Consider the following 72089-nt stretch of genomic DNA (forward strand, 5'->3'; position numbering starts at 1 on the left):
TGTTGAGATTTGTTTTGTGCCCTAATATGTGGTCAATCCTAGAGAATATTCCATATGCATTTGAAAAGAATGTGTATTCTGCTTTTTTTTTTGGATATAATGTCCTGAAAATATCAATTAAGTCTAACTATTCTATTGTATCATTTAGGATCTCTGTTGCCATATTTTCTGTCTAGAAGATCTGTCCGTTGATGTGAGTAGGGTGTTAAAGTCTCCTACTATTATTGTGTTCCTGTCAATTTCTTCCTTTATGTCTGTTAGTATTGTTTTATCTATTTGGGTGTTCCTATATTGGGTGCATATATGTTGATAAGTGTAATATCCTCTTCTTGTATTGATCCTTTTATCATTATATAGTGTCCTTCTTTATTTTTCTTTATAGCCTTTGTTTGAAAGTCTATTTGGCTGACATGAGCATTGCAAGCCCCACTTTGTCATTTCCATTTGCATGAAATATCTTTTTCCATCCCCTGACTTTCAGTCTACGTATGTGCTTTGCCCTAAAGTAGGTCTCTTGTAGGCAGCATATTGTAGGCTCTTGTTTTTTTTATCCAATATACCACTCTGTGTCTTTTGATTGGGGCATTTAGTACATTGACATTTAAGGTAATTACTGATAGATACGTGCTTATTGCCATTTTAAACCATTGATTTTATATTTTTCTTTGTCCCCTTTTCTTTTTGCTTTTCCTTTTGTGGTTTGATTATTTTCTTTTGTATCATGCTTCTGTTCTTTTCGGTTTTTGTTCATCTATTCTATTTTTTTGATTTGTGGTTTCCCTGTTTCTCAAGTATGTTAACTCCTTCCTGTATCTACTTGCTTTAGACTGGTAGTCATATAGGCTCAAACACATTCTGGAAAAAAAAAAAATCTACATTTTCTTACTCCCCCCCACACACACATTTTATGATTTTGATGTCCTCTTTTAAATCTTCATGTTCAGCCTTTTGCTGTTCATTGTGGTTATTACCACTTTCAGATTTTTTTTTTTTAATCTGTGTACTGGCTTATTTAAGTGATTTACTTTCCAACTGTGATTTTCTCCTTCTTATAGATTCTTACTTCTTTTCTATTTAGAGAAGACCTTTCAGTATTTCCTTTAGGATTAGTATTGCTGTATTCTTTTAGTTTTTGCTTGTCTGACAAATTCCTTATCTCTCCTTTTATTCTAAATGATAATCTTGCTGGATAGAGTATCCTAGGTTGCAGATTTTTCCCTTTCAGGACTTTGAATGTATTTTGTCACTCTCTTCTGGCCTGCAACATTTCTGTAGAGAAGTCAGCTGATAGACTTATGGGGGTTCCCTTGTGATTAACTCTTTGTTTTTCTCTTGCTGCCTTTAGAATCCTCCTTTATCTTTAACTTTTGCCATTTTAATATAATATGTCTTGGTGTAGGTCTGTTTGGGTTCATCTTGTTTGGGACCTTCTGTGCTTCCTGTACCTGGATTTTTGTTTCTTTCTTTAGGTTTGGGAAATTTCCAGCCTTAATTTATTCAAATACATTTTCAATCCCCTTTTCTCTTTCTTCTCCTTTTGGGATCCCTATTATGCATAGATTGGCATGCTTTATACTATCCTATAGGTCTCTTACATTGTTTGTTTGTTTGTTTGTTTGTTTCAATTTGGCTTTCTGTCTGCTCTTCACATTGGGTGATTTCCATTATTTTATCTTCCAGATCGCTTATTCGTTCTTCTGCATTATTCATTCTGCTATCCTTTGCCTTTAGCTCAGCTTTTGTCTCAGTGAATGAGTTTTCTAAATTTTCTTGGTTCCTTTTTACAGTAATCTGTATTTCTATCACTATCTTTCTTAATTCCTTCAGTATTTTTATTATCTCCTTTTTGAACTCTGTGTCTCTTAGACTGAAGAGGTCTGTTTCATTGTTTGTTCCTTCAGGGGAATTCTCTTAATTTTTAATTGGGAGTGGCTCCTCTGCTTCTTCATTTTACTTATATTTCTCTTGCTTTATGAGTTTAGGACAAACTGTTATCTACTCTGGTCTTGGAGGAATATTTTTATGTGGGAGTATCCCTGTGTAGCCTGCGTAGGTTTAATATTTTTGGTGCAAGGGCTTTTTTTAGTATGGATGTCTGCTGCCTCTTTTCTCAGCATATGCTAGCTATTATCCCCTTGATAGGAGGTGTGACTGGTTTTTTGGTGATCAGAGCCTGCACTGGATACTGAGTGGGGCCTCCCCTTTGCTCTGTGGTTGTCACTGCCCCGTCCAAGGCAGGGTCTGCTCCATAGTTGTTCGAGTAGAAGCCCCCAGATCCATTTCTGAGCTGTGTTTCTGAGCTGCAGTGCAAGGTAGGTGGAATTAGAATGCTCCCACTGGGAGAGCAGCCACTGAATATTCATCCGCCAGAGCTGTTCACTGGTGAGTGTGCTCCGTTGTGTCACCTTTCAGCCGTTGTGCAGGCTTACAAAGTACACTGTTGTTGGCCACTCCCCTCAGGCCTGCTTCAACTGTGGGAGTGCTGGCAATTGGCCCTGGAATCTCTCAGGCATTGTTTTCACAAGGCCACTAGTGCAGATCCAATGAAGTCATGTCCAAAGACTGCAGTAGTCACATACCTGGACCCACTGTGGGAGTTATGGAGGAAGTTCAGGCCCTGGCCCATCCCAGCCCACATGTGCACACACCCACAAAACCCACAGCTGCCAAGGCCAAGCCTGTCCCAGCCACAAGAACACCCATTGTCTGCTTGGATGTCCTGCAGGTGCTGAATTTACAAAGCTGGTGGTAGAAGTATAAGTCTGTGGCTCGTGCAACCATGGGGAGAGATTTCAGCCCTGCTTCCTAAGTCATGTGGCCCCTGAGGCTCAGCTATGAGTTCAGCCCCACCTCTGTGAGTGGGAAACTCACTGGCACCTGCTCTCAGAGCCCACTAAGGCCGTGCCTACTGAGGTGACGGCTGGTACACAGGAGCCTGCTGAGGTGATGCCTGGGGCATGGGAGCCCACTGAGGCGGGAGCCTGCTGAGGTGGCAGCTAGGGCATGCAAGCCCACCAAAGCAGAAGCCCACCAAGGTGGTGGCTGGAGAGCAGGAGCCCACTGAGGCAGTGGCTGGGGTGTACATTCCCAGAGCCCACAGGGCAGTGGCACAGACCATCTGTGCAGGTCTCTCTCTGTTCTGCCTGCCACAAACCAGTTGTTCGACTCTCCTCTGAGCCTCTGAAGCTCCTTTCTGTCCCGGCTGATCTCCCCACCAGTGAAGGGGCTTCTGAGGGTGCAGGAACTTTTGCTTTTTCACAGCTGCCTCCCAGGGGTGCAGGTCCAGTTCCACTTCCTCTTTTTTTTTTTTTTTTTCCTATTCAGTTACATGGAGATCTTTCTTGTCCTTTCAGGTGTTTGAGGTCTTATGCTAGTGTTTAGTAGGTATTCTATAAGAATTGTTCCATTTGTAGATGGATTTTTGATGTATTTTTGTGGGAGGAGGTAAGTTTTATGTCCTTCTACTCTGCCATCTTGATTCCTTCTCAGGTAAGTTTTCTGTAATCTGAGATGGCAAGAGAAAATATAATACAAGGTAGGAAATATAATATAAGGTAGGAATAATAAAATATACATATTTTAAAAAACTAATATAAAAAGAATATATTCTAACATTTTAATCATGTTCAATCCCAAAATAGGATGTATGAGTGATTAAGATTTCATTTTTTTTTCTTTTTGATGAAACATATATAGAATTAAAAAGAAATTCATGTCCTCACCAACTGTAACTTTAAAATATTGACATTTTGCCATATTTGCTTTATAATTTTCCTTTTGGAAACCAAATATTAGTAATGCAGAGGAACTTTCTCATTGTTCCCCTCCTTAATCACATCAGTTTGCCTTCTAAAGAAGAAATCACTCTGCTGAATTTTACCTGTATCTCCAGTTTATGTAGTCATAGTTTTACTACTTTTATGTCTGTCCATCAGCAGCATATAGCAGGAGCTCTATTAACTGGTCACTGATTAACTGTTCACCAGTTTAGCAGATGATTTTCCTCACCTCTGTAAAATATTTGATTTCCATAGGATATTGAATTTTCATAGTTTATAATGTACTCTCTGATAATGGGTTGTAGGATTATTAAGACTCTGAAGATTTTATCCTGAATCTATTTATGCCATATGTACTTCATTTAATGTATGTAATTTAATTAGGTATTATGCAATGCAGGAAATACAAATAAATAATAAATAATTTTTCTACAACTAAGTTTGGAATTGAAAAATTAAAAAAATAAAACCAACCCTCAAAAATTAGCATTAGAAAGACAACTGCATAAATTTGGGGGAGCATATGTAATTCTGGAAGAATTTTATATCTGAATTGATATGGCAATATTTTCAAATACTTGCTCTAAAGAAAGAAAACAAACATTGTCTATAATGCTAAGTCTGAAAGCAGACTATTTATAAATGAATAAACATTTATATTTTTTGAAAGAAAAAAGTAAAAATACATATAATTTTTTAATGATGCTCTACCATTTTTTTTCAATTAAGCAATAAACTATGGCTAAAAGTTAATTCAAAAAAGGATGAACATAATCTACATAATTTTATTGATTTGTTATAGTGATTCATAATATATATTTTAAATATTTTTGTGATTATTATACTTTTAGCATCTATTCTTATTATCATGTACCAATTAATTGAATTTTATCAAATACATACATTATTCTTCCTATGCTGTACATTAGTCATTTGTTTCCTTATGGAAGAATATTTAGTCTATTTATCTTTGCACTAACATGCAAAAGTTTCTCAGGAGCTGCTATTCTTGTCCTGACTTGGACATTAATTAATTTGCTTTCAGAATTTCTAAATTAGGTATCATATTTGCTGAAGTTTTTGACAGTTGTTTTTGATAGGAAGATTAAGATATTCCCTTCCATTTCTAGTTTCCTAAACATTTCTCTCATGAATGAATGATGAACTTTTTCTAGGTTTCTTTTCTGATTGAATAAAATTTTTTTGTAAACATTTTTTTTTTTCAAAGATTGAAGCATTCTTGCATTTCTGAACTAACCTCCACTTGGAGTGGATTATTTGTGTTCCAAGTGGCTAGGATTTGGGGGGGCTATTATTTTAGTTTTTATTTTAAAATCAATAGTATTAAGTGAGCCCTATATTTTTTCTTGTACTGGAAGCTACTAGTTTATGACAGTCATATCAGCCTCAGAAAATGACTTGGGTGCCTTTATATCTATTTCTATTTTGTCATACTGAAACTGAGTCCCCCTAAAATCGAGTTGCCTTACTCAGTTTACGATTAATCTCTCTGTCTAAAACTTTATTCCCTTTCTTGTCCCATCTCAGTTCTCCTTAGGAGTAAGAAGTATCAAAGAAAAGGGGGAGCTTGAAGTCAAGCAGGACCCTGTGGGGCCTTCCCAGGTACAAAATCCCCTCTATGTCCCCCATTTCTTGTTTGTAGAAAAAAAGGCTTAATCTCCTAGGCCTTTCCCAAGTTCCAACGAGCAGACTCAAGCAGTTAATGATTAGGACAATAGAGTCATAACACTCCTATTTCCTCCTGAAGGGATATAGATAACAATATGAAGTATATCTTTGAATTGCTCTGTAGAAATTAAGACCCCACCCCACCAGGTTTTGAATGGTAACTACAGGCTGACCACAAGCACTAGACCCCAGACTGGTTGGAACCAAAACATTGAGATTCCTGAAACATCACCCTGTTACCTCACCACCATCCAGTCAGAAGAAGGTCCATGAGCTGATCATGCATCCTACAACCCTCTCTTCTAACACAGTCTTTATTTTATTTTTAAAAATTGTTATTGGAGTGTAGTTGATTTACAATGTTGTGTTAGTTTCAGGTGTACAGCAAAGTGAATCAGTTATACATGTCCATATATCCACTCTCTTTTAGATTCTTTTCCCATATAGGCCATTACAGTTTATTGAGTAGAGTTCCCTGAGCTATACAGTACTAACGGAGTCTTTAAAAACCCTTACCTGAGAGCCATCAGGGAGCTGGAGTCTTACGAACATGAGCTGCCTGTTCTCCTTGCTTTGCCCCTGCAAATAAACACTTACTTTGCTGCAAACACCTACTTGTCCGAATTTGGCTTACTGCACTGTGGGCATACAAGTCCTCTCTTAGTAACATTATCAAGGGTACTTATTTTTATAAGTATTTAGTAAATTCAGCTTTTCAATGTCTGAGCCAACTTTTTGTTGGTGTTTGTCAAAGCTTTTGGACTATTTGTTCATCCTCTTTTCTGTCAGTCAGGTGCAGTCAGGTTTTCTTATCTTTAATAAATTAATAACTTTTGTTATGTCTGTCTCATCTCAGTTTTCAAAAAGCTATTGGCAAAAAATTGTGCACAGTATTCCTCTTTTTTGGTAATTTATATTGTATCTCTAATTTCCATTTCATTCCTAACATATCTGGACACCCTCCTCAATTTTATTCATTTTACTTGTAAGTTTACCTATTTTATTAACATTTTCAGTGAAATAGTTTAGATCCTGTTAACTTTTGCTTTTTTACTTACTTAATTGTCCTATTTTCTAGTTTTTTTTTGTTTTTGTTTTTGTTTTTGCGGTACGCGGACCTCTCACTGTTGTGGCCTCTCCTGTTGCAGAGCACAGGCTCCAGATGCGCAGGCTCAGCGGCCATGGCTCACGGGCCCAACCGCTCTGTGGCACGTGGGATCCTCCCAGACTGGGGCACGAACCTGTGTCCCCTGCATTAGCAGGCAGACTCTCAACCACTGCGCCACCAGGGAAGCCCTCTAGATTGTTTTTAATGATTAACATATATTCTCAGCCTTTCAACTATTTGTTATATGTATTTACATAGCAAGGTTACATTCTACAGTGTTAGCAACATTCTTCAATTTGACTTGCAATACTTTATTAATTTATTTCAAAATATTTATATATTATCTACTTTTGGGCAGCAACCATTCTTGATACTTGGGATATTTCAATATTAAAAAACAAAAAAAGTCCCTGTCCCTTTGGAGCTTACCTATTGGCAGGTGGTGGGGGTGGGAGGGAGATAAGGAGGACATAAATAAGAAAATTGCATGATTATGCTGGAAAATGATAAGTACCACAGAAAATATAAAACCCAGATCAGGTTAAGAGAGATTGGTAGGGAAGTGGTGGCACAATGCAATGTCAAATAGGAAAGTTAGCATATGCCTCGATGAAAAGGAGAAATATGAGCAAAGACTTAAGAAGGCAAAAGAGTTAGCCAAGGGATATGTGACTTACATGTATTGATAATAACTGGCTGATGTGAAGTACAGATTAAAGGGATACAGAGAAGAATCAGAGATGCTCTGAGAGATAATGGTGGCTATGAACAGCTGGTAGAAATAACAGTATTGGGCATACCTTGTATAAATATTTAAAGTAGAGAAGATATGATATGCTAATATATTGGATATGACACACAATTATGACTTCAAAATATTTGGCCAGATAAATGGAGCAGTGATTTTCTATCAATGGCAAGGAAGTGAGCTGTAAGCTGACCAAGGAAATATTTTGAATTCATTTTTTTATGAATAAGAAAAGTTTTACACCTCTAACTTGAAACATGGAGTAGGTAGACCGTATTTGTTTAGAGTTCAGGATACATATGAGCTGGAGAAACAAATTTGGAATTTATCAACACAGAAATGGTGTTAAAACCACTATAATGGGTAGAATCATCAGAGAAAAATTACAGATGAAAAAGAATACCAATGAAAGAGCCCTAAAGAATTTCAACAGTGGAGGTTTAGGCAAAAGAGAAGAAACCACCAAAAAAAAAAGACTTGGAAAGATAAAAGGAAAACCAAGAGAGTCTGGTGTTCTGGAAATAAAATGAAGAAAGTGAATAAGGGAAGGAGTGATCAATTTCATCAATAGTCATAACAAGTTTGAAAGGTGAGACGTGGAAATGTGAAAAATGACCATTGGATTAAGCAATGAAAGATCATTGTTGACTTTACAAGGACTTTTTTTTTGGAGTAGTACCCTGGTACAAGCTAGAACCTAGGCCCATCAGATTGAAGGGCAGGGGAAATCATAGATTAAAGAGCTAAAAAAGATTAAACTATTGTGGGCACTAGGGCGCTAGAGTGAGTGAGCTAGCAGAGGGAAGCTGGTGATAATGAAGTAGGATACATAAAATTGAAATTATTGAAAAATTACAATAATTGATAATTGTAAATGGCTGAAGTAGGAACATAGACAAAGTAATTGGAGGAGCAGAATTCAAGGAACTGAATGGCTAGAGTGTTGGAAGGGTAATTTTTTCATATATTGAAACTTCCAAGAATTATGAGTGGAATAATACTGGAAAGAGTGGTGTTAGGCCAATGCTGTCAATAATGAAATGTGGTTGATACAGTCTGTTGACCTCAGATTCAAAGCTAGGGATTTTAGAAAAAAATGGTTGTATTACTTACACTTTCTGCAAAACTAATTCAAAATTTAGGGGTTTAAAATTACAACAAATACTATTTCAGAGTTTTTGTTGTTCAGGAATTTAGAAGCAGCTTTGCTGCATGCTTCAGCCTTGGGATCTCTCTTATGATGTGGCTATTTTGATATGTCAGCTGTGTGTCAGAGTTTCTTTACTGAGCCTGGAAGATTTACTTCAAAAATTGCTCATTCATATTGTTGGCAATTCACTGATGGTGGCTGGAAGGAGGTTGCAGTTACTGAAAATATGGATTTCTCCACAGGACTGACAAAAGGTCCTCAAGACATGGCAGTCAGATTCAGAGCAAGTGATTCACAAAGAAGAAAGACAGAAGCTTCTATGTCTTTTATGACCTAGCCTTGAAGTCACACTCTCATTTCCCACAACAACGTATTGGTTATTCAGAGCAGCCCTACTCTGCATGGGAGAGGACTACAGGGAAGTGTCAATAGGAGGAGGTAAGGATTATGGGGGATGTCCTTGAAGATGGCTACCAAAACAGTGGAGCTATGTTCTAAACGTGCCTTTAGAAATAAAAGAATTCCTAGTTAATGTACAACAATAGTCATATAAGGACTCTGGGAAAAAGAAAAATAAAACCACCAGTGAGAAAAATAAAGCCACTATTGAGAGACCCTACAAGGGAATTCATGAACTAATTCATGTATCCAGGTGACAGCTGGATTGCAATTTGAGCAAAACAAATGAAAGTACTATGCAGATAATATGTCAACAGTAAAGAGAATAATATGTATAACTTCTATGCATAATAGTGAATTTTAGAGGATAGAGTAAAAGAATTTAAGGAGTTAAGACTGCAAAAGGAGAAATAATAGGGATATAAAGAGCTTTACTGGATTAAGGTATGGAAATAATAGGAAGGTAACCTGGCAGTTCAGGGAGTTTTTTGGTGACTGACATAAACAGACATAAGGAGATTAGTCTCAATGGATTCATTGTACATAAGTGGTAGCAAGGTTTGAGTAGTACAGGCTATAACAAGGTGAGTTTCTGGAATTTTCTCTATTGCCTGCGTAGGTAGAAGTCCAAGGGAAAGGGAAGTCTTAGTCACAGTGCTCAGGCCTCTCCAAGAAAACAGGGTTAGAAGTTTGTGGAACAGGTGGGCTTAATCCTAGTGGTTTTAATAGGAGGGTTGTTGTTGCTCCCCTTGGAGAGAGGTTGCTCCAGCTCTGAGTGTGTATGCTCTCCTTTGATACCTGTCAGTGACCAAGTGACCTGTGGGGGAGCTGGTGGGTGTTCCACCAATGTGTGGGCCTCTTCCTCAACCTTGAAGATAGGGTTGGAGGGCTCTGAGGAAGAAACATGGTCTTATTTCCATTTTTGTGTATTTCCAATTATTTTGTAAACTCTATTGTGATTTCATTTTGAGTGGAAGAGCTTTTTAGAAGAGTTTATTTTAAAGTTCCAGAAATGTAAAGGGATGGTGTAGGGCTTTCTTTTATTATTGTTTATAAATAAGATGATTTTTATGGTGGTGATTACTACTTTTAATAAATTTGTTATTTTGTGTCCTGAAACATGATCAAATTTTAGAAAGGGTTCATGTATTTGGTGGTGGTCATGGGGTTATTACTAACACATAGAGGTTGATTTATCTATCAATATAAATATTGATATACATATATACATTTATTTCATATATTATACATATTTCATATATTCATATTATATGCCATAATATGCAATATTGTAATTATGAAATATTAATATATATATTCTGTATATAAGCTACTCAATCAGCGTTCATAATTTTCTACTGGCTGATTCATTCTGAAAAAATTAAAATATATTAAATATACTTTTATTAGTTGAATTCTAACAATTCATGCTTTATATATTTTTAGCATACTGTAAAAGGTTTATAGAAGTGTATGCTTTTTATACCTTGGTGAATTATTCTTTATATTTTAGATACTGTCCTTTTTCCCTGTTTATACAATTCTGTTTAAAATCTCATAATATTACTTTATCACCTTTATTTTACAGAATTGTCTCGTAATTTGTTTTGGCCATTCCTTAATTTTCTACCTTTCTGAATCATTATTATTTAGGTGAGAATTTTTGAAAGAGTATGTAGCTGTGATTTTTAAAATTAAGTTTAAGAGTCTGTTTAAATAAGTGATTTTTAAAACTTTACACTGATTTTTATCAGTACTTTTATTGATATGTTTATTCAATATTTTTATTGAAGTATTTTTCATGTATGTTGTATCTTCTATCAACTATGTTTTTCTTTTACTTTTCTCCTTTTCTGCCTCACATTAGATCAATGATACCCAAGCAAGGCTATTTTTGGTTGTCACAGTGGTCACAGCTGGCATCAAGTGGGTAAGTCTAGGAATGCTACTAAACATCCTACAATTGCATTAGGACAACTCCACACAACACAGCAATAGTTGGACCAAAATGTCCATATTAAGAATGTCTGTTCCAAACTTTATTCTCTTCATTTTTTTTGTAAAGTTAGAGTCAACTTTTTATTTATATTATATTAGTTGTTACCTTAAAACAATTTTCAGGAAAGGTAAATTAATAGGTATCTTTCTTCTTCTGTGGTGCCAGTAAAGGCATTTAGAAAGATTTAAATTGATCCAGCTACTTCTATCATTTTTTACATTGTTTTTAAATTTTAGTTCTATCAGATTTTTAATCAGCCCATACTGAGTTTTTGTCAGCATTTACACAAAGTAGTTATATATATTTAGCCATATGTTTTACCATTTTCTTTACTTCTTATATCCCCTTACCTTTTTCTGGGTCTTCATTCCTTCTTGCTGAGGTACATCCATTAGTAGCTCTTTCAGTGAAGGTAGATGAATGGCAAATCCTCTGCCTTTTATTGTCTAAAATGTTTTTATTTCATGTACATTCTTTAATAATGTGGTTGGTATAAAATTATATTCATAGTAATTTCCTTCAGCACTTGGAAGAGCTTATTTCAGTATCTTCTAAGACCTATTGTTGCTCTCTGTGATCAGTTATTTGTTATTCCTTGATAGGTAATCTGTTGTTTATCTCCAACAACATCATCTTTTTTACTCGCTAAGTCAGTAATTTTGATACTATGTATATTAGTATGGATTAGCTTTTATTTATCATGTTCGAGACACATAATAGTTTGATTGTTTGGTTGAATGACATGTATCTTAGGTCAGTTCAGGAAAATTACTGATATTGTCTTATTAATGAATGTTTCCTTAAATTATCTCTAACTTTCTGAAGTCTTTATTAGAAGTTTAATAGACCTTTTTTTATCTTCTATATTTCAAATTCCATTCCACATTTTCTATCCTTTCTTTGCAGAATTATAACATATATACTTGGGTAAATGTTTGAGTTCAGTTTTCATTTCATTTGTCTAGTTTGAACTTTTAATACTTCCTTAATTATATTTCTTATTTCAAAGACTATGATTTTTAGAATTATCGAGACTGGAGTTTCTGTGTTTAGCTTCATCAAATATACCTATTTTAATTTTTATAATGTTCTCTTTGTCCCTTATGTATTCTCTTCATTCTTTTATCACTTTTCACCTCATGGTCATAAGACAGATGCTTAATATCCAGCCTCACATACATGTTGTACCTTTTCTAAAATTTTTCTTGAAATTCCTAGTTCATTGTGGCCCCAAGACCAATGTGAGAAAAAAGGAGCTGTGGTTCATGTCAGCAAGCTTCATGAAAAAAAGAGGTCCAAGAGAACAATGCAATGGTTTAGAAAAGTGGATGTATGAGTTGTAATGGGTGGACGGTGGCAGCCATAGAGGTGCTGTGCTCAGATCTCTTTTGGACCCTGTTATGGGGAGCATAGCTGACTATCAGCTTCCATCTGCTGCCCCATTTGTTCTATCACAGCATTCAGACAAAGGTCTGCTTCCTCAGAGCTGTTCCCAAAGACTGAGTCTGGTATGGAGAAGCAGATCCATCTGATTTCTGTCTATTTCAGGACTCCATCAAAGGGCAGTCCATTGGCCAGGTTGAATCTTTCTCAGAACTGGGCAGTGAAACAATACTCTTCCTACTCAGTCCTTCCTTTGAGAGTGGTTAGAGTTGTATCATGGTCTGAAGGCTCTTCATGCCTACTTCCAGTTCCATGGTTGCCACCTGCTTTTATCTTGGAGCTAGGGAAGGCATGTTCACTGGTTTCTCAAACTAGCTGCTCTAATTCAGATCTGGGAAGACCAACATCTATGCTGCCATCATATTCCTGCCATTAAACTTTTACAGATGAAGGTCTACTTTTTTATTAGATATATTACCTAGATAATAGACATATTATAAGCATATACTGAGGTATATAACTTTATCAGTTCTTTAGTAAGTTTAGGGAACATAGTGGATATGTGTGTTCTAGAAAATTACTTCTAAGCACAGCTGTAAGCAAAGAAACTAGGTTCAGGAAAGTTGACAGTATAATTGCAACAATACCACCATAATGGGCTGAATTCATATACAAAACATTTTTTAGGCAACTTTCACAGAGTTGGTGGTAAAATTAAGAGTAGAGGAGTCATAATATATTTCTGTTTTATTTTAGGAATAAAAGCTCGCTTAGTGTTAATACTTGAGTTATTAGTAGGTAACCTTAACAACAACAGAGTAAACTTTTATTGCATTTAACAAACTTAGATTTCTCAAAGGAAGGTATGTGTTAATATTTTAGTACAAGAAATATTGGTATCCATGAGCAAATGAAATGTAACATCCTCTATTTTAGCCATTTATGTACTAGATATTCATTTAATATCTATATATTTTATAGAGAGAAAGAGAACAGGTATATTCACTTGGAAAATTTACAACATGGCACACAATTCTGAAAGAAAAGGAAATGACATTGTAATAAATGGAGTTATTTTGACTGAGAGACATAATAAAGTGGGACTTTCTAACTAACAGAAGGCAGTTAAAGCTGCTCTTGGAGAACTGTAACTTAAATAATTTACTGGCACTTAAAAGACAATATTTTGTGTAGACCCTGAGTTTGGAAAAGCTATGGAGATAATACATCTTTTCAATCTCAAATATTATTTCATTGTTGATGTTGTCTTTCCTGCAATATTAAGTTTTCATACTATTTTTTTCCTCAGTGACCTTGCCCAAAATGTGGAAAATAATGAACCCTATTTTCCTGTCTTGGCGAGATGTCAGTGCAAGAAATGTCCTCATTGTTACTTAAGAGCTGTATCCTCCTTAAAAACAACAAGTGTTGCATTAGCTAGATGTGAAAAAATGAAAAAAATGAGTTTTTTAGTCTGCATAATATTTTAGACTGCAGCAAGATAGGCTAGATTCTTTTTCCATCCAGTGGGATTTTGAGAGATGGAATTCTTGTGAGATCAAATGCCTAATGTTCTATGAAGCTAAGGCAGGATAGCCAAAGACTTAATGTTTATTTATCCACATTTATTTTTACAATTACATGTAGATGTTATCCCCGAACTTTCATGCTGTTAAATACATTTATCATATGATATGCACTAATTACATTAGTCTTTGATTACCAAATTGTTCATAACACAATCATAAGCTAATGTATTTTTTTGCAACAGTTTTGGGGAGTCCTTGCTTTTTCCAGTGTACTAGATGCATTGTTGAGTACCAAATTTTGAAATGAAAGTAAGTAGGTGCTTGATACTTCATATTTTTGTCTTCATAACCAAAGCAACTTGGCCTTACCTCTCCGGTGTGGTTCTGGAAGAGGCTTTTTGAACTTTCCTGGGAATAAGAAATTCCTTTCTTCTTACAGTCTCCACTAAAAATAGACCACCGCTCTACTCACCCCACCCCCCAGTACTTTGGACAGAAAAGAAGAGGATCAGGAGAATTCCTGGGTAACACCATTAAACGTCCCATCATTTCTTTTTTCTTTACCACCCACCAATAAAATAGGCCACAAAAGCCATTTTGATGGGTGTCACTAAAGGCAAATTTATAGTGAAGCTAAAACTTTAGGGCCTCTCCTTTGCAAGCACCCCTTCTAAGGCTCTGTATGGGGCCCTACAAATGTGTTCACACTGACAAATATTTTTGACAATTTGCAATAATCATATTTTTCTGTTATCATTCTTTAAGATAGTCTCTCAGATTAAATAGGCATTAAGCCCCACAAAAGTTTTATATGCCTCTAGCAAATGTCTTGTGCTCACGAGCACAGGAAGAATGGATCCAAAATAATCATAAAACTTGAGCTTAGTGGAGCTTTATGGTTCAGCTACTTCAATTCCTTTCTACTAAAGATGACGGAATTAAGGCCCAGAGAAGTTCAGTTACATGCCTGAAGTCACAGTCCGTGACTACATTTTTTTTTTTTTAATATACTACTCTACGCCTTAAGAAGGAGCAATAGAAAGAGGAATAATGGGGTATCATGTTTTACTGATGCAGTAAAGGAGTAAACACTTTGGAGTTGAGTAGATGAACATATAATATTGACATTTGCTGGATGAGAGATCCTCACTTTTTTTTTTTTTTTTTCCAATCTATTAAGTGCAATGACATTTGCTTGAAAGGACTGTTATGAGGCAGTACATGGGAACTTTCTGAGAAAATGATGGTTGGGCTGTGGGGATATTGAATAATATCCTCCAAACTGAGAAGGAAGTCTGAGACTAAAAAACAAAGGAGGCAACTCCCTAAAGTGCAATTATGAAGTTTATTTTGGGTAAGTTACATACAGGCAGGATCGGTGGATGATGATCCAGAGGCTTTGGCAGCTGCACTCCGCACTGCCTAAAGGGGTACAGGGGAATTTAAAGGGGCCAAAGCTAAAGATAGAATCTGACTACTAGGGGAGAAGCGCCAATGGGAACTGGGGTCTCTTCCTCCCCCTGGGGTCTCATGACCATTATTTCTCACAGACCATTAACCATCTGCTTTAGAAAAAGGCATTCTTCCAGTTTTCATACCAGATGAAAGCAAGGGTGAACATTGATAGGGGACTTAGCTGGCTTGGGCACATTCCTTGTGAGTAGGCTAAAGCTCAGTCAAAGCAGAAAGGAGAAGGGGTAGGAATGTGAACCTAAGATGGAGCTGACAAGATGGAGTCAGTGTGGTTCAGCCACACAGTGATAAACTGTGCAACTGGCAGCTTGGCTCTAACGTTCTGTAAAATCTTTGCAAACCAACCATCAATCTTAAAATTACCTCATAAAAACAAAGACAAACAAATGTAGGGATAATAGCTAATTATTAGCAGCATTAGGGGGCTCCCACAAAGAATATTTCCTTGTTTGATCTAAGTCATTACACCTGATGAAAGAAATATTCTTCTACTAAATCAGGACTCTTTTGAACACATAGGAAATGCCTTTCTCTGTATATATAAATATAAATTTTTTTTCTCCCATTGGTATACCTAATGGGATTATGTTACTTTTTGATCCATAAGTTACCACAATGAATGTTAATATTCTCTCTCTTTCTCTTTATAAAATGTATAATATATAATATACATGTTATATATATATAATTTAAAATATCATAACATAGAAGAGCCTTTAAGCAAACCCAGACTTCAAAGTTTCAAGCTAAAGCAACATACTTATATTTCAAGTGCTAAGTAAACTAAAAGTTTCTTACCACACCTGATGCTTCCTTGATGCCTGAGGAGAAAGGAAAATATGAGGAGAAAAAATGCTAACAGAGATTTATAAGGTAGAAAAGGAAAAATAAAATGAGAAACAAGTTTTTGGATCTCTACACTAACTGAAGTTAATGTTTGTCCTTTAAATTAGATGAGACCATAAAATCTATTAGGGATTTTGGGAGAAAATAATGATGAAAGGTACTGTGAGTAATATTTAGGGATTTAACTGGGCATCTGTATCCTACATGAAGAATAATCTCTGAAAGTTATGTCAAAAGCCATATCTTCAAAGGTTCGTTGAAAGATAAGATGAAATGTAATAAAAGGAAAATCTAATGGACCAAATTAAGAAATTGCTGTTCATATCAGATGTCACTCCTAGCATAGTGCTTTTAAAAATCCATCTTCTCTCTTCAAGCAAGAGGCTGAGTGAATAATGTCTGAGAAATATTTTTTTCCTGTGATTAGACTAACAGTATTGCATAGTGGGCTTAGAAATTACTCAAAACTCTGACCATGACTTTTCACTTCACACAAAATTCTTTTCTCAACCAAGTTACTTTTGAGATTGATAATTCATCCTCAGATTCACCCCATGGTCATGAATCAAGTTAAGCTGAAATCTTGTTACAAAATGCTGTAAACTTATTGTTGAATGAAAAACCTCTCACTGTAAACAAAATATAGCATGATTTTTAAAAAAAAATTGAAATACTGGGGAAAAAATTTCTGAGTAAAAGGGTAGAGAGATGACTGAACCTCCTTTAATAAAATCCTACCAAAACAAATAAGAATAAGGGGGAAAGACACTAGCAGGAATCCAAAACATACCACTGTATCTTAACAGGAATCTAGAAAGAAGAGTAGGTCTAATGGCAACAAATTAATTCAGTTTTTGTTTCACTGAGAAAGTATTTATTTCTCCTTTCACTCTGAAGGATGTTTTCACTGAATATAGAATCCTACATTGACATGGTTTTTTCTTTCAGCACATTAAAGATGTCACTCTCGTGTCTTTTTTTTTTTCCTTTTTTTTGTGGTATGTGGGCCTCCCACTGTTATGGCCTCTCCTGTTGCAGAGCACAGGCTCCAGACACACAGGCCCTGTGGCCATGGCTCATGGGCCCAGCCACTCCATGGCATGTGGGATCTTCCCAGACCGGGGCACAAACCCACGTCCCCTGCATCGGCAGGCGGACTCTCAACCACTGCACCACCAGGGAAGCCTTCTCTTCTTGTTTGCACAGTTGCACAAACCCCCCTGCATCGGCAGGCGGACTCTCAACCACTGCACCACCAGGGAAGCCTTCTCTTCTTGTTTGCACAGTTTCTGATGGAAAGGACTGCTCTATTCTTATCCTTCTCCTGTAAGTAATATTTTTTTGCTCTTGCTGCTTTCAAGACTTTGTCATTGGTTTTCAACAGTTGGAATACATTGGTTTTCAACAGTTGGAATACAATATGCATAGCTTTGTTTTTTCTTGGTATTTATCCTTCTCAGTGTTCTCTGAGTTTCTTGGATTTGTAGTTTAGTGTCTTTGACTAACTTTACAACATTCTCAGCCTTCCTTTTTTCTGTACTGTTTTCTTTTTATTCTGCTTCTGAGGTTCTAATACACATATATTGACTCTAATATTCTCACTAGCTCTAGGATGGTCTCTAGTTGTGTTTGTTTCATTGTTTTCTTTTTTTATCTTTGCATTTCAGTTTTAATAATTCCTACTGATATATTTCCATTTTGACTTATTCTTTCCTCTGCTTATTGGTTCTATTGAGGCAGTCAGAGATATTTTCCATTTCTGTCATCACTTTTTAAAAAATATCTAGCATTTACATTTTATTCTTTCTCATAGTTCCTATCACCCATGTGATCTTTCTATGATACCTCCTAGCTTATGGGAAGTGAAAATGACTGCTAGAGAGAGGGAGATGAAACCCTGGTAGTTAATACCCTTCAGTAGCTTTGAAAAGATAGTAGGCCATATTCTTGGTATCAAAGGAAGAAAAAAAAGCTGTATTTCCAAAGAACAGTGATTACTTGACCTGCCTAGTGGTTCCCTGGATGGCTCTACTCAGATGGCTTATTTTTATTTGACCTCACTTGAACTTGCTCAGTGCTAAGAGCAATACCCTAGAGGTATTTGTCTGACATCATGACTGGCTAAGGAGATTTATAAGAGTTGGGGCAGACACTAGGTTATCCAAAAATCCTAAAAGGGAAAGCTGAAGAAAAGGATGTCCATAGGTGCTTTGAAAACTCTGACATATTCCTGGGAAGCAACATGCATTCATAGTCATGCATGTTTTGAGAAAAACATGAGAAGGTCTTAAGCTCTCACCTCTGATGAATCTTGAGGCTCTGCACAAGCAGAATATAGAGGCTAAGTCACAGCTTACAGTTCCTGGTTGAGTGTTGAACGTGTGTCCCAACACTCACATAGAGCCTCTCAGCACAGTTGGGAGACTAATTCCAGAAATTTAAGGAAATCTTTATTTAGTCATTTTCTGACCACTAAGCAAAACCAGTATAGAGTTTCGTGGCCATACATCACAAAGAAACAGACTTTAAAAATTAGTTCAGAAATGTCAGTAACCCAATAAGAACAACACAAGCAAGTAGCAACAGCAAAAAACTCTGGGAAAAGGAGTATCTGATTACATTGTTCATTTTTCATCAAAACATTATGATAAACTCACACACAAAAAATGGAAGTATGATCCCCACAAAGGAAAAAAAAACTGAAAGAATCTGTTGGTTTTTTGACAAATTTGAGAAAGCCCAGATGTAGGAGATTCTAGACTTAGACTTTAAATTAGCTATTTTAAATATGTGCAAAGAGCTAAAGTAGACTATGTCTAAATAACTAAAGGAACATATAAGAATGCTGTCTCAACAAATATAGAATATCAACAGATAGAAATAATAAAAAGGGATTGAATAAAAATCCTGTGGTTGAAAATTAAAATGGCAAATTCAGTAAAAGGATCAACAGCATATTTGTGCAGGCAGAAGAAGGAATTGGCAAACTTGAGAAAAGATCAATTTAGATTATCCCATCTGACGAACAGGAAAAAAAATGAAAAAAAGTGAATGGAGCCACATAGACCTGTGGTACACCAACAAATTTATCCATATCAAGTGTACCAAGTAGCAGAGCTGAAGGCAGAGACATTTTAACAATAATATTTGGAGACTTCAGTACCGTAGTTTCAATAATAAATAGAACAACTAGACAGAAGATATCAAGAAAATATCAATAGAAGACTTGAACAACTTTATAAGCCAACTAGAACTAACAGACACTCCACCCAAAAAGAGAGTATATGTTCCTCTCAAGTGCTTATGGAACATATTCTAGGACAGACTACAGTTGCCCCTTGAATGTACGGGTTTGAACTGTGCAGGTTCACATTTATGCAGATTTTCTTCAATAGTAAATATTACACAGTACTACACAATATGTGATTGGTTGAATCCACAGATGTGGAACTGCAACTATGGAGGAACCATAGATACAGAGAACAGTAGACACAAAGGACTATAAGTTATACTTGGATTTTTGACACAGGGGTTGGTTAGGATTGATGCCCCTAGCCCCCCCATGTTGTTCACAGGTCAACTATATATGTTTGTTCAAAAAACAAGCCTCAATAAACTTTAAAGGATTGAAATCATATAAAGTATGTTCTCCAGCCATGTAAAATGAAATTACAAATCAATAACAAGAAAATTTAAGACATTCACAAATATGTGGTAATTAAATAACACACTCCTGATTAACCAGAGTCCAGGATTAAATCACAAAGCAATTACAAAGTACTTTGTAATGTCAATAATAATTGCATACAATGAGAGAAGTGCTCACATGAAAATTTATAGCTGTTAATTGCCTACAATAAAACAGAAGAAAGATCTCAAATCAATAACCTAATCTTCAACCGTAAGAAATTAGAAAAAGAACTTTAAATCCAAAGCAAGCAGAAGATGTAAGGAGTAAAAATTAGAGAACAAAAAAATAAAATAGAAAAAATATAGAGAAAATCAATAAAAACAAAAGCTGATTCTTTGAAAAGATCCACAAAATTAATAACTTTTTAACTACACTGACCAAGAAAAAAGTTTCAAATTGCTAAAATTACGAATTAAAGATGGACAGTTACTACAGACTTTACAGAAATAAAAGTGGATTATAAGGAAATACTTTGAACAGATATAGGGCCAGTAACTAGATAACAGTGAGTGCATTTCTAGAAAGACACACACTACCAAACTCAAGTTGAAAAAAAGAATCTGAATAAATAACAAGTAAACAGACTGAATTAGTAATCAAAAAATTTTGCACTGAGAATTGATTAGGACCAGATGACTTCACTAGTGAACTGAACCAAAGATTTAAAGAGTTAATAGTTACAAAAAATGAGGAGATGAAGGAACATTTCTTTCTTTTGTTTTTTTTAACATCTTTATTGGAGTATAATTGCTTTACAATGTTGTGTTACTTTCTGCTGTATAACAAAGTGAATCAGGTATATGTATACATATATCACCATATCTCTTCCTCTTGAGTCTTCCTCCCACCCTCCCTATCCCACCCCTCTAGGTGGTCACATAGCACCGAGCTGATGTCCCTGTGCTATGTGGCTGCTTCCAACTAGCTATCTATTTTACATTTGGTAGTGTATATATGTACATGCCACTCACTCACTTCATCCCAATGTACCCTTCCCCCTCCCCGTGCCTTCAAGTCCATTCTCTACATTTGCATCTTTATTCCTGTCCTGCCCTAGGTTCTTCAGAACTTTTTTTTTTTTAGATTCCATATATATGTGTTAGCATACAGTATTTGTTTTCCTCTTTTTGACTTACTTCACTTTGTATGACAGACTCTAGGTCCATCCACCTCACTACAAATAACTCAATTTCATTTCCTTTTATGGCTGAGTAATATTCCATTGTATATATGTGCCACATCTTCTTTATCCATTCATCTGTCGATGGACACTTAAGTTGTTTCCATGTCCTGGCTACTGTAAATAGAGCTGCAGTAAACATTGTGGTACATGACACTTTTTGAATTATGGTTTTCTCAGGGTATATGCCCAGTAGTGGGATTGCTGGGTCATATGGTAGTTCTATGTTTAGTTTGTTACAGAATCTCCATACTGTTCTCCATAGCAGCTGTACCAATCTACATTCCCACAAACAGTGAGACAGGGTTCCCTTTTCTCCACACCCTCTCCAGCATTCATTGTTTGTAGATTTGGGGATGGTGGCCATTCTGACTGGTGTGACATGATATCTCATTGTAGTTTTGATTTGCTATTCTCTAATGATTAATGATGTTGAGCATTCTTACATGTGTCTGTTGGCAATCTGTATTCTTCTTTGGATAAATGTCTATTTGGGTCTTCTGCTCATTTTTGGATTGGGTTGTTTGTATTTTTCATATTGAGCTGCATGAGCTGCTTGTAAATTTTGGAGATTAATCCTTTGTCAGTTGCTTCATTTGCAAATATTTTCTCCCATTCCGAGGGCTGTCTTTTCGTTTAGCTTTTGCTCTTCTTGTTTCATTTGCTGTGCATAAGCTTTTAAGTTTCATTAGGTCATTTTTGTTTATTTTTGTTTTTATTTCCATTTCTCTAGGAGGTGGGTCAAAAAGGATCTTTCTGTGACTTATGTCATAGAGTGTTCTGCCTATGTTTTCCTCTAAGAGTTTGATGGTGTCTGGCTTTACATGTAGGTCTTTAATCCATTTTGAGTTTGTTCTTGTGTATGGTGTTAGGGAGTGTTCTAATATCATTCTTTTACATGTAGATGTCCAGTTTTCCCAGCACCACTTATTGAAAAGGCTGTCTTTTCTCCATTGTATATTCTTGCCTCATTTATCAAAGATAAAGGTGACCATATGTGTGTGGGTTTATCTCTGGGATTTCTATCCTGTTCCATTGATCTATATATCTGTTTCTGTGCCAGTACTATACTGTCTTGATTACTGTACCTTTGTAGTATCCTCTGAAGTCAGGGAGCCTGATTCTTTCAGCTCCATTTTTCTTTGTCAAGATTGCTTTGGCTATTCGGGGTCTTTTGTGTTTCCATACAAATTGTGAATTTTTTTGTTCTAGTTCTGTGAAAAATGCCATTGGAAGTTTGACAGGGATTGCATTGAATCTGTAGATTGATTGCTTTGGGTAGTAGAGTCATTTTCACAATGTTGATTCTTCAATCCAAGAACATGGTATATCTCTCCATCTGTTTGTATCATATTTAATTTCTTTCATCACTGTCTTACAATTTTCTGCATACAGGTCTTTTGTCTCCTTAGGTAGGTTAATTCCTAGATACTTTATTCTTTTTTGTTTGCAATGGTAAATGGGAGTGTTTTGTTAATTTCACTTTCAGATTTTTTTCATCATTAGTGTGTAGGAATGCAAGAGATTTCTGTGCATTAATTTTGTGTCCTGCTACTTCACCAGATTCATTGGTTAGCTCTAGTAGTCTTCTGGTAGCATCTTTAGGATTCTCTATGTATAGTATCATGTCATCTGCAAACAGTGACAGCTTTACTTCTTCTTTTCCAATTTGGATTCCTTTTATTTCTTTTTCTTCTCTGATTTCTGTGGCTAAAACTTCCAAAACTATGTTGAATAATAATGGTGAGAGTGGGCAACCTTGTCTTGTTCCTGCTCTTAGTGGAAATGGTTTCAGTTTTTCACCATTGTGGAAGATGTTAGCTGTGGGTTTGTCATATATGGCCTCTATTATGTTGAGGAAAGTTCCCTCTATGCCTACTTTCTGGAGGGTTTTTATCATAAATGCAGAGAAAGCTTTCTCTGCATCTATTGAGATAATCATATGCTTTTTCTCTTTCAATTTGTTAATATGGTGTATCACATTGATTGATTTGAGTATACTGAAGAATCCTTGGATTCCTGGGATAAATCCCACTTGATCATGGTTTGTGATCATTTTCATGTGCTGTTGGATTCTGTTTGCTAGTATTTTGTTGAGGATTTTTGCATCTATGTTCGTCAGTGATATTGGCCTGTAGTTTTCTTTCTTTGTAACACCTTTCTCTGGTTTTGGTTTCAGAGTTATGGTGGCCTCATAGAATGAGTTTGGGAGTTTTGTCCCTGTGCTATATTTTGGAAGAGTTTGAGAAGGATAGGTGTTAGCTGTTCTCTTAATGTTTGATAGAATTCATCTTTGAAGCCATCTGGTCCTGGGCTTTTGTTTGTTGGAAAAATTTTAATCACAGTTTCAATTTCAGTGCTTGTGATTGGTCTGTGCATATTTTCTATTTCTTTATGATTCAGTCTCGGAAGGTTGTGCATTTCTAAGGATTTGTCCATTTCTTCCAGGTTGTCCATTTTATTGGCATAGAGTTGCTTGTAGTAATCTCTCATGATCCTTTGTATTTCTGCAGTGTCAGTTGTTACTTCTCCTTTTTCATTTCTAATTCTATTGATTTGAGTCTTCTCCTTTTTTTCTTGATAAGTCTGGCTAATGGTTTATCAATTTTGTTTATTTTCTCAAAGAACAAGGTTTTAGTTTTATTGATCTTTGCTATGATTTCCTTCATTTCTTTTTCATTAATTTCTGATATGATCATTATGATTTCTTTCCTTCTGCTAACTCTGGGGTTTTTTTGTTCTTCTTTCTCTAATTGCTTTAAATGTAAGGTTAGGTTGTTTATTTGAGGTGTTTCTTGTTTCTTAAGGTAGGATTATATTGCTATAAACTTCCCTCTTAGAACTGCTTTTGCTGCATCCCATAGGTTTTGGGTCGTCGTGTTTTCATTGTCATTTGTTTCTAAGTATTTTTTGATATCCTCTTTGGTTTCTTCAGTGACTCTTTGTTATTAAGTAGTGTGTTGTTTACGCTCTATGTGTTTTTATTTCTTACAGATTTTTTCCTGTAATTGATATCTAGTCTCATAGCATTGTGGTCAGAAAAGTTACTTGATACGATTTCAATTTTCTTTAATTTACCAAGGCTTGATTTGTGTCCCAAGATATGATATATCCTGGAGAATGTCCCATGAGCCCTTGGGAAGAATGGGTATTCTGTTGTTTTTGGATGGAATGTCCTGTAAATATCAATTAAGTCCCTCTTGTTTAATGTATCATTTAAAGCTTGTGTTACCTTATTTATTTTCATTTTGGATGATCTGTCCATTGTGAAATTGGGGTGTTAAAGTCCCCTACATGATTCTGTTACTGTCAATTTCCCCTTTTATGGCTGTTGGTAATTGCCTTATGAATTGATGTGCTCCTATGTTGGGTGCATAAATATTTACAATTGTTATATCTTCTTCTTGGATTGATCCCTTGATCATTATGTAGTGTCATTCTTTGTCTCTTGTAATATTCTTTGTTTTAAAGTCTATTTTGTCTGATATGAGAATTGCTACTCTAGCTTTCTTTTGATTTCCATTTGCATGAAATATCATTTTCCATCCTCTCACTTTCAGTCTGTATGCATCCCTATGTCTGAAGTGGGTCTCTTGTAGACAGCATATATATGAGTCTTGTTTTTGTATCCATTCAGCCAATCTATGTCTTTTGGTTGGACCATTTAATCCATTTACATTTAAGGTAATTATCGATATGTATGTTCCTATTACCATTTTCTTCATTGTTTTGAGTTTATTATTGTAGGTCTTTTCCTTCTCTTGTGTTTCCTGCCTAAATAAATTCCTTTAGCATTTGTTGTGGAGATGTGTTGGTGGTGCTGAATTCTCTTAGCTTTTGCTCTTCTGTAAATTTTTAATTTCTCCGTCAAATCTGAATGTGATTATTGATGGGTAATCTTGGTTGTAGGTTTTTCTCCTTCATCACTTTAAATATGTCCTGCCACTCTCTTCTGGCTTGCAGAATTTCTGCTGAAATATCAGCTGATAACCTTATGGTGATTCCCCTATGGGTTATTTCTTGTTTTTCCGTTGCTGCTTTTCATTTTTTTTCTTTGTATTTAATTTTTGATTGTTTGATTAATATGTGTCTTGCCGTGTTTCTCCTTGGATTTATCCTGTATGGGACTCTCTGTGCTTCCTGGGCTTGATTAACTATTTCCTTTCCCATATTAGGGAAGGTTTCAACTATAATCTCTTCAAATATTTTCACAGTCCCTTTCTTTTTCTCTTCTTCTTCTGGGACCCCTATAATTCGAATGTTGGTGTGTTTAATTTTGTCCCAGAGTTTTCTGAGATTGTCTTCAATTCTTTTCATTCTTTTTTCTTTATTCTGCTCTGCAGTAGTTTTTTCCACTATTTTATCTTCCAGTCACTTATCCGTTCTTCTGCCTCAGTTTTTCTGCTACTGATCCCTTCTAGAGAATTTTTAATTTCATTTATTTTGTTGTTCATCACTGTTTGTTTGCTCTTTAGTTCTTCTAGGTCTTTTTAAATCATTTCTTGTATTTTCTCCATTCTCTTTCCAAGATTTTGGATCATCTTTACTATCATTATTCTGAATTCTTTTTCAGGTAGACTGCCTATTTCCTCTTCATTTGTTAGGTCTGGTGGGTTTTTGCCTTGCTCCTTCATCTGCTCTGTGTTTCTCTGTCTTCTCATTTTGCTTAACTTACTGTGTTTGGGGTCTCCTTTTCGCAGGCTGCAGGTTCATAATTCCTGTTGTTTTTGGTGTCTGTCCCCAGTGGCTAAGGTTGGTTCAGTGGGTTGTGTAGGCTTCCTGGTGGAGGGGACTGGTGCCTGTGTTCTGGTGGATGAGGTCCAGGTCTAGTGGTGTGTTTTGTGGTGTCTGTGGCCTTATTATGATTTTAGGCAGCCTCTGTGCTAATGGATGTGTTGTGTTCCTGCCTTGCTATTTGATTGGCATAGGGGGTCCAGCACTATAGCTTGCTGGTCCTTGAGTGAAGCTGGGTCTTGGCGCTGAGATGGAGATCTCTGGGAGATTTTCACCCTTTGATATTACGAGGAGCTGGGAGGTCTCTTGTGGACCAATGTCCTGAACTTGGCTCTCCTACCTCAATGGCACAGCCCTGACTCCTGGCTGGAGCACCAAGAGCCTGTCCTCCATATGGCTCAGAATAAAAGGGAGGAAAAAAATAAGGAAAGAATGAAGAAGATAAAATAAAATAAAGTCCTTAAAATAAAAAATAATTATTAAGAAAAAAATTTTTAAGTAATAAAAAAGAAAAAACGGACAGACAGGACCCTAGGACAAATGATAAAAGCAAAGCTATACAGACAAAATCACACAGAAGCATACACATAAACACTCACTAAAGGAGAAAAAGGGAAAAAAAAAATATATATATATATATATATCATTGATCCCAAAGTCCACCTCCTCAATTTGGGATGATCCGTTATCTATTCAGGCATTCCACAGATGCAGGGTACATGAGGTTGATTGTGGAGATTTAATCCACTGCTCCTGAGGCTGCTGGGAGAGATTTCCCTTTCTCTTCTTTGTTCACACAGCTCCCGTGGTTCAGCTTTCGATTTGGACCCGCAGCTGAGTTTAGGTCGCCTGAGGGCATCTGTTCTTTGCTTAGACAGGACTGAGTTAAAGGAGCAGCTGATTGGGGGGTCTGGCTCGCTCAGGCCTGGGGGAAGAAGGTGTACTGAACGTCATGTGAGCCTGTGGCAGCAGAGGCCAGCATGACGTTGCACCAGGCTTAGGCGCACCCTGCGTTCTCCCGCAGAAGTTGTCCCTCGATCACCGCAGGCTGCACAGGCTCCTGGGAGGGGAGGTGTGGATAGTGACCTGTGCTTGCACACAGGCTTCTTGGTGGCTGTAGCAGCAGCCTTAGCGTTTCATGCCCGTCTCTGGGGTCCACACTGATAGCTGTGGCTCGTGCCCGTCTCCGGAGCTCCTTTAAGTGGTGCTCTTAATCCCCTATCCTCGCGCACCAGGAAACGAAGAGGCAAGAAAAAATCTCTTGCCTCTTTGGCAGCTCCAGCCTTTTTTCTGGACTCCCTCCTGGCTAGCTGTGGCACACTAGCCCCCTTCAGGCTGTGTTCATGCCGCCAACCCCAGTCCTCTCCCTGGGATCCAACCTCTGAAGCCTGAGCCTCAGCTCCCAGCCCCTTCTCGGCTCAGCGGGGGAGCAGACAAGCCTCTCAGGCTGGTGAGTGCTGGTTGGCACCGATTCTCTGTGCAGGAATCTCTCTGCTTTGCTCTCTGCACCCCTGTTGCTGTGCTCTCCCCCGTGTACCCGAAGCTTCCCTCCTCTGCCACCCACAGTCTCTACCAGGGAAGGGACTTCCTAGTGTGTGGAAACCTTTCCTCCTTCACAGCTAAAATACTAAAAGCCATTGAATTGTATGTCTTAAATGGGTGAATTATATGGTATGTAAATTATATCACAATAAAGTTGTTTTTAAAAAAGCATTGTGAAAGTGGCATTAACAGGATGTCAGCTGAGTTTCACATAGGGCACTGTGAACCACATCCATCACAGAAATGGCCTGATGCAGAAAGTTCATTGCTGTGCTGTTGCCAATGCCCACATATCTGATGTAGAAAGAGCAAAGAGATTTATCTTTACATTTATGTTTCTTCCTTCACTTATTCATTCAGTATACACTTACAGAGAACCACCTGTTCTAGGCCCTATACTGGTCACCTGGAAATACATCATAAATAAACAACATCTACTCTTAATAAATCATTTAGTAATGGAATTGATAAACCAAAATATATAAGTAGGGCTTCCCTGGTGGCGCAGTGGTTGAGAGTCCGCCTGCCGATGCAGGGGACACGGGTTCGAGCCCTGGTCCGGAAAGATCCCACATGCCGCAGAGCAACTGGGCCCGTGAGCCACAATTACTGAGCCTGCCCGTCTGGAGCCTGTGCTCTGCAACAAGAGAGGCCGCGATAGTGAGAGGCCCACGCACCGTGATGAAGAGTGGCCCCCACTTGCCACAAGCTAGAGAAAGCCCTCGCACGGAAACGAAGACCCAACACAGCCATAAATAAATAAATAAAGCAAACTGTCAACAAGTAAAAATAAATAAACATTGTTTTTAAAGTATATTGACTAAAGTACCTACGAAGTGAGTTTAGAGATATTATAGCAAATGTGAATACTGAGTTTAACAGGTAGAAAAAGAAAGGAAAGGCAGCTCAAGGATAGTAAGAAAAAGAAGAAAAGAACAGATTAATTAATATAGAGTTAGTAGGTTTATGTAAAGTAAGTAGAGATGGAGGACAGAGGCATATAAATGAAACCAAAAAACAGGTCAATGCCAGATTATAAAAAAAAAAATTCTTGGGGCAAGGAATTGATCTCTTCTTTTGTGGACTGTGGGATGCTACTGACAGCTTAGAGAAATGATATAACATGATTTTGTCTGAATCTAAAAATGTTATATTCACTGAGAATAGAGAATGTTTAATTCCTAGAAAGTCAAATATCTATAGGCAAAAGGACCAAAAAAAAAAAAGTACATACTGTATGATTCCATTAATATAAATTCTATAAAATGCCAGTCATGGTGACTGAAAGAAGATTGGTTTTTGTCTGCAGACCTGGTAAAGAGTAGGGAGAACGGCAGGATAAAAAATTCCAAAGGGGTAAAACTTTAAAAATTATGAATTTGTTTACATCTTGATTGAAGTAATTGTTTGTTTCACAGGTATTTTCATATATAAAAACCTACAAATCATATACGCAGTTTGTTGTATGTCAACTATACCTCCATAGACCTGTTAAAAAATAAAGCACATGGCAAAATGCCCCCCAAAAAAGATAAAAAGGGAAAGAAGAAAAATGGAATGTATAGCATACAAATGATGAAGAAATAGAATGTTAAAAATCATAAGCTAAAACAAGAAACAGTCCCTTTCCTTTTGCTAGTGAAGAGAGCTATAGTAAGAATATATTATTAAAAAATAGGCAGAGGAACTGCATAGACATTTTTCTAAAGAAGACATGCACATGTCCAACAGGGCAATGAAAAGGTGCTCAACATTACTAATCATCAGGGAAATGCAAATCAAAACCACAAGGAGGTATCACCTCACACCAGTTTGAATGGTTGTCATCCAAAAGACAAGACATAACAATGTTGGGGAGGTTGCAAAGAAAGGGAACCCTTGTGCACTCTTAGTGGGAATGTGAATTGGTACAACCACTGTGGAAAACAGTATGGAGGCTCCTCAGGAAATTAACAGTAGAACTACCATATGATCCAGCATCCCATTTCTGGGTATCTAAAGGAAATGAAAACATGATATCAAAGAGGTATCTGTGTGCTCCTGTGTTCATTGTAGCATTATTCATAATAGCCAAGAGGTGGAAACAACCTAATTATCTGTGTTCATTAACAGATGAATGGATAAAGAAGATGTGAGATTATATACATATATATATTAAATGGAATATATATGTATATTCAATTATATATATAAATATATATATTCCATTATATATATAAATATATAAATATATAAATATAATTGAATGTTATTCAGCCATGAGGTAGAAAAGTGGTTACCGGGGGCTGGAGGGAGTGGATAGGGAGAGGTTGGTGAAAGGGTACAAACTGTGTGACATGGTGACTATAGTTGATAACACTGTATTGTATAATTGAAATTTGCTACGAGAGTAGAACTTAAGTGTTATCACCAAAAAAGTCTGTAGAGAATAGATATGTATATGTATGTATGTAGAGAACGTGTATATATGTAGAGAATATATATGTATATATGTCTGTATATGTATATATATGCATATATGCAGAAGAAAGAGAGAGTGAGCTTAACCAACAGGTGATTATTTGGAGTTTAATCCCTAAAGTCACTTTTTATTTGAAGCCTTCAGTCATCAATGACATTATTTTGTTCATTTGCTTAATACCCAAACCAAACTGTACATGATATTCATGATTTTATCATTTTTACCATTGTATCCATAAGGATACCTGGCACATAGTAAGTACTTAAAACATATGTGTTAAATGAATAAAGAAGTATATAAAGTAAAAAGGATGACTCAGGTAATATCGACAAATTGATAAAGAAAAATCATCAGTACACATTCAAAAAATACGTTATGACCTTCAAGTGACTGAATTAACTCAGATAGCGATCAAAATACTGCCATGAACAAACTTTTCACCTTTTAATCCTGAAGGCAGGGAGTGGTTGAGATTTAAGAAATTAGATACAAGATGATAGTTACAGAAATGATAGTTCTGTGAAAAAAATCTGTAGATTTAAAAGTGCACACTGTATAACAAGAAAAATTGATGTTGAAAATCAACATTGAGATACATATGGTAGATAAGATTATTATTCAGCAAATCATTCCCTTCCCTGCTACCTATATTAGAGAACCATTTCCTGCTCCACTGATATTTGTCTTGGCCAAGTAACTGCTTTGGCTGAAGCAATATGGGTAGATGTGCAATGGGCCTGTTCAGAACCTAGGCTCTGAGTGATTTGAGAGATTCTGCATGCCCTTTGTAAGCCTTTAATCACTGCCTTTAGAAATTCATGACCCAATACACACTGCGCCGTTAGCTGGATGCACAGAGCAGATTCTCCCACCTGACCAGCAATCAGCAATCTGAAGCAGTTGCCACAGCCAAAACTCAGACATCTGAACAATGCTTATCATTGTATGTCACGGTCTCATGTGGGTGGTTATAAGCTATTACCATGGCAAGAGCTAATACTAGATATTGCCTTTTTGCTATTAAATTAAAGGATAAAAAAGTGATTCATGAGAAAATATGTAAAAAAGCAAATGCCTTGTATGAAAGCAAACCGGATGGTGTCTTCCACATAAATAGCATAAATATATAACAATGGAGCTAAAAATTGCAAATTTTTTCAGAAAGATTTTGACCCAAATATTATAATCAGCCAAAATGTTATCAACTATTAAAATAGTAGTGATGAGACAAAGATGAAACAATTCAAAAAAAGAAAAAAGGTGATAAATTCTTGAAGAAAGGACTTGACCTTGAAGAAAGGCCTTGACCGGATTTCAGTCAACAATAAAATAAACCCAAATAAAATAACCAGAAATGGAGAAGCTGTGGTAAACAAAACAAATAACTTATAATGATCACATAACTTAGAGCCAAACAGCTATTATTAAAAAAAAAAAAAAAAACAAATGTTAAATACACATAACTCTTGAAAAATAAAATGAATATAATTGCATGACAGGAGGTGGAAAGGGAGAAGAGAAATTGATAGCTGTAAGGAAAATGCATACTTAAAATCAGCATGCTTTCCCCAATCTCCTTATGTTTACTTTTACCTTTATATTGACTCAAGATATGGTCTATTTTACTGAATGTTCTATGTGCACTAGAAAAAATATATATTTTCTACTGTTGGGTGAGATTCTCTACAAATGTCAATTAGATCCAGGTGGCTTACCGTGTTGTCAGTTCTTCTATACTGTTCATTTTTTCTCTAGTAATCCTGTCCATTACTGCAAGAAGCGTGTTGAAGTCTCAATTAACATGGTGGATTTATCCCTCCTTTCTATTAAGTCCATATTTGCTAAATTGGTGCAGCGTCTATGTTAAACAGTATGGAGGTTCCTCAGAAAAGTAAAAATAGAACTACCATATGATCCAGCAATTTCACTCCTGGCTATATATCCAGAAAAAATGAAAACACTAATTCAAGAAGATACATGCACCCCAATGTTCATAGGAGAACTATTTAAAATAGCCAAGATATAGAGGCAACCCAAATGCCCATCAACAGACGAGTAGGTAAAGAAGATGTGGCATGTATATACAACAGAATATTACTTAGCCATAAAAATGAAATACTGCCACTTGTAGCAATGTGGATGGACTTAGTGAATATTATGCTTAGTGAATTAAGTCAGAGAAAAATAAGTACTGTATGATATCACTTATATACCGAATCTAAAAAGTAATATGAATGATTGTATATGCAAAACAGAAGCAAACTCACAGATATTGAAAGCAAACTAGTGGTTACCAAAGGGAAGAGGGAAGTGGGGAGTGGTAAATTAGAGGTAGGGGACTAAGAGATACGAACTGCTATGTATACAATACATAAGCAACAAATATGTATTGTATAGCATAGGGAATTATAGCCATTATCTTGTAGTATTTTTATAATGGAGTATAAAAATATTGAGTCACTATGCTCTACACCTGAAATTAATATAATTTTGTAAATTATACTTCAATTTTAAAAAGTCCATATTTTCTTCAGTATTTTGAGGTACTTTTGTCAGGTGCACGTATTTTTAGTGAACTGACTTCTTTTTTATGATGTAATATCCCTCCTATTTTGATAGTTTTCTTTGATCTATTGTCTGTCTATTTTCTCATTTGATACAATCATATTCCTGTCTGAAGAACTTTGTATAGCAATTTAAAAAAGCAAAAACAAGGTTTTCTTGCAAAGGATTCTCTTAATTTTCTTTCATCTGAGAATATATTTATTTCAGCTTATTTCTTAAAGGATATTTTCCTTGCATATAGACTTCTGGGTTAACAATTTATTTCAGGTTTTTAATCAGGTTGTGCTACTTCCTTCTCACCTCTGTAGTCTTTGAAGAGAAATATACTGTCATTTGAATTGTTGCCTTGTAAGTAGTTTGTCATGTTTCTCCAGCTGCTTTCAGTATTTTTTCTTTGTCTTTAATTTTTAGCAGTTGATTATGATGTATCTCAGTATCAGTTTCTTTGCATATTGTCGGAGGAGGTCATGGAGGGGACATGACCACCTGATCAGAGGCTCCTCACCCCACCCCTGTCTTTGAAATGTACCTTTTGCCCACCGTTTCCACAGTAGGAGCCAGTTTCAAGAATACAACCTAGAGAGAGTAGTATGTTGTTGAGACCATCTAGACTGTGTATGTGACCTGCACCCCTTTAAGGCCTCCATATAAACTTTTAAGGTTTTGGCCAGCAGGTGTGGAGATCTACTCCATCTTGTGGCACCCAAGACAAGCCTCCTTTGTAAGCTCCCTTGCTTATTACCTGCCACCTTCCACTCTGGAGGGGTCTGCCTCTCTCTTTGGTCTCTCCTTTCCCTCCATGTACAGGTGTCACTTTCAGACTACCCAGGAAGCTCCTGAGGTGGCAAACTAACATGTATATACTGTTTGAGGTTCACTGAACTTCTTGAATCTATACATTTATGTATTTTGCCAAGTTGAGGATTTTCTAGCCTTTCTTTTGCTCCAGCTTTTTGTATTTTTCTATTGAAATCTTTCTCAATTTCTATCAGGGGTAATCTCTCAAAGGAACTTGGTATACTGTTCATTTTTGGTCAGATTGGCTATTTTCTATTTAGGATTTAAAAGTAGATAATTTCCATTTGATTTATCAATACTTTTTCCATTGATTGCTTTGCTGAGAATTTTTATTTTTCCATTCATTTCAAGGGTGTATGTCCTTATTTGTTGGAATATTTTTACAAAGTGCTGCTTTAAAGTTTTTCTGAAATAAATGTAATATCTGTTGTCTCAAATTTGATGTCCATTGGTGGTTTTTTCTCACATGAGTTGATATTTTTCTGATTCTCTTATGCTAAGAAAATTTAAATTGTCTGCTCATTTTGAATATTATGAGACTATCTTAACTTAAATCCTATAGAGCACATTGTTGGCATTTTTGTTGTTCTGACAGAAAATCTAAGTTGGTTAAGGCTGTTAAGTTCTGTGAGTCATGGCTTCAATGTAAGCATTGTTTTCAAATCTTTGAAGGGCTATTCAGAGCTGTCTCATCTGTGCCCTACCTACTGTCTAGTCTGGGATCTTGGCAGTGGTATATCTCACGGTTCAGTTTCCAGTGTCTGCTCATCCTGTTCAGATCAGGTTCATACAAACGCATCTTAGAGGTGAGCTTGGGAGTTCATAAACAACTATGGGGTTGCTTTCCAAAGTCTGTCTTTCTCTGTAATCCCCTCCATACTTTGTGGTACTCTAGGGCTTCATTTTTACATGCTTTGGCAAAAGTCTGGGCCTTTATTTACCTGAAGTTGCCATGAACTTCCCACATCTGTACCTGTGATTCAAGAGACGAGAGGACAGAGAGAGGAAAAATAAACCAGGAACAACAGAGGTTTGCTTTATCCTCTTGGAACCATGGTCCTTTGATCAGAGGAAGTTTCCCTATCTTAGACTTCCAGATACTGCAGCTGCCTATTTTCACTGCTGCTGCTACTGCTACACCATATTCTTGTTTGGGTGTTGAGATATAGGAGGAGAGAGAGAAGTAAACTCTTGAGGATTCCTCCTATTCTCTCTGAATGTTAAGAGACTCTTTTTTTTCAAGCCAGAACTAGAAGGCTTATCCTTGAGTGCACTTGGTCAAGGTCCACACCCACTTCCAGGTTTCAAGCTTCACTAAGTCCAAGTCAGTGTATACCAGCAGGGGAAAATGGCAAACTTACTACTGTTTTAGTAATATTTTGAGTTCTGGTTTTATTCCTCAATGTATTTGCTACTACTTACTTCTCAAATAGCTCTTCTATGCATTCTGTTCAGATTTTACAGCTGAATTCAGTGGAAGACACAATGAAACCTGTTTACTTCACATTACATGGAACTAGAGCTTTTCACTTTACTTATAATTTAATGAACCTTTTTTTTTTTCTACCAAAAAGTACAGGCATTAGTCCTAAAAGAAAGAGGTCATTGAATTTAGAACTCAGAATAACATATTTTTAAAAACCTTTTAAAACTTGATCTACTGAACCTTTATTCATTTTTTCTGGTCCATTTTTTCCACAGTTGGAATGTGGAAAATTAGTCGTAGTTCAAGCTTTGTCAACTAACCAGTCCTACAACTGAGGCAAATCTCTATATACCTTGGAAATTGCTTTCTTCAGCAGTAAAAGGAATGAACCAGGGAAAAATATTCTACTATATAACTTCCAACCAAAATCATTTTATTTAAAATTCAATTTAAATAAATCTAAAATCCTCATATTTTCATCTTTATAACCTCTCTATGGCATGTTAAGCTTGGATCATTTTTTTTTTCCTGATAAAAAATAATTCAATTCCATTTTAAAATTATCATTCACTTGTGTGTTGGAGGCAAATGCCTCTGGTTCATGAGAGCATTTTGTGCACATCTCTTCCTAACTCCACATTCACTGATGACATGTTAGTTGCTTGGATTCAGTTGGAATAGGAGTATTTGCCCAATTAAAATTGTTAAATGTTGCAAATTAGATCTCTTTTTTACTTACCTTTCCCTTTCTCCAAGCTGGTTATTAATCATTTAGCAGACGCTTGTGCTCCTCAATTATAGATATTTTTACTTAATGGAAAAATGATTTTATAGACTATTTCATAAATGGCATAGGTTAACAAAAGGTATATTAGGACATAGATCTATCATATATTAGGTATATCAGTTCTTCTGGCAATACAATTTACTATCACAGAATTTGGCTGTGATTTTTGAAAACTTGCCTAGTATTTTCAGACACCCTGTCAAATTCTGATTGCAAATAAATTGAAATTGTACAAATAAGTTGTAGCTTACTAGCCAAAATCTTGGTTATTTTCTTAAAGACTCTAATGATCACTCTAGGAGTAAGGCTGGTGTATATTGCTTATAGAGCCTGTACATACAGCTTATATGCTATATATACAACTATAAATATAACTGAATTGGGAGAAATTATTGAAGCAGCTGTAGTAAACCTGTTTCCAAATAACATTTAAGTAGAAAAGCCTGCAAACATAGTTTACATGAATCACCTTCAGGGAAAGTAATTTTTCCCTTATAAGAGCTCCTATATATATTTAGATATACCAAGACATGTCTTCCCTGAATGTGGTGAGAGGTTAATTAGAGGAAAGCAAGAGGGCAGTGCATATTAGTTTTGTCTTGAGAAGTAGGAGGTGATGAAAGGCTTTCATCCAAGACACATTTGCCCTGGTGATTTTTATCATGGTACTACAATTCAAGTTATGGTCCTTATGTCAGAAACACAATTTCATCAAAACAAGAATGGACCTTCTATGAGAGGAATGGTTATATAAACAAATCTAAAGATTAGTATATAAAAACAGAATACTACCCGTCCTTTGCCATAGGACATGAACCAGGCTATTCAAATAGGCAGACTTACCTGGAATGCCAAATCATAATCAGAAGGTTATTGATATGAATCAAATGAATGTACAGTGACATCCGTTCTAAGAGAGCCTGACTTGAGTCTGTTTGTTTATCACTACAATAGGATTTATCTAATCATTGAAGCTATAATTATTATCATCGGCTGAGAGAACCAGTGTTGGCTCCATAATAGGGATGAGCTTAAGTCTGGGAATAATCTATTGGCTAAGGTTGCTACTGTGACTCATCTCATCTGACAACTCTATCTGATAATCAGATTGAAGCATTCTTTTTCTTTAAAAAGGTAATATTTTATATTTTTCCAGATAACAGTGAAAGCATTTCCACACACACAGCTTCATGTCTAAGTTCTTGGGGAGAAATAACAAGCCTACTTATTTAGGAGTTTTTCTGATTTTTATCTATATTAATGGTGTCAAAATAACTTTATAAGCAGGACACTGCTATAAGTGCCTATGACTAGTATACAGAAAAGACTGTCATATATTTATTTATATTTCTTTCCCTCACCCCTACCTCCAAAAGCATTTGATGTAGTTAACAGGTAGAAATAAAGCAAAATGGAAGATTCAACAAGAAAAAAAAACCCTCTTGGGTAATGTGGCAGTTGTGGCTGTATGGACTACATTTTGCTTCTAAAAATAAAAAGATAATGAAATTAAACATTTTAAAATACAGACATAAGTTCAAAAGAAAATACTCAGGTGCCAGAAATTAACACTACCAAATAAACACCACTCACCAGTTGAGGGAAACAGAAAGAAAGCTTGTTGTCTGGCTGACATTGAAGTGAAGGGGGAAAAGTTCTTCAGTAGCAGAGGATTAAGTTTTTTCTAGATATAAAGATAATGTGATTACCTAGTCTCTTAATATGATTGTTGACCACAGAGAAAGTTCTGTCTAAAAACCTGTATTTTATTTCTTTTCAGATTACAGGTGGCTAGCTTGGACAGAAATTGTTTTAATTTTTATAAAACTGTACAGAAAAGCTGATAAATATTTGTAAAAGACAGTTTTATGTACATTATTCTCATTAATATGCTCTCTGATTTCCAAATAGACAAGAGGCAATAATTCAATTGAAGATATGAAGAATAATTGTTGTGGTCTTTCATAGACACCATTAGCTGAAGAAAATTGGTGGTACTACTAATTCAGGGCATGAATTTAATATAAATTTCATGGTGTTTATTTCCCCCAGGCAGAGAGATAAAAACAGAAATCATCTGACATTCACTACTGTGTCCTTCCAAAGGAATTTTCCATTTGTGTCATTAGATTCATTCTCTACAACAATTCTCTCCAAGAAGCAGACAAGTATGGACTACTCAATGAGAACACATTCTTCTGTTATTGTTGTGTTCAAGAAACAGGATCCCTAGCCCTGGATCTGAGGGAGAATGAGAATGATGTTGATTATCCTACCAAAAGCTCTATGTGGATCACATCAGGCTAACTGCATCTGTCATAGCTCCTCTCAAGGTATCCTTTTCTCTGTTAGTCTCCTGTTCCTCCCTTAATTACTCAAATCTGATGGTGCTATTTGTTTTCTCTTAAAAACCTTACTGACAATATATTTATTTTATTGTTCATCATTGGTGGTATGATTTTCTCTGTTTCTTAGTTAATTAATTTGTGTTTGCCCTTTCCATTTTTATTTTAATTTTGTTATTTTCTACCTGGGTATTGGAGCTGCTTACTATATATATGTGTGTATATATATATATATATATATATATATATATGGCACAAATTATTCATCCTTGTTAAAAAACTGGAAAGCATACACGCACACACTAAAAAAAAAACTCAAGAAAACAAAAACCAACATCATCCTATTATCCAGATATAAAAAATTTATATTGTCTAGGAATAAATATGTATGTCATATTTATATAATATATATTATATAATTATATGTCATATGACATATTTTATATTATATATTATTATATAATATATAACAATATATTATGATATATAATTTATATATAACAATATATTATGATATATAATTTATATAAATATATATTATATAATATATACAATAAACATATATAATATATAATATATATTATATAATAAGATATATATGATAAAATATAGTATCATATAGCCTAATATATAATATATACTATATAATATATATTACATATATAATACACATATATAGTATTTATAATATACATATTACTACATATTATATAAGATATATAACAAAATATATAGTATCTATATAGTATAACCTATTATATATTATATATATTATATTATACATTATATATTATATATTATAGTTTCTATTATATATCATATATAATGTAACATAATATATAATATATATTACATATATAATATATGATGTATATTATATAATGTATTATTCATATATAATATACATATATATTAAAGATGTATAGTGAAATATATAGTATGTATTATATATCATATAATATATGTAATATAACAAATTACATACATAATATAAACTATATTACATATATAATACACATCTATATTGTATATATAAGATATATTGTATATAAGATATGATATATACATGATATAGATCATATAATATATAATATATGTGATATATATGATATATAATATATATGGTATAGGATATATGTAATATAACAGGTATCATATATAATATAAAATAACATATAATATATGTTATATAATATATGATATATACATATCATATGTAATAATGTTATATAATATATATTAAATATCATGTATAATACATGTAATATAACATAATATAAATTATATAATATAAATTTACATATATGTTCTATGTAAGATATAGTGTATATAAGATATTGTATATATATGATATATAGTATATAAAATATATGATATATTGTATATATATGATATATTGTATATAAGATATATGATATATATTATATGTATGATATGTATACTATATATCATATATACTATATGTATGATTTATATACTATGTGATACATATATATGATGATATATATGATATATGATATATATTATATATATCATATATAATATATGTAATATAACATAAAACAATGCAACATAATATGTTATAATATATGATATATATAATATCATATCTATGATATATTATATATCATATATAATATATGTACTATAACATAAATTGTATATAAGATATTTTATATATGTATACATATATAAGATATATAAAAGTATATAATATCTAGTATACATTATATATTATATATAACAAAATATATATATAGTATCTATTATTATGTTATATATATTATTATATATAATATAATATAATATATATTATATTATATATTATAATAGTATCTATTATATAACATACAATGTATGTAATATAACATAATATATAATATATATTATATGTATTATTCATATATAATATATATTATATATGATATATTGTATAATGAAATATATAGTATGTATTATATAACATATATAAATTACATATATAATACATATATGTAGTATAGTATATAATATATATTATACACATATATAAATATACACATATATATTTTATATATGATATATTGTATATAAGAAAAATATACATAAATATATATAATACACATATGTATTCATTATATAATTAGATATATATAATATACTATTACTATATTATATATTTAATATAATACATTTAATATAGCATGTATCATATATAATACAAATGTTTAGTATATAGTATATAAAATACATGATATATAACATATCCATAAATATATATTATATATAATATACAATATGTTACATATATTATGATACATATATTTTATATTATATTATATATTATGATGTATATTATATATAATATATATCTGATATAATATATACTATATAAAATATAACATATATTTTTTATATAATATATATTATATATATAATTATATATATCTTACACACACACACACACACAGAGACGCAAAAAATATATGTATGTTATCTTTGTCTGCTTGGACTTCTTCACCTGCTCTCAAGTTAACTCAATTATAGCTATTTCATAATTTAACCTTTTCTTGCTTTGGAAAAGCTTTTCTACCAACTAATTCATAGTCTCTTCAGTATTAAAATACTTAGTATCAGTAGCACTCATGCACCATTTATCATTTACCATACAATCTTGTGAAATTTAGTTATTTTTCTAGACTCATTCTTAGAAAAATTCACTTATTATTTGCTTCATGATGTAATATAGCTTTTAGGGGTTTGTTGTTGTGTTTTTTATTTTCAGTGCTGTCTTGACAATTTTGAAGCCCTGGCTAAAGGCTGGCCAGTTCCCCTCTGAGCACCTGATTAAGGCCACACCCTAATCACTTCTTTTTTTGGTTTCTCTGTTATTAAGGATTTTTGACATTAGACTGTACCCACCCATTTAATCCAAGATAATCTCCCCATCTTAATGTTCATAACTGTAATGTATCTGCAAAGTTCCTTTTGCCATGTAACGTAACACAGTTACAGGTCTGGTGATGAAAATGTGGACATCTTTGGGGAAGCATTATTCTATTGTAACCTAAAGCCAGTCAGCACTCTGCAGCTCAGCCCAAGTCTGGAGAAGAGCCTTCCAGCAAAATCTATCCTGAAGCCTTGAAGACCAGAAGTGAACCCTATTAGCTACTTGGAGACAAGCCCACTCCTTAAGCAAAGCTAACAAACTGAGCTCAGATGTAGTCAAACCATAGTCGACCTGCATACTCATAAACATAAAAAATATTTGTTGATGATACAAAGGCACAGTTACACAGTATTATTACATTAAAAACAGACAAAGAATAGGTACAAGAGGTAATGGTTGGATCAACATGGATGTTGTTGGGATGTGTCTGTAGCAGATAGATACAATGTAAGGTATTTTGTTAACCATGGCATTAATCCTTAAGATTTTATAGCTAAGCCCTGTGCATTTTCTACATACAGTGCATCTCCTTTTGAGAAACACTTTTGACTTAATACTATGTCCTAGAAGATGATTGAATGCTTGACTGTGAGCCATCAAGTTATTTGTGACCTAAGATTCTCATTCTGAAATGGGTATTTTCTGACCTACCAAGTCACAAATTTTGGCATTCACAGCAGCTTTCCATATCAAACACAAATTTGATATATGAGATCAAGCTCAAGGAACTCTATAAGGAACAAGTAAGTTCCATTATGTTCCAAGCCCTACTAAGTAGGCCAAATTCTTATGGCATCTCCTCCTGATATACAGCTCCCTTTTCAACCTATATACATGACCTCATGAGGAATTTCCTATAATTAGCTGACTGTAGAAAAAGTTGAACTTTGCACCACCTGCTGGTAGAAAATATCAACCTTGTAGTCCCAATCAAGGGGTTCTTAAATGATAGTGGTAAAGGAAATTCTCAGTAAAGAGAAGTTCAAGTAAAATGTGCGATTGCTCACTTCTTCTGGTTGTATAGATGACCAGAGTCATCTACAGTGATTCATGATCCATGACTCACATGTTGGCTGGATGGCATGAAGCAGGAGAAAACATGATCCATAAATTGATGACAAGATGTGAAGGGAGGAGATAGGTCAAAGGACATTTAGGAGGGGAAAAAAATATAACCACAACAGAGAAAGCTCTTAATATCCTGGTAGGAAAGATGATCAGTTCTGTGTATGTCATATAGCCTCTCTGCCCAGAAACCCAATATCTTTCTCAATGGCCTCTTGAATTAATTGACCATGGTGATAGGAATAGAGGTTAGTTGTAGACTTTAATACATAGTACTTCCTCTATCCAAGGTTTGCTTTGGCTAGAGCTACTTGCTAGTAGCAGTGATAAGCAGTGAGCTCCCAATATGACAACACTCCCCTGGGACAAACATGTTACCTGGTAACAGGTTGATTATCTTGCATATCTTCATATTGGAAATGGCAGCATCTGTGTTTCCTAAGAATAGATATTTACTCTGAATATAGACCTGATTTTCCTGCCTTACATAATGCTCTATTCATAATCATGTGCCATCATTTACCATAAAGCCTTGTTATACATGCAACAACCTTAAAGCTGTTAAAGAGCTGCGGAATATTTGGAAAACAGTATCTGCAGAGTAAACAGTGTGTGGGCAACGTCCTGTAGGTTGTGTTATATGCTCTGCACTAGTGATCAGCTTAATAGCACTCTTTCTCTTATAGCCAGGTACATAGGTCCAAGGACCAAGGTGTGGACATGAGAGTAGTTGTTCATAATATGGTTCTTAATTTCCTATAAGAAAAACTTTCATTTTGTATCTTCACAGTATTTGGCTCTGATGATCTGGAGGTCATTTCCTAAGGGAAGGATGTTCTCACCAAGGGACTCAAGATTGATTCCGTTAAACCAGAAGCTGAGCATTTTGTGCTCCTTCTGCTACTGAAGCACTAGGTAAAAAGAAGAGGTTTGTTGCATTAGTGGGGCTGATTTGTCTTGATCAACTTTCTACTACTCAATGGTAGCATAGAGAAGTAGGCCTGGAATTCAGGAGATTCTCTTACTACATCTGTGTTTTCTGGTAAAAAGTAATAGAAAAATAGAAGTACTTCACACATGGTCATTACTTAGGACACAGGTTCTTCTGGCAATAAATCTGAGAACTCACCAGACAAAAAACTATGATTAGCTGTCATGCTGGCTGAGTATGAAGGGAATGTGGAAGGGGTAGTGATAATGGAAGTTACAAATACCAATTATGACAATGTGACCTTATACAAAAAGCAAGGATTGTAGTGAGTATTCATATTTTCTTTTTTGCTTATATATATAGATATATATTTGTAGACACTAAAAATCAGTTTTTCATCTTTCTCTCTTGGTTCTCTTATTATTTAATGTAAATGGGGTCACTAGAGATTGAATTTATTTTTTATATCTTTAAGTTTCAAGGTACCTAAGAGGGAAAGTGACTGAGCTAGAAAAGATATGAACACTATCAAGATGAATAGAATGGCATATGGGATTTTGTATCTCCCCTTTTGGGGAGAAGACAATTCATTCCCTTGACCTTACAAGGATATTTCTGACAAGATAAGCAAAGCATGATGCTATTACCTTTGGTCAGAACTTCAATATGTATAAAAGGAGTATGCATAGGTGCTAAGTCCACAAACATTATATATGCACTATACAGGACTGTCTGAGGTCAATTAGGCATCACTTCCAACTGTGAAGTGGGAACTACATTTTCCAGAATCACCTTCACTGTATGATCATTGGATAAGATTTTCCTATGAGAGGAATTCAGGACTTTTTGAAGGCTGGAGTGAAGGGGAAGCCTTTATTTCCTGTGTAGAAGTGAAGTTCATAGTAGCACCCTGGAAAACTCTTGAGGACTACCCTCTTCACTGTAACAGACTGGAAAATTTGTTGGGTGCTCCTCAAAAGTCCTCAAAGAATGTAGCATTTTACAGGCAGACACTTGAGGATCTCTGGTTCAGTTCTTCAGGAGAAAAAAAACCTTCAGTGTCAGTGTCTATGACCTTCAGTGGCTGCTCCCCAAACAACTGGTATAAAATTTCCCTGAATTTCGCCCCCCAAGCAATTTCAAAGTCATGTGAAGATCTAATTCAATATTCCATTCAAGGACTTCCCTGGGGGTCCAGTGATTAAGACTTTGCCTTCCAAAGCAGGGGGTGCAGGTTCAATCCCTGGTTGGGGAGCTAAGATCCCACATGCCTCGTGGCCAAAACACCAAAACATAAAACAGAAGCAATATTGTAATAAATTCAATAAAGACTAAAAATGGTCCACATCAAAAAAATCTTTAAAAAAAGATATTCAGTGCAGAGTAACTTCTGTTTTCATGCCTGAATCCAGACTGATATTGTAGTTCCTGGAGGACTGCAAATGGAATATGTGTTTTCTGTATCCATTTAGTGTTGGGTGCTGAATAATTGTTCAATAAATTGTTTATCCAGGTCAGATCTTTTCTTCACCTCATATAGTGAAAAAGCTAACAACAACAAAAAAGTGGTAGGGAATTTTAGGAGAAGATAAGACTTTTTCTTCCCATGTCCTTACCTTTCTATATTGAACAATAATTAACAGTAATCCTCTCGAATATTCAGAGGTCTTGAATTATTTACCTAATCCTTTGTGGCACTGAATATTTCTCTATTTTACCTAACAGATTTTCCATTGATAGCTTAGTCTACTAGGGTTTCTGTATGTCAGCTGCCTCAATGATGGGAGGAAGTAGACAACAAACAAACAAAACAAAAAACAAAACACTACTGAGAAAGACTACAACCAAAACCTTTTCACCTGTTCAATTAAATAGAGTAGGATAAGGTTGTAGGTAACCCTAATTACTACTTTTGTAGTACTCCAGTTCTGAAATTTAACTTGAAATATAATTTCATAAAAATATGTCATATATTAAAAATCCATTATTGAAATGTCATTAATAACTTTTAAATACCTTTATAAGTCAATCTTTGCTATTCTCTTTCCTGAAATGCATATTATTGAACAGATTTGAAACTGTGTCTTCATGGAAATATTTGTTCAACCTCTTACTACAAATTTCAGAGATTGATAGTCACATGCATACATGGAAATCCTTTGAGGGCATGGCTCCTAAATCTTGTATGCTTACTGGTTTTTATTTTATTTTTTCTCCTTCAAAGATGGCTGTGAGTAAGTGGAAAGATTCAAGCCCGGAAAATTGAGGTTCTGTGTTCAGGATAGATAATCAAACACAATAGGATCTGTGAACAGACTCTGAGTTTTATGATTTAATATCAGCAACACCAACTGGAAAGCAGTCCATAGGAAATTATAAAATTTCACTGACAACATTTTGAGAACAATGCATTAAATTCACTTAATTATTTCTACTACTAACCACTTACTTCTAAGAACTAGCAAAATATGCTTTCTACTGACAGTAATCCTTCCTATTGATTTCAAAAGTCGGCTTCAGCTAAAGTAAATTGACATTTATATTACTAACTTAGCAGGGATGAAAGTTTAAGTTTATTGCTCTGCCCTGAGGGGCAGCAGCATCACATAACATAAAAGGCTTTGATCTGGCTTCTAAGGTAAAAGGAAAGAAAATATATATAAAAGTAGCAGTTCTGTTTTTCATACACCAATTTAGCTGTGCAATGGATTACACTGTTTTTATTGCAGTGACTGCAGAGAAAGGCACATTTTAGTGAATGAATTTATAAACAGATATCATCTGGTTGGATTCAGCTGTTAGTAAGTGTAATGCAAAACCAGAAGTATCAAATTAAGCATGATTCAACTCAAGAAACAAACCTTTTTTTAATTCTATTTTATTTAAAACCTAGACAAGAATAAAAGTTCCCTGAATTCACATTAAAAATATCTGTGCCTGAACAGTGATAATAAAAGCAGAAACTAGCATGATTTAGTATTATTGTGTCAATAATAATGCTATTCGTGCTATTAAATTTGGATTGCCCACTTCTACTTTTATGCCACACTGATATTATGTTAGAAAATAAATTCAATTTCCCATTTTATATTGCTGCAAAGCTATTTTAAGATATTTTACAGAATCTATGATCCTGCTCTTTTGATAGATTCAATTATTTCTTTTTCATTAATACTGATTAAATGTATATTTTCCTCCCTGCTTTTGCACCTTTCAGTCTATGTACTTTCAATGATTTAATCACTGAGTTATAACTTTAATCATAAACAGATTTCCATTCAAACTCTCTTCTCTTTATATTTGGTTCAATGTTTAGACCTCATTCTATTAAGATTCTAATATCCATTTCAATATTTAAAACATTTTTAATTTACAGACTACTGTGAAAAGAACTCCTTTTGTGTCCATCATGTTGTAATAATACCTTAGTAAATATTACTTAAATTAATAACTCAGGAAGTAATTGCTGATATTTACACTCCACTGAAAAACCTGAGCATGTCATATTTTTGCAAATGTTTAATGTTTTCTTAGCTATTTATAAATCTTTTTGAAAAACTGGTTTTGAGACTTCATAAATATTATGAAATTCCATTTTCTCTACAATTTCTATTTATTTATCTTTAAATGGAGGCAATCACACAACAATTTGAGATGTGTGGAATACGTTTTAATTGGTATTACAAACCTATTCTGCTTAGTAAAACAGTCTTTGTAATATATCCTAAAAATTCTGCTTCATCACAAAAATATATGTTTAAAATATCACTGGATTTGAAGAGCATGAGAATGGTGAATATTTATTTTTTCTTTTGAATTCTACACAAGTAGGCTGGCATAAAGCAGGTAACATTGGATTTTGCTAAAGGTAAGAATATAATTAGAACACAAGCATACACAAAATGATTCTATTTTGTATGATACAAGGAAATAATGGTATATGTTTTAAAAGAGATTAAAAGACAAATCATAAGATTGTTAATAAACTGGCAACATTATTAATTTTCACCAAAAAAATTCACAGGAAGTTTTATAAATATTTATACTACTAAAGATTTTTAGATATAAGATTATAAAGAGAAAAAAACGGCCCCACTCTCCAGATAGCAGTGATGATTTTGAAAATATAAATAAAATTATATGTATAAAATTCAAATGTATAAAATGAAAAGGAAAATTCCATACTCCGTTCCACATTTCTCTATCCTTCCTGTCAAATGTACCTCCCACTAACATTTTTTTGCATTTCATAAAAGCAAACATATAGCTAGATGAATAAATGCACATCAGTCTTATCTTTTGATATGAACACATAGTTTTTAATACAATTTATCCTATCAATATATAGTACTATAAACATTCCATCTATTGCTTTTTTTCATAAGATGTTTTGGATGTATTTCCGTATCAGCACAAAAGATCTACCTTGTTCATTGTACATATCTGTATTCTATATACATGCACTGTATTCTATATACGTATAAGTTCTGCTAATTAAATTTCACATTATTATACTTATTTTGATATTATATGCGATCTTTCAAACCATATTTTGATGTATATAAGTATATGTTTAAAGTATAACCCTACACGTGGAATCTATTGTTCATTAAGTGCAATTTTAATTCATACAGATATCATCAATTTTGTTCCAAAGGGGTAAGCAGTTGCCATGAATTTATTCCCTGAGTCTTTTTTTTTTTTCTCTCATTTCTCTCTCAATTACCAGGTGTTAACAGTGGAAAAAATGCTATCTTGTTTGTATTTTTATTTTTTTAATTACAAGTGAGGTTTTATGTCTGTGTATTTATTAATATCTCTAACTGCTCTGTTATTTTGCTCTAAATTGCTGATTTATATCCTTTCATAATTTGTTTATTTTTAAATCTTCAATGAGCCTTTTATACATTAATAAAGTTAATTGTAAAAAATGTGTTTTTTTCTTTTTATTTATTATTATTTTTGCTTCCTGTCATGATTTTGGGGGGAAAAAAGAAATGTTTTTATTCCCCTGACCCCTTTGTGACTCTTGATGAAAATGATTGAATCTTTTTTTTTTTTAAATCACTAATATTTACTGTGAACAAAATCCCTACTCTGAGTCTATATCTGAATTTTTTCTTCTGTTTTATGAAATTTCTTGCCTCTTTCTTCTCTGGATTTTGTTATTTTCTAGTGAATCTAGTATAACCCAATTCAGGTTTCTTGTTTTTATTTAAAGGACTATATTGATAATTGCTTTCTAATGTACTATGAAGAGAGGAAACCTTTTTCATGTTGGCTGTCATTTCCATTTTAATACTATCAGAGTAGATACCATTGTAGTTTAAAAATATTAACCTTTAGGATCTCATTCAGATTTGATGGAGAAATTAAAACCTTTACAGACAAGCAAAAGCTGAGAGAGTTCAGCACCACCAAACCAGCTTTACAACAAATGCTAAAGGAACTTCTCTAGACAAAAACACAAGAGAAGGAAAAGTCCTATAATAACGAACCCAAAACAATTTAGAAAATGGGAATAGGAACATACATATCGATAATTACCTTAAATGTAAATGGACTAAATGCTCCCACCAAAAGACACAGATTGGCTGAATGGATACAAAAACAAGACCCATATATATGCTGTCTACAAGAGACCCACTTCAGACCTAGAGACACATACAGACTGAAAGTAAGGGGATGGAAAAAGATATTCCATGCAAATGGAAACCAAAAGAAAGCTGGAGTAGCAATTCTCATATCAGACAAAATAGACTTTAAAATAAGGACTATCAGAAGAGACAAAGAAGGACACTACATAATGATTAAGGGATCGATCCAAGAAGAAGATATAACAATTGTAAATATTTATGCACCCAACATAGGAGCACCACAATACATAAGGCAAACAAGCCCACCTTAAGAAGCAGGAAACATCTCGAATAAACAACCTAACCTTGCACCTCAAGCAATTAGAGAAAGAAGAACAAAAAAACCCCAGAGTTAGCAGAAGGAAAGAAATCATAAAAATCAGATCAGAAATAAATGAAAAAGAAATGAAGGAAACAATAGCAAAGATCAATAAAACTAAAAGCTGGTTCTTTGAGAAGATTAACAAAATTGATAAACCATTAGCCAGACTCATCAAGAAAATAAGGGAGAAGACTCAAATCAATAGAATCAGAAATGAAAAAGGAGAAGTAACAACTGACACTGCAGAAATACAAAAAATCATGAGGGATTACTACAAGCAACTCTATGCCAATAAAATGGACAATCTGGAAGAAATGGACAAATTCTTAGAAATGCACAAACTGCCAAGACTGAATCAGGAAGAAATAGAAAATATGAACAGACCAATCACAAACACTGAAATTGAAACTGTGATTAAAAATCTTCCAACAAACAAAAGCCCAGGACCAGATGGCTTCACAGGCGAATTCTATCAAACATTTAGAGAAGAGCTAACACCTATTCTTCTCAAACTCTTCCAAAATATAGCAGAGGGAGGAACACTCCCAAACTCATTCTACGAGGCCACCATCACCTTGATACCAAAACCAGACAAGGATGTCACAAAGAAAGAAAACTACAGGCCAATATCACTGATGAACATAGATGCAAAAATCCTCAACAAAATACTAGCAAACAGAATCCAACAGCACATTAAAAGGATCATACACCATGATCAAGTGGGGTTTATTCCAGGAATGCAAGGATTCTTCAATATACGCAAATCTATCAATGTGATTAACCATATTAACAAATTGAAGGAGAAAAACCATATGATCATCTCAATAGATGCAGAGAAAGCTTTTGACAAAATTCAACACCCATTTATGATAAAAACCCTGCAGAAAGTAGGTGTAGAGGGAACTTTCCTCAATATAATAAAGGCCGTATATGACAAGCCCACAGCCAACATCATCCTCAATGGCGAAAAACTGAAAGCATTTCCACTAAGGTCAGGAACAAGACAAGGTTGCCCACTCTCACCACTCTTATTCAACATAGTTTTGGAAGTTTTAGCCACAGCAATCAGAGAAGAAAAGGAAATAAAAGGAATCCAAATCGGAAAAGAAGAAGTAAAGCTGTCACTGTTTGCAGATGACATGATACTATACATAGAGAATCCTAAAGATGCTACCAGAAAACTACTAGAGCTAATCAATGAATTTGGTAAAGTAGCAGGATACAAAATTAATGCACAGAAATCTCTGGCATTCCTATATACTAATGATGAAAAATCTGAAAGTGAAATCAAGAAAACACTCCCATTTACCATTGCAACAAAAAGAATAAAATATCTAGGAATAAACCTACCTAAGGAGACAAAAGACCTGTATGCAGAAAATTATAAGACACTGATGAAAGAAATTAAAGATGATACAAACAGATGGAGAGATATACCATGTTCTTGGATTGGAAGAATCAACATTGTGAAAATGACTCTACTTCCCAAAGCAATCTATAGATTCAATGCAATCCCTATCAAACTACCACTGGCATTTTTCACAGAACTAGAACAAAAAATTTCACAATTTGTATGGAAACACAAAAGACCCCGAATAGCCAAAGCAATCTTGAGAACAAAAAATGGAGCTGGAGGAATCAGGCTGCCTGACTTCAGACTATACTACAAAGCTACAGTAATCAAGACAGTATGGTACTGGCACAAAAACAGAAAGATAGATCAATGGAATAGGATAGAAAGCCCAGAGATAAACCCATGCACATATGGTCACCTTATCTTTGATAAAGGTGGCAGGAATATACAGTGGAGAAAGGACAGCCTCTTCAATAAGTGGTGCTGGGAAAATTGGATAGGTACATGTAAAAGTATGAGATTAGATCACTCCCTAACACCATACACAAAAATAAGCTCAAAATGGATTAAAGACCTAAATGTAAGGCCAGAAACTATCAAACTCTTAGAGGAAAACATAGGCAGAACACTCTATGACATAAATCACAGCAAGATCCTTCTTGACCCATCTCCTAGAGTAATGGAGATAAAAACAAAAATAAACAAATGGGACCTAATGAAACTTCAAAGCTTTTGCACAGCAAAGGAAACCATAAACAAGACCAAAAGACAGCCCTCAGAATGGGAGAAAATATTTGCAAATGAATCAACTGACAAAGGATTAATCTCTAAAATTTACAGGCAGCTCATGCAGCTCAATAACAAAAAAATAAACAACCCAATCCAAAAATGGGCAGAAGACCTAAATAGACATTTCTCCAAAGAAGATATACAGACTGCCAACAAACACATGAAAGAATGCTCAACATCATTAATCATTAGAGAAATGCAAATCAAAACTACAATGAGATATCATCTCACACCAGTCAGAATGGCCATCATCAAAAAATCTAGAAACAATAAATGCTGGAGAGGGTGTGGAGAAAAGGGAACACTCTTGCACTGCTGGTGGGAATGTGAATTGGTTCAGCCACTATGGAGAACAGTATGGAGGTTCCTTAAAAAACTACAAATAGAACTACCATATGACCCAGCAATCCCACTACTAGGTATATACCCTGAGGAAACCAGAATTCAGAAAGAGTCATGTACCAAAATGTTCATTGCAGCTCTATTTACAATAGCCCGGAGATGGAAACAACCTAAGTGCCCATCGTCGGATGAATGGATAAAGAAGATGTGGCACATATATACAATGGAATATTACTCAGCCATAAAAAGAAACGAAATTGAGCTATTTGTAATGAGGTGGATAGATCTAGAGTCTGTCATACAGAGTGAAGTAAGTCAGAAAGAGAAGGACAAATACCGTATGCTAACACATATATATGGAATTTAAGAAAAAAAAATGTTATGAAGAACCTAAGGGTAAAACAGGAATAAAGACACAGACCTACTGGAGAACAGACTTGAGGATATGGGGAGGGGGAAGGGTGAGGTGTGTTAGGGCGAGAGAGAGACATGGACATATATATACTAACAAACGTAAGGTAGATAGCCAGTGGGAAGCAGCCGCAAGGCACAGGGAAACCGGCTCAGTTCTTTGTGGCTGTCTGGAGGGGGGGGATAGGGAGGGGGGGAGGGAGGGAGACAAAGAGGGAAGAGTTATGGGAACATATGTATATGTATAACTGATTCACTCTGTTATAAAGCAGAAACTAACACACCATTGTAAAGCAATTATACCCCAATAAAGATGTTAAAAAATATATATATATTAACCTTTTTTTCACTTTCAATGAGAATTTTGGCTTCATTTCTTTGTGTTTTTTAACTATCTATTTTTTCCATTTATAGGAATCAGATTTACCCTTAGGTTCTTCAGTGGTGAAGAATGCTGAATTATAGTCGTTTATCCCCTCCTATTCACCAGCTTCCCATAACTTTTGGTCAACCTCTCAGACGTGCTGCAGCAGAGGTGCTTAGTTTACCCATCACTACACCAAATATTTTTTTAAGCAAAATTAAAAGATTATTTGATATGTAAAAGTGAGTTCAGAACTCCGTTGTGTCAAATTCAACACTGCATTTTACATAACTTTTCTTTTGAGTCCTGGAAATCCTTAGTGACCTTTAAGATTCCTGCAGCAGTGATGCTAATACAGTCTCTCCAATCACATCCACCAAATTAGAGCTTGCCTCTATTAGGAAGTGGAAAATCTTTCTTCAACTTCTTCCACTTTTCAATTTTAATTTCTTCAGTCTCAGCTTAGAGTTTTGGATAAAGTGATGCAGGTGAAGAAATAACTGAATTGTCATCGTTTTTGGAAGGCCCCAAGCTGAAGTAATTATAGCCACCTTTACATTCTACACAAGCATGAATTCCACCAGGGTGTGCGTACTGCTGCAGGAGAGACTCTTAACTCAAGAAACTGGCTTACACCCTTGTGGTGGTGGGAAGTATAATTCCTCAAAATGGTTTTATTTTTATAACTTATTCTAGTCTTCTTGTTTTCTCTGTAAGACCAATTTTAACAGTGCATCACATTCAAAGGAACATAAATTCAAGTCTAAAAGGGTTGAAAGTGGTGTGATCTTTATGCAGTTTACTTGAAACAGAAGTCTGGAAACAGTGGAATTTCATCCTGATGCACAGCACCAATGTCCTACAATCCATCTTTGAACAGCTTTTCCCTCAAAGTTCCTACCATCCCAAGGGCTACTTCCTCTAACATGCTGTCCACCCCAAACTTCATTCTGTCTTTAATTAATTCTGCCCTTTCACTGTGCAGATATCCTCTTTTCTTTGATAAATAGATTTAGTCTTCTTCTGATGTAAAACAAATTTGCTTTTACCTGATTATTCCATGTTAACATCTCTATATCAAATGACAACAGAACAGAACCATGTAGAAAGAAGAAAAGTGGAATGATCTGAATGAGTATACATCACCTAATATTTTTTCCTGTTATACTTATGAAAACACATGTAATTAACTAAAATTAGAACTGTTTATCCTTCTGAAAGTAGCTATACACAGAGATAAACATTTCCTGTTCAGATAACTGACTGAGACTTCCCCTCCTTATACAGAGAACTATACTCAATCTCTTGTAATAACCTATAATGGAAAGGAATCTAAAACAGAATACATATATGTATGTATATATACATATATATATGGATCACTTTGCTGTACACCTGAAACTAACACAATACTGTAAATCAACTATAGTTAAATAAAAATTTAAAAAATGAATAAATAACCCTGAGTGTAAAATACCCTGTTGATAACTTGTTTACTCCTCCCTGTAAAAATGGTCAAGGCAAAATCTCTGCTGAGATGCTAATCTTCAGATACGGTCTGTTCTCCCTATTGCAATAGCATAAATAAAATCATCTTCTTAATTGTCTGGTGAGTTTTGCCTTTGAAAGTACCATACATCTACATCAATAATTCTAAACAGATAGATAAAAGAATTGGTAACAGCATTTAAATTGAGGCAAGTGACTTAAAAAATGAAAACAATATGCAGGAAACAGATGAATCCAAAACACATTTTTCATTATCTATCATAACTTGACAGATAGATAATATAAGATTCTACATTAAAACCTTATAAGCATAAGAGTTTGAACTATTTCAGAAGATCAGTGTCAACAAATGGTGCATAGAAGATTCATTTCTAGAGAGAATGAATTTTTGCATACAGAAATAAAACAATTTTTCTTGACTGCTATATAATCTTCAATTTTCTTCTCTAAACAAGTCTATTCTGCACAATCTGCTCTATTTTATTACTACTATTTTTAAGTATATCTAGTAAATAGACAAGATATAGAATTTGCCAAACTCTCAGTATGATGTGGAATCCAAGAAAGTACAGAAAGGGCAATACTAAATTTAGAGAGACATAATTGGACTGAAAAAATTCTAGTATTAAATCATTTACAATCTGAAATACATACATACATATATATATATATATATATATATATATTCTGTTTGCCTCATTGTTCACTTTGTCTTTTTTAATTTTTGCAACTTCTGAGCTTTCCTTCAGATAATTGGACCCACATATACTGCCCATAGTTTATCTTTCATTTTAAAAGATTTCCTTGTCCTAGTGACATCCACAGCACCCAGCAAGGCACTGACTCCATTTTTAGTATTGCCAGACTTCTCTAATTATTTTCTCTTAGCCACAGTTTTACCTGATAAAATGGGGTGACAGATCATGATTCACAGTTGTCTTTTTTTGTTGTATGTGTAACAGAGAAAATAATCCTTAAATTCTTAAGTATTTTTCAAAATTATCAAGGTCGTAATAAAACAAAGCAAAACTTAGACACAGTCACAGATTGGAAGAGACAAAGGAGACATGATGATTAAATGCAATGTGGAATCCAGCATGTAGCAGACAAAGAGCACTACCAGGAAAACTCTGAGGAAATCTGAATCAAGTCTGGAGTTTAGTTGATAGTAATACACATATGTGGTTCTTTGTTTTGACAAATAGACCGTTATTATGTAAAATTTTAACATTGGCGAAATCTGGATGAGGGCATGTGGAGATTCTCTGTTATCTTTGCAACTTTTCTGTAAATCTGAAATTACCACAAAATACAAATTTAAAACCAAAAGACACCAACATATAAAGGTACCTGCTATGTTTTTCTTCTCCAAGCCAGGTCTTGGACAAGGTACCTTCTTCTGAGAGACTGCCTGAAGGTCCTGGCTCCATTCGTTGGGCTGATTCTGATTTGGATTCAGTGACGTCACTTGGTCTCCCCAACCTGGAGATGAAAGGAATGATATGCATCTATCTTCTCTGATTATCATTTTGGTTGAGAGTCAGCCTTTTTGCCCATCTTCCCCATTCTGGGTAGTTTTCTGTCACCCACTCTCAGAAGCTGTGACACATAAAATTCTTTAGGGAAAAAAGTGTTGTAGCCTCTCTTTCCATATGATTCAAACTCCGTTTTATGGCATCATTTGGGACTCAAACCATCCTATCATTTATTTCCATTCCTAACTTATAACAACTCCACTAATTTACACATGTAATTCCTTCTGCCAAAAGTAAATGAAAATCAACATATGAAAGTAATTTTTGCCTGTCTCTCAAGCTCACCAATTAGTGAAATATCACCATCAAGTCTAATTCCCCATAGGTAGACACAGAATTCTTCTCATTATCATTACAAAGCAATGGTGAGCACAGTCCTTTGATTCAAGAAAGACATCTATTAAAAATAAAAATAAAAACAACTGATTATTTAAGAATGATGAAGATTGAAGATTAAGAATAGGTTATCTGGGCTTCCCTGGTGGCACAGTGGCTGAGAATCTGCCTGCCAGTGCAGGGGATATGGGTTCGAGCCCCGGTCTGGGAGGATCCCGCACGCCACAGAGAGACTGGGCCCGTGAGCCACAACTACTGAACCTGCACGTCTGGAGCCTGTGCTCCACAATGGGAGAGGCCATGACAGTGAGAGGCCCACGCACCATGATGAAGAGTGGCCCCCGCTTGCCACAACTAGAGAAAACCCTCACACAAAGACCCAACATAGCCAAAAATAAATAAATTTATAAAAAATAAATTAAAAAATAAAAAGAATAGGTTATCTGATGGAGTTGTATTCATTACTTTCCTTAACTGATGAGAAATCTGCATTTACAACCCATCTCTGAAACAAATGTAACTCATGCTATAAAGCCTTGCTAATAAATACTTGGGCTCTAATAAAGACACTTCCCTATAAATACATGTGAATCTGAAGAATATATAAAATTTTTCACCATGTGGAACAATAGTTTCATTACCACCATTTTCTGCTTCCATTCAATATTAATCACCTCTCATATTCTTTAATGATTAAACCCTCAGGCTCAGGATGATAGACTATTTCCTCCTACGACTTCAAGCCATCTAAAAAGTGTGTTTCCCACATATTCAGCCAAAGCAGTATGGGAGTCAGATGTGACTGAGAGCCCTTTAAAACAGTTAAAAATCCATTCACAGAGTTCTCTGATTCATAGGCCAAAAAGTTAATATGTTGTTTATGTCTATTTAGCTGCCTTATTGTTAGAAGTTAAAGTGTTTGAAGAGGAAGGGAATTTTTTTTTAAACATCTTTATTGGAGTGTAATTACTTTACAATATTCTGTTAGTTTCTGTTGTATAACAAAGTAAATCAACTATATGTATACATATATCCCCATAACCCCTCCCTTTTGTGTCTCCCTACCACCGTCCCTAACCCATGCCTCTAGGTGGTCACAAAGCACCAAGCTGATCTCCCTGGGTTATTCAGCTGCTTCCCGCTAGCTATCTATTTTACATTTGGTAGTGTATATATGTCGACACTACTCCCTCACTTCATCCCAGCTTACCCTTCCCATCTCCATGTCCTCAACTCCATTCTTTATGTCTGCGTCTTTATTCCTGTCCTGCCCTAGGTTCATCAGAAACATTTTTTTTTTTTTTTTAGTTTCCATATATATGTGTTAGCATATGGTATTTGTTTTTCTCTTTCTGACTTACTTCACTCTGTATGACAGACTCTAGGTCCATCCACCTCACTACACATAACTCAATTCCGTTTCTTTTTATGGCTGATTAATAGCCCATTGTGTATATGTGCCACATCTTCTTTATCCATTCATCTGTTAATGGATACATAGGTACCTTCCCTGTACTGGCTATTGTAAATAGTGCTGCAAAGAATGCTGTGGTACATGACTCCTTTTGAATTACGGTATTCTCAGGGTATATGCCCGGTAGTGGGATTGCTGGGTCATATGGTAGTCCTATTTTTAGTTTATTAAGGAACCTCCATACTGTTTTCCATTGTGGATGTATCAATTTACATTCCCACCAACAGAGCAAGAGGGTTCCCTTTTCTCCACATCCTCTCCAGTATTTATTGTTTGTAGAGTTTTTGATAATGGCCATTCTGACTGGTGTGAGGTGATACCTCACTGCACTTTTGATGTGCATTTCTCTAATGATTAGTGATGATGAGCAACCATTCATGTGTTTGCTGGCAATCTGTATAACTTCTTTGGAAAAAATGTCTATTTAGGTCTTCTGCCCATTTTTGGATTGGGTTGTGTTTTTTGATATTGAGCTGCTTGTAAATTTTGGAGATTAATCCTCTGTCAGTTGCTTCATTTGCAAAGATTTTCTCCCATTCTGAGGGTTGTCTTTTCATCTTGTTTATGGTTTCCTTTGCTGTGCAAAAGCTTTTAAGTATCATTAGGTCTCATTTGTTAATTTTTGTTTCTATTTCCATTTCTCTAGGAGGTGGGTCAGAAAGGATCTTGCTGTAATTTATGTCTTGGAGTGTTCTGCCTTGTTTTCCTCTAAGAGTTTTATAGTGTCTGCCCTTACATTTAGGTCTTGAATCCATTTTGAGTTTATTTATGTGTTTGGTGTTAGGGAGTGTTCTGATTTCATTCTTTTACATGTGGCTGTCCAGTTTTCCCAAACACCACATATTGAAGAGGCTCTCTTTTCTCCATTGTATATTCTTGCCTCCTTTATCAAAGATAAGGTGATCATGTGTGTGTGGGTTTATCTCTGGGCTTTCTATCCTGTTCCATTGATCTATATTTCTGTTTTTGTTCTAGTAACATACTATCTTGATTACTGTGGCTTTGTAGTATGGTCTGAAGTCTGGGAGCCTGATTCCTCCAGCTCCATTTTTCTTTCTCAAGATTGCTTTGGCTATTCAAGGTCTTTTGTGTTTCCATAAAAATTGTGCATTTTTTTGTTCTAGTTCTGTGAAAAATGCCATTGGTAGTTTGATAAGTATTGCACTGAATCTGTAGATTGCTTTGGGTAGTAGAGTCATTTTCACAATGTTGATTCTTCCAATCTAAGAACATGGTATATCTCTCCATCTGTTTGTATCATCTTTGATTTCTTTCATCAGTGTCTTACAGTTTTCTGCATACAGGTCTTTTGTCTCCTTAGGTAGGTTTATTCCTAGGTATTTTATTCTTTTTGTTACAATGGTAAATGGGAGTGTTTCCTTAATTTCCCTTCCAGATTTTTCATCATTAGTGTATAGAAATGCAACAGATTTCTGTGTATTAATTTTGTATCCTGCTACTTTACAAAATTCATTGATTAGCTCTAATACTTTTCTGGTAGCATCTTAAGGATGCTTTATGTATAGTATCATGTCATCTGCGAACAGTGACAGTTTTACTTCTTCTTTTCTGTATTGGATTCCTTTTATTTCTTTTTCTTCTCTGATTGCTGTGGCTAAAACTTCCAAAACTATGTTGAATGAGAGTGGTGAGTGGGCAACCTTGTCTTGTTCCTGATCTTAGAGGAAATGGTTTTAGTTTTTCACCATTGATAATGATGTTGGCTGTGGGTTTGTCATATATGGCCTTTATTATGTTGAGGTAAGTTCCCTCTAGGCCTACTTTCTGGATGGTTTTTATCATAAATGGGTGTTGAAATTTGTTGAAAGCTTTTTCTGCATCTATTGTGATCATATGGTTTTTATCCTTCAATTTGTTAATACGGTTTTACACATTGATTGATTTGCATATATTGAAGAATCCTTGGATTTCTGGGATAAACCCCACTTGATCATGGTGTATGATCCTTTTAATGTGCTGTTGGATTCTGTTTGCTAGTATTTTGTTGAGGATTATTGCATCTATGTTCATCAGTGATATTGGCCTGTAGTTTTCTTTCTTTGTGACATCTGTGTCTGGTTTTGGTATCAGGGTGATGGTGACCTCGTAGAATGAGTTTGGGAGTGTTCCTCCTTCTGTATATATTGGAAGAGTTTGAGAAGGATAGGTGTTAGTTCTTCTCTCAATGTTTTTTTTTGTTGTTGTTGTTCTGTTTTGTTTTTGTGTGGTACACGGGCCTCTCACTGTTGCGGCCTCTCCCATTGTGCAGCACAGGCTCCAGATGTGCAGGCTCAGTGGCCATGGCTCACAGGCCTAGCCGCTCCATGGTATGTGCGGTCTTCCCAGACCGGGGCACGAACCCATGTCCCCTGCATCGGCAGGCAGACTCTCAACCACTGCACCACCAGGGAAGCACCTCTCAATGTTTGATAGTATTCACCTGTGAAGCCATCAGGTCCTGGGGTTTTGTTTGTTGGAAGAATTTTAATCACAGTCTGAATTTCACTGCTTGTGATTTGTCTGTTTATATTTTCCATATCTTCCTTTTTCAGTCTCAGAAGGTTGTGCTTCTCTAAGAATTTGTCCATTTCTTCCAGGTTGTCCATTTTATAGGCATACAGTTACTTGTAGTAACCTCTCATGATCCTTTGTATTTCTGCTGTCAGTTGTTACTTCTCCTTTTCCATTTCTAATTCTATTGATTTGAGTCTTCTTACTTTTTTTCTGGATGAGTCTGGCTAATGGTTTATTTATTTTGTTTATCTTTTCAAAGAACCAGCTTTTAGTTTTATTGTTCTTTGCTATTGTTTCCTTCATTTATTTTTCATTTATTTATGATCTGATCTGTATTATTTCTTTCCTTCTTCTAACTTTGGGTTTTTTTTGTTCTTCTTTCTCTAATTGCTTTGGTGTAAGGTTAGGTTGTTTATTTGAGATTTTTCTTGTTTCTTGAGGTAGGATTTTATTGTTATAAACTTCCCTCTTAGAACCACTCTTGCTGCATCCCATAGGTTTTGGCTTGTTGTGTTTTCATTGTCGTTTTTCTAAGTGTTTTTTGATTTCCTCTTTGATTTCTTCAGTGATCTCTTGGTTATTAAGTATTTTATTTTTTAGATTCCATGTGTTTGTATATTTTCCAGATTTTTCCCTGTAATTGATATGTACTCTCATAGCATTGTGGTCAGAAAAGATACATGATATGATTTTAACTTTCTTAAATTTACCAAGCCTTGATTTGTGACCCAAGGTCTGATCTCTCCTGGAGAGTGTTCCATGAGCACTTGAGAAGAAAGTTTATTCTGTTGTTTTTGGATGGAATGTCCTGTAAATATCAATTAATTCCATCTTATTTAATGTATCATTTAAATCTTGTGTTTCCTTATTTAATTTCATTTTGGATGATCTGTCCATTGGTGAAAGTGGGGTGTTAAAGTCCCTTACTATGTTTGTGTTACTGTTGACTTCCCTTTTTATGGCTGTTAGCATTTGCATTATGTATTGAGTTGTTCCTATATTGGGTGTATAAATATTTACAATTGTTATTTCTTCTTCTTGGATTTATCTGTTGATCATTATGTTGTGTCCTTCTTTGCCTCTTGTAATAGTTTTTATTTTAAAGTCTATTTTGTCTGATATGAGAATTGCTACTCCAGCTTTCTTTTGATTTCCATTTGCGTGGAATACCTTTTTCCATCCCCTCACTTTCAGTCTGTTTGTGTCCCTAGGTCTGAAGTGGGTCTCTTGTAGACAGCATATATAAGGGTCTTGTTTTTTGTATCCATTCAGCCAGTCTATGTCTTTTGGTTGGAGCATTTAATCCATTTACATTTAAGGTAGTTATTGATATGTATGCTCCTATTACCATTTTCTTAATTGTTTTGGGTTTGTTATTATAGGTGTTTTCCTTCTCTTGTGTTTCCTGCCTAGAGAAGTTTCTTTAGAATTTGTTGTAAAGCTGTTTTGGTGGTGCTGAATTGTCTTAACTTTTGCTTGTCTGTAAAGGTTTTAATTTCTCTGTCGAATCTGAATGAGATCCTTACTGGGTAGAGTAATCTTGGTTGTAGGTTTTTCCTTTTCATCACTTTGAATATGTCTTGCTACTCCCTTCTGGCTTGCAGGGTTTCTGCTGAAAAATCAGCTGTTAACCTTATGGGGATTCCCTTGTATGTTATTTGTTGCTTTTCCCTTGCTGCTTTTAATATTTTTTCTTTCTATTTAACTTTTGATAGTTTGATTAATATGTGCATTGGTGTGTTTCTCCTTTGATTTATCCTGCATGGGACTCTGCACTTCCTTGACTTGATTGACTATTTCCTTTCTCATATTAGGGAAGTTTTCAACTATAATATCTTCAAATATTTTCTCAATCCCATTCTTTTTCTCTTCTTCTCTTCTTCCCTATAATTCGAATATTGATGCATTTAATGTTATCCCAGGGGTCTCTGAGACTGCCCTCAATTCTTTTCTTTTTTTCTTTATTCTGCTATGCAGTAGCTATTTCCACTATTTTATCTTCCAGGTCACTTAGCCATTCTTCTGCTTCAGTTATTCTTCTATCAATTCCTTCTAGAGAATTTTTTATTTCATTTATTGTGCTGTTCATCAGTTTGTTTGCTGTTTAGTTCTTCTTGGTCCTTGTTAATCATTTCTTGTATTCTTTCCATTCTATTTCCAAGGTTTTGGATCACCTTTACTATCATTCCTCTGAATTCTTTTTCGGGTAGACTGCTTATTTCCTCTTCATTTGTTTGATGGTTGGGTTTTAGCTTGCTCCTTCTTCTGTTGCATATTTCTCTGTCTTCTCATTTTGCTTAACTTACTGTGTTTGGGGTCTCCTGTTCACAGGATGTAGGTTCGTATGACCTGCTGTTTTTGTTGTCTTCCCCCAGTGGGTGAGGTTGGTTCATTGAGTTGTGTAGGCTTCCTTGTGGAAGGTACCGGTGCCTGTGTTCTGGTGGGTGTGTCTGTATCTTGTCTTTTGGGTGGGCAGGACTGCATGTGGTGGTGTGTTTTGGGGTGTCTGTGAAGTCAGTATGATTTTAGGCAGCCTCTCTGCTAATGGGTGTGGTAGTGTTCCTGTCTTGCTAGTTGTTTGGCATGGGGCATCCAGCACTGGAGTTTGTTGGCCGTTGCTTGGAGCTGGGTCTTAGGGTTGGGATGGAGATTTCTTGGAGAGCTCTTGCTGATTGATATTACATGGGGCAGGGAGATCTCTGGTCGTCCAGTTTCCTGAACTTGGCTCTGTCACTTCCGAGGCTCAGGCCCAATGCCAGGCCAGAGCACCAAAACCCTTTCAATGGCTTAGGGAAGTCTTCAGCCAAACAGAAACATCACAAACAGAGTACACACCTGTAGAAACCCTCCAGTAGGGAACATTTAAAGGAATTATTTTTCCAACTTGGAAGAAAGATGGCACATAAAGGTGCATTAAAAATTCATAGATCTACAAAGTCCAGTTGGATTTACTATTGTTTTTAAAGATTTACATAGTATGTAGAGAAATATGAAGTTATGAGCAATAATAAATTTCTATGTAATTTAAAAAATTGATTTGGATCAGAGGCACTTTTTCACCAGTATGGGTGTTATTGACTTTATGTAAGAACAATAAATATTTTGCATTTAAATTAAAATAGTGCATTACATTACTTGTATCTGCATTTACTCACAAGGCTACTGATGTATGATTTTATGCCTGCAAATAAAAAGAAAGTGGCAGGGTAGGCAACACTAGCAGTTATTATTGTTGCCCTATATTTAAAAATTAAAAATTACTTTACAATATAACTTAGGCCACATCATCATTAAATTCAAAGAAAAATAAAAAGGAAGAGACTAATTAATCTCTTAAATCTCTTTAGAAACAAGAAAATATCTTTTTAGTCCATATGTCTATTTTTCTTTGGTTCATGTATCTACCACACTGCTGGTTATTTTTTTTTTTTTCATGAACCATAACCTCCTTAAAAAAAGATGCATGCCTAGGCTATATGGTAGAATATATATAAGGTATTCTTTATATATTAGAATAGAAAATTGCATATCTTTTTCATATTATAAAAATAATTGATCTTTGGCTGATTGTTCCTTAAAGGATGACAATTACTAAGGAGACTTAACAGCAGTATTATGCCTTTCTAACTGCTTTCAGTGGAGGGAGACCAATAATTGGAAGGATGATAGAGATGCTCACAAATGGAGGGTGTGCTCTGGCCAGGGAGAAACAATTCATCTTTGATAGAGTGATAAGACATTTTCATCTTTGGGCAAATCTAAATATAAGGATGTTTGTCATATATCTAACCAATTGCTGATCCTTTGTCATGTTTAATCCTTTGTCCTTGTTGCTCTATGGAGCACCACAGAGTAAGGCAAATGTTCCTATCAGCTCATAAGACATTTGAGAATAGGTATAACAATCCCTTATTTGATTAAAAAAATTTTCAGATGTGGTTTCTTTAGAGGTTTCCTATCCTGTTTGCTTTGTTTGCAAGTATTCCGACTACTGCCCCTCATGAAATCTGGATTTCTGAACTAAATGCTACAAGGGTCTAACCAAGTCTATAAAATGAATCCAAACTTTATTCTGGATTCTGATAATGCAGAACAAACCTAAGTAGTTTTTCTAGATCCATACATCCCTGTATTTTAGATATTTGGTAACAAAATTGAAAGACTATTTTACCAACTTTCCCTTATCTAGTCATGGAGATAATTATTTCCTTTCTCTTCCTCATCTCTTAAATTCAAATTAACTAGTCCCAAGTTTTTCCAGCATAAGGAAATTGTTAGAAGATTACTATGCATGTGGTTAAGGTTGGTATTTGTGCTCCTGAAGCATGCGTACCAGCCAAATAATCTATGTAAAGGGAACCAAGGACTAATTGTCAAATCATAGGGGTTAGATACTTCCTCCAGAGATTGCAATAAATATTTATTGACTGCCTACTATGTGCCATACATTGAGCTAGGCACATGGATATCATGATGAATAAGCTATTCATGATTCTTGACTTAATAGATCTTACAGTCAAGTGACAGGGAATAACTTTATAAATTAATCACAAAAATCACAACTGTTAAAGGTACTTGGGGGACTTCCCTGGTGACACAGTGGTTAAGAATCTGCCTGCCAATGCAGGGGACATGGGTTCAATCCCTGGCCTGGAATGATCCCACAGGTGGAGCAACTAAGCCTGTGCGTCACAACTACTGAGCCTGTGCTCTAGAGCCCATGAGCCACAACTACTGAGCCCGCATGCCACAACTACTGAAGCCCACATGCCTAAAGCTTGTGTTCCACAACAAGAGAAACCACCACAATGAGAAGCCTGCACACTGCAACGAAGAGTGGCCCCACTCACCGCAACTAGAGGAAGCCTGCACACAGCAATGAAGACCCAGTGCGGCCAAAAATAATAAATAAATAAATAATTTTTTTTAAAAAGTACAGGGAAAGTGTAGTATATAATGGTAGATAGCTCCATATTAATCATGGAAATGTTCAAAAAGCTGTTAACTACCTAAATAGCAATGAAGTATCAAATGGTTAGAAATAAACCCAAGAAAATATGTTCTAGATCTAGACATAAAACACTAATATATATTTAGAAAAAGTAAAGACCTAAAGGAATTGAGAGTTATACCAAGTCCAAGGTTTGAATACTGAATACATTGAAGCTATCATTTCTTCCCAAATTGATCTGTAGATTTAATGTCAGCTCATTTAATATCCCCACATATTTTTTTTTTTTTTTTTTTTTTTTTTTTTTTTTTTTTTTCCTGCGTTACGCGGGCCTCTCACTGCTGTGGCCTCTCCCATTTGCGGAGCACAGGCTCCGGACGCGCAGGCCCAGCGGCCATGGCTCACGGGCCCAGCCGCTCCGCGGCATGTGGGATCCTCCCGAAACGGGGCACGAACCCGCGTCTCCTGCATCGGCAGGCGGACTCCCAAGCACTGCGCCACCAGGGAAGCCCCCCCACATATTTTAATCAATTTTGATGAAACCCAAGGTGGGATCATAGTGGAGAAAAAAATGTTTTTCCTATAAATTATTTTAATATAATTGGATTGCCATTTGGAAAAAAAAAAAGGAAATCCATAAGTGAAACTTCACAATACAAACAGAATTCTAATCCAAGAGGATATACATATATGCAAAAGTGAAAGACAACCAAAAAAGCTAAAAGATAACATAGTAGAATACTTTCTTGACTAGAAAGGTTATTTTTTATTTTTGCTCTATTTTTATTTTTATGTAGGATTGCCAAACTTAGCAAACAAAGATATGTCACACCTGGCTAAATGTGAATTTCAGATAAACACTGAGTAACCTTTTTTAGTGTAAGTGCATGCATGCAATATTTGGTGCATACATATACTAAAGTATTTTTGTTGCTTATATGAAATTTACGTTTAACTGGGCATAGTGTTTTTTATCTGACAACTCTATTTCTAGGTAAATATATAACAGAAAAAACTGCATATGGGCACCAAAAGAACTACAATAATGTTCATAACAATATTATTTGTCAGAGTTCCAAAACTGATACAACTAAGTGTCCATGATAGGTAGAAAAAAGAAATTTTAGTATAGAATGAAATACTATAAAATACTTGAAATGGACAAACTACAGTTAAAATGAATAAGAAAAGAGCATAACACAGAATTATGCATTTGGTATGATTCAATTTATATAGAATTTAAAAACAGGAAAAACTAAAGTTTGGTATTAGAAGTCAGGACAGTGATTGCCCTTGGAAGAAAAAGAAAGTAATGATCAGGAGGAGCTTTAAGTGGACTTCTGAGGTGCTAGCAATGTTGGATTTCTTGATCTGGTAAGTATGTATATTTTGAAGTAATTTATTGAGATCTTCATCTACATTGATTATACTTTTCTGTAAGAGTTTTATGATTCAACAAAATAATACTAAAATGTCACAGCTACATTGATATAGGCCAGATTGACTTTAAGGAAAAGAACATCACTAGAAATTAAAAATTTTTTTTTGGCAAAAGATAGTTTAGTCTTTTACTGTTTAAAATCATGTTTAAACATCTCCAATGGCATTATCAATAACTGTTAATAATTCCTGAATTAACTCTTCTAGATTGCTTCTATTTTTTAGTCTGAATCCATTAAAAAAATTCTTGAAAGTATAAATATGTTGAAGTATATTATGGTTCAAATTTCTTCTGTTTCCTGCAATATTCATCAAATATGTGCATAGAAGTTAATCTCCTTTTTTATGTTGGAGAATTTTGCTTATAATAGCTATACTAGGTGTTATTTAGTTGATTTATTTTTACTTTTTAAACCTGGTGAATTCTCCCCTAAGAAAATGAGTTAGAGATTCCCATTGTTATTTAGGTTTCAAGTTACTATCTTTTGAAAACTCCCACTTCCCTTCATTATACACTAAGGACATCAATCCACCAGGTGAATTCAGACATCTCTATCTCAATTGATCAGCAAATGAGTTTAGCTGTTATATGTGGTACTGTGGGACAGATCACTTTATTTTCATAATCATAGCCTCTTGTCTACATAATAATAATTGACATAATTATTTTAAATGTTTAAATTCCTCTTATTTTATAAAATGTTATAAAAGTTACAGTGATGAAAATAGTTAAATGCATATGTCTTATACATTTAATATAATTAAGTGGATATTGGAAGTAATAAGACCTGCTAATGGAATCAAATCACTGAATATACATTAGATGTCTATTAGAGAAGCATACAATTATAAGTAAAAAGAACAAAATTAAATAATCTATATTAAAAATCCTAGAGGGCTTCCCTGGTGGTGCAGTGGTTGAGGGTCCGCCTGCCGATGCAGGGGACGCGGGTTCGTGCCCCGGTCCGGGAAGATCCCACATGCCAGGGAGCGGCTAGGCCCGTGAGCCATGGCCACTGAACCTGCGCGTCCGGAGCCTGTGCTCCGCAACCAGAGAGGACACAACAGTGAGAGACCCGCGTACCAAAAACAAAGAAAAAAAAAATCCTAGAGATATATCGTCAACTCTTGTGTCCATCAGGGAAACTGAAACTAAACATTTTATATTTTTAAGATTTTTTTGTAACAATCTCTCCTTCTATGCATAAATCAGTCAGTTGATTTTTGAATATTAAATATCACCTATATCCAGGTTTACATTATACACAAAATGATTAAAGCTAGAACCATTAATAGATTCTGCTAAAGATATTTACTGTCTTTTTTTTTTTCCTTTGTTGAACATCAGTGGCAGTGCCTACCAATAGTTTTCCACAATTTTTTTTCTATATAACTGGCCTATACTCCATGTATTCACAGGGCTGCAGGTGGTCCCTTCCCTTTAACATTTTTCCTTGCCAACTTTGAGGAGAACTCTAAACTTAGGTAAGAAAAGGTAGATAGTGAAAATCATGTTCCTTTGCAGCTATTGCTTTGCAAAAGGAAATTGTAATGTGAGAATAAGTAATTATACCTTTATAGTGATGGAAATGTGTACTCTGAAATGGTCTTAACTTGATTCTAACTTTCTAAATTTAACACTCTTGAAATGAATCCACCATAACTGGGAACATGGTTTCCCAAATTTAAGGTACCTCTTTCTCTTTCTTGCTTCTAATTTTATTATTCCAAATTACAATTTAACTGATTTATCCTACTTTTTTCTTTTTCTTTTTTAATTAGACACAAACCTTTTAAAGGTACCGGGAAATGTGGTTAGACGGTATGCAGATGCTGCCGCCTGGTTATGAGCATCCAGGGAGCAGTTACCTCTAGTCAGGTCGAGAGCATGTTTATCCTCCATGACAAAGTACTCTTTACTGAAAGAGTGAAAATGACTTTTATTCCAGTATGAAATGCACTTTGCTTTATTTTAAGCATCTTTCCTTGATAATAGAATTTAATCAGATCTTCTTCTTCTTGCTGCTGGCAGGTTTTATCTAGCCCTCCTCCATAACTCAGCTGATCTGAACTTTCAATCCCCTGCTTGAGACAGACCCTGATGCAGCATAACCAAGTAAATACATCCAAATTCTCAAAGTCTTAAGTAGGATAAATGTTTCTTATCAGAACTATTTATCCATGGGAGGTACTCTATCTTTCATATTTCACAGCTGTTGACTTGTCCCAAAGGAACACATGCACTGGAATTTCCTGTTAAAGATTAAATCCTAATCTCCCAAGTGGCCAACATCTATTCAGCTATTTACAATAATGTTGTAAGTCAACACCAAGCAGCTGTTCAGTTTATTTCTTCACACAAGGATTCTTAGCTTCATAGTCTAATGAATCAACCTGAGGCTGATTTAGGCTTGCAATCATGCCAAGAGTTATGAGTTTATTTGTGACTTAATAATTTAAGAGGATCCTTGCTATTTTCTCATAATATAACCAGTAAATCAATCATAAAACAAGATCATGACAGACATGACTCAACAAATTAGAAAGAAACCTTAGGAAAACATATCATTACTTTTGTTTTTAAAGCAGTATGAATCACATTATAAATCATTTCTGCAAAAGCAAAAGGAAACAAGTCATGGCCTCTTCCAGTGTGTTTTAAAAGGTGAATTAACCCAAAGGAAGCAGACTTGTTCAAGTGATGGCTGTGTTTAGAGGAATAGTCACAAACATAATGAAGCACAAGAAAACAGAAATTGCATTGGCTAAGAGCAATATGACAGATAAATGACTTTGGATAAACTTGTAAGGAATAATTCTCTGACCATGGAACATCAAGTGACTATGTGGCCGTAACTGCTCATCATGAACCCGGTGGTGTCAGACCCAGCAAATCATAAGTTTGGGAGGACCTAAGAGCAATCCATCATGAGACGGCTCACACATCTGGGATCAGGAACAAGCAAAGCCAGAAGGTAAATGCAAGCTGCATGTACAGATGGCCCAGATTCCCAAGTCATCCACAAGTGTTTTAACTCAGCCCCTTCCTCATCTCACATCTATGGCCACAAGAATGCCACATGGACAGATGATAAAGGAGGTAAAAGTCCAAGTTTGGTTCAAGGTAGGTTCAAGGTTTGGTTCAAGTTGACCTGTGCGTGTAAACTGAAATTGGTTAATGGCTGTGCTAAAGCACCCTTTAAGGGTGGCCTAAAAGAGACTGGTGAATAAATGTCCTGAGGGAAAAAATTTTATATTTTACACATGGTTATCCACTTTGTGTGGACAGAAAAGTAGCCTGTCAATAGACTGTATATAATATCATGGGTACTGGTGTTATGGGCTGAATTCTGTCCTCCCAAAATGCACTTGTTGAAATTTCAATCCCCAGTACCTCAGAATGTAACCATATTTGGAGGTGAAGTCTGTAAAAATGTCATTTAGTTAAAATGAGGCCTTTAGAGTAGGGTCCTAATCCAATATGACTTTCATCCTTATAAGAAGAGGAAGAGACACCAGAGATGGGCACACAGAGAAAAGGTCATGTGAGGACACAGCAAGAAGGAGGCCATCTGCAAACCAAGGAAAGATGCCTCAGGAGAAACTCAACCTACCAACACTTTGATCTTGGACTATGAGAACAGTGAGAAAATAAATTTCTGTTGTTTAAGCCACTCAGTCTGTGGTATTACTGCAGCCCCAAAAAACTAATACAAATGGCAACTTATTTGGCTATTCAGAAAGAAGTCTAGGAGGATGAGGTGGATAGATCTAGAGTCTGTCATACGGAGTGAAGTAAGTCAGAAAGAGAAGGACAAATACCGTATGCTAACACATATATATGGAATTTAAGAAAAAAAAATGTTATGAAGAACCTAGGGGTAAAACAGGAATAAAGACAGAGACCTACTGGAGAACAGACTTGAGGATATGGGGAGGGGGAAGGGTGAGGTGTGTTAGGGCGAGAGAGAGACATGGACATATATATACTAACAAACGTAAGGTAGATAGCCAGTGGGAAGCAGCCGCATGGCACAGGGAAACCGGCTCGGTTCTTTGTGGCTGTCTGGAGGGGTGGGATAGGGAGGGTGGGAGGGAGGGAGACAAAGAGGGAAGAGATATGGGAACATATATATATGTATAACTGACTCACTCTGTTATAAAGCAGAAACTAACACACCATTGTAAAGCAATTATACCCCAATAAAGATGTTAAAAAAAAAAAAAAAAAAGAAGTCTAGGAGGAGAAGGAATGGAAGATTAGAGACACAGAGATCTGAGAATTAGGTGTGTTCAAGGATGGATAGGAGCGGTTCTAAGTCTGAAAACTTTTTTACTGGAGGTTAACACCTACTAAAAAGCATGCATTAGAGAAAGAGTACTAAACAACAAAGTATCCAGAATAACTTAGACAGTTGATGTCAACAAGTCACTTTCATGGCCATCCCAGTATTGGCACAACAGTTGCTATCCTGGCAAGGGTGGAGACTATGTAGCTTTTGCTTCCTTCTATTGCTTAATCTCACAGCAACAGAGAAAAACCCTCAGCCCCTGATATAGCACCATTTACTGAAGAAACCAGGAAGCCATCTGATGACAAGCTTATTACACTAGATTCCTTTCATCCTGAAAAGGGAAGCATTTTATCATCACTAGGATAGACCCATATTCTTGTATGGAGTTTCCTTTTCTGCTTGTTAGAGTAGCAGTGTTATTTAAGTAATACAGTGTGTTTGATCTGCTGATATTCCATCAGACCGAGGGACAAACATAAGATCAAAGGATACATGGCAGGAGTGAGCACTTAACTATAGGATCCACCAGTCCTATTGCATATCATGCCACCCTGAAGCTGCAAGTTTGACAGAGTAATGGAAGGGCCTGTTGAAGATACAGCTGAAGTGTCATCTTGAAGATAATTCCCAGTGATGATAAGGAGTAATGCTTCTAGACACCATAAACCAATTGCCATTATATTGTGAGGTGTCTCCAATTGGTAAATTACACTAGTTTGAAAATCAAGAAGTGAAATTAGCAGTGGCTCTGTTTACCTTGACTCTTAGTAATCTACTTAGAAAATGTGTGCTTTCCATCTCTGTTACTCTGGTCTCCTTGGGTTTAATGATCCTGTGCCCCAGAGAAGGTATACTTTCATTAGGTAACACAGCAATATTTCAATTAAGCCTCCAGTTACGGTAACCTCCCCATCACATTGTACTTATGATTACAGTCTAACAGGCAAGGAAAGGAGTCAATCCTGGCAGGGGTAAGTTGACCCTGATTATCAGGAGGGGGTAAGGCTTTTGTTGCATAACGAAGACAGTAGAGAAGAATAGGTTGGAAAACCAGGCGATTCACCTTGTTGTCATTTGGTATCCCCTTGACCAATTTTAACTGTGACTGGAAAAACGTAGTAACCCCCCACCCTCACCGTCCAAGAAGGATGCAGTTTTCTGCTACGTTAATCAGGTGTTAGTTGATTATATAGAGAATCTAGAATGGATGGGAGAGGAGATGGTGATGATATACAGTTATGCCATCAGGATGAGCTGGAGAATCAGGGGTTGTAATTCATCAAACTAACCTTCCTCTTACAACTTCATCCCAGGAAACAAGGTACGACAGAATCTGAAAAAGCAATCTCCATATTATATGACTCAAGTGTATCTATGTGCCTTAAGAAGTGGATTGTAGTAGATATCATGGCGAGTGACCCAGGTAGCAACTTCAGCACAGAAGCACTCATTACCCTGGCTGCTGGGATTTTGGTGGTTTACAGCGCTTACCTGAATTCCTTTCCACGACTTTCCCTTAACTTAGGGTGAAAAGTTGCTTCACCCAAAATCATTCCTCCTTCCTAAGGGCAGCCTGTAACCCATATCAAGTCAATATTGGGTATAAAGACCCAGGTCCCATACCCAAATGATGAATAAATTTGAAGTGTCCATATTAACTATAGAGCTCCTTGTAGGATAGACTAAGGCCTTTGTTGAGAAGGCCTTACATTTCAGCTTTAATCTTTGTGGCAGGTGTTGATTATATGAGCACTCCCTAGTTATCTTCCTGTATATACATCTCAGACTTTGCTTTCCAGAGTAGCTGATCTACCATCTTTTAATTTTTTTTAATTTTAACTATCTTGCTCTGTAATAGTTCAAGATTTGGCATTGCCTAACATACTCTCTTGCCCTCAAAGAACTCTTAATCTAGAAAAAGAGAAAGAAAGAAAAAGGAAAAATTTTCCTATAAGTTTAAAAGTATATTCACTTAGTGAATTATTAAAAAGAAGAATTTTCATTATAATTGTGCTTTCCTTTGTTATTTTTACTTCAAAGACCACAAAAAAAAGATCACTACATGTTTCAAGTCTATTAACTATCAAATAATTTTTCAGTCTAAAAATTAAGAATTTGATATTTATCACAAGCAACAAAAGCAAAAATTAGTAACTGAGACTAAAACCAAAAAGCTTCTGGACACCAAAATAAACAGTCTACAAAATGAAAAGAAAAAACAATTTTCAATTTATATATCTGATAAGGGGGTAATATCCAA

Source organism: Lipotes vexillifer, unplaced genomic scaffold (assembly GCF_000442215.2).
Source record: "Lipotes vexillifer unplaced genomic scaffold, Lipotes_vexillifer_v1.1 scaffold510, whole genome shotgun sequence".
NCBI lineage: Eukaryota > Metazoa > Chordata > Mammalia > Artiodactyla > Lipotidae > Lipotes > Lipotes vexillifer.